The sequence below is a fragment of the Adiantum capillus-veneris genome, chromosome 13, assembly GCF_014529385.1.
Source record: "Adiantum capillus-veneris isolate H3 chromosome 13, ASM1452938v2, whole genome shotgun sequence".
NCBI classification, from domain to species: domain Eukaryota; kingdom Viridiplantae; phylum Streptophyta; class Polypodiopsida; order Polypodiales; family Pteridaceae; genus Adiantum; species Adiantum capillus-veneris.
The window spans coordinates 9,727,344-9,799,432 of record NC_140943.1 but is presented as its reverse complement, the minus strand read 5'-3'; the positions used below and the strand labels follow the sequence as shown (position 1 = coordinate 9,799,432).

General features: G+C 41.5%; 3 protein-coding genes and 2 pseudogenes across 3 annotated transcripts; 3 read left to right on the top strand and 2 right to left on the bottom strand.

Moving 5' to 3' along the window:
- Positions 1-32,571: 32,571 nt before the first annotated feature.
- LOC147443590 (uncharacterized) lies at positions 32,572-33,726 on the top strand (annotated as a pseudogene).
- A 5,161-nt stretch (positions 33,727-38,887) lies between these two features.
- On the bottom strand, positions 38,888-40,578 carry LOC147443589 (uncharacterized). Its single transcript, XM_086526391.1, has one exon. The coding sequence runs from the start codon at positions 40,576-40,578 to the stop codon at positions 40,087-40,089; it is 492 nt and encodes a 163-aa protein (XP_086382517.1). The 3' UTR covers positions 38,888-40,086.
- Positions 40,579-40,704: 126 nt separating this feature from the next.
- LOC147443588 (uncharacterized) lies at positions 40,705-41,124 on the top strand. Its single transcript, XM_086526393.1, has one exon. The coding sequence runs from the start codon at positions 40,705-40,707 to the stop codon at positions 41,122-41,124; it is 420 nt and encodes a 139-aa protein (XP_086382519.1).
- An 89-nt stretch (positions 41,125-41,213) lies between these two features.
- On the bottom strand, positions 41,214-41,842 carry LOC147443587 (uncharacterized). The gene has a single exon (XM_086526394.1). The coding sequence runs from the start codon at positions 41,604-41,606 to the stop codon at positions 41,214-41,216; it is 393 nt and encodes a 130-aa protein (XP_086382520.1). The 5' UTR covers positions 41,607-41,842.
- Positions 41,843-52,372: 10,530 nt separating this feature from the next.
- LOC147443586 (uncharacterized) lies at positions 52,373-52,963 on the top strand (annotated as a pseudogene).
- Positions 52,964-72,089: the final 19,126 nt, after the last annotated feature.

Sequence of the window (72,089 nt, the reverse complement as noted above, 5' to 3'; positions counted from 1 at the left end):
CAATGTGCCTCCAAGCCTTCGAATCAGCGGGCACCCTAAATGTTGCGTTAGTGGATCTATTCGTAGAATGCCACCGCATCAAATTTGCAATGGAACCACAACGAAACATGCTTTTTATCCTAGGAATAATAGGGAAATGCCGCAACACTTTAGCTGGCACTATCTCGCCAACTGCATCTTGTTTGTAGCGCATTGCTCCGTACTTAGGACACGACAGACAATCTGCGAATTCATTGCGAAAAAGAATGTAATCATTTGGACATGCATGAATCTTGTTGTAGTCCAAGCCAACTGAGGTCAGAAGTTGCTTTGCGTCTGGCCTGGAGGGAGGCATTTCATTGCCAGCCGAGAGAAGTTGCTCCCGCAATAACCTGTTTAAGCCACATTAAATTAAAATTAAAGCTCTCCGAGCACATCACCGTTGCAATCGAAAAATCTCTTTTGTAAATTACGTACCTAAACAAAGCAGTGACGCTTGCATTTGACCACCCGTACACTGACTGAAGCGCCTTCATAGATTGGTTGACGTGCCAAATTTCTCAACATGTCTTCAGGAGATAGGCGCACGGCTTTTGGTGCTGCTTCGTTCGCATTCTCCTCGCTTGTCTGGAAGAAGGCATCTAGCATCTCCTCCATGCCGTCGTCTTCTGTCTGTAAGCCCTTTTTTGCTTCCATCCGTGGCTCTATATTGGTCGGACCTTCACGCATAATCTTTTTTCTCTCTCTCTCTCTCTCAAATGTAGGTGCTATGTCGCGGAAATCAATGCCCGTTCCGTAGGAGTCGTATCGCAGATTCTATACGGTTTCTCTAGCAAACTCTCCGTACTTGTGCACATGCTCATTACATATCGTATGCTTGCGCAAGATTTGATACTTGCAGAGCGTGCCCGAGCATGCAATCTTTTCCTCCATGTTAGTTGATGACGTTGCCATCTACAATGATTATGAATGTTGTTTTAATATATATATGTATATGTATATATATATATATATATATATATATATATATATATATATATATATATAATCCTCACAATGTAAACTACCTCGCATTCTCTAGTCTTGCCCAATCTCCGTACACCTCGGTCCAGAGGTGTATGGAGATCAGGACCACCGGGTCAAAATCTCGTCTTTATTGGTCAAATCCTATATGGGTAGACACATACGTGCACTCCCAGGTGTACATGGCAATGCATGTAGCAGGAAAAACCCCTTTGCCTCTTTTAGTTCCATAGTTTCTTCTCTGTCTATGTACCCTATCTCTCATTCTTTCTCTCTCGATCTCACTCTCGCTATCTCTCTTTCTCTCTCTCTCTCTCTCTCTCTCGATCTCGCTCTCGCTACCTCTCTTTCTCTATTTTCCTATCTCTCTCTATTTCTCTATTTTCCTATTTCTCTGCCATAACTCCTGGAGCTCCACTTCCCTATCTCTCTCTCTCTCTCTCTCTCTCTCTCTCTCTCTCTCTCTCTCTCTCTCTCTCTCTCTATATATATATATATATATATATATATATATATATATATATATATATATATATATATATATATATATAACTCTCTTTCTCTATCTCTCTATTTCCTATCTCTCTCTCTCTCTCTCTACTTACCTCTCCCTCTCTCTCGCTCTCTACTTCCCTATCTCTCTAATGATCGAACGAGCGACTGATCTAGGGAGATCTAGATGCCCACGACTGCGGAGGACTACACAACATCGACAGAGGCTGCATCAGAGGATCTAGCTAGGTCACTTTGGCTCGACATGCACAACGTCCGATCAAAGTACTGACCATGGAGGAGATCTACCTATCCCAACTAGCTCGTTTAGCCGTTTAGTCCACACCCAGCAGTTAAGGATTCCATAATATTTTATTTTGTCATCTTCTTACTTTAACTTTGTATCAGATCCATCACATTGTAACTTTCTTGTCTCATGTCTCATAGGTCACTTTGGCCTTTCGAAGACGTTAATATAACATTTCATTTCATTTCTCTCTTTAATTTTTTTTTCTTTAGTTTTAATTTCCTAAGCATACATTAATTCTCTCTCTCTCTCTCTCTCTCTCTCTCTCTCTCTCTCTCTCTCTCTCTCTCTCTTTCCTACACACACACACCTCTCTCTCTCTCTTTCCTACACACACACACACCTCTCTCTCTCTCTCTTTCCTACACACACACACACCGCTCTCTCTCTCTCTATCTATTTACTACACCTCTCTCTCTCTCTCTCTCTCTCTCTCTCTCTCTCTCTCTCTCTCTCTCTCTTTCCTACACACACACACACACACCGCTCTCTCTCTCTCTCTCTCTCTCTCTCTCTCTCTCTCTTTTCTACACACACACACATCATTTCTCTCTCTCTCTCTCTCTCTCTCTCTCTCTCTCTCTCTCTCTCTCTCTCTCTCTCCTACACACACACACACACACGATGTAGAGGTAGAGAGAGAGAGAGAGCAAGAGAGAGGGGTTGGGGAGGGTGGAGATGGACATAATACCTGCGCAGCAGGTTTCGGCCAAGATCCGAGCAAGCGAAAATGGCCCCTGTACGCGGGTTTCACTTTTTCCCCCAATTTTTTTGGCGTCGATATACGCGTCGCTATACGCGTGGCAAATAAAGCCTTTCCACGCGTATATCAACGCACATAGCGACGCGTATAGCGATGCCCGCTAATGTCATCGATATACGTGTGGAAAAGCATGGCCGTCGATATAGGCGCGTTGATATCTTCATTTAGTGTTGTAGTGTACGGTGGCAATCGTTCAACATGTCTTCATGTTTGGACACATGCGTCTACGAGGGATCACCAACCCAAGGGATTTTCCTTGTAATTGTATGTCCCTTGCACTTCAATAGTTTTGGTGGTAAAAAAATTATACTTTTTACATCTCACGAACTGTTTTGTTTCTATATAGATGTTTTTCCTTCTAGCCTTGTGGAGGAGCAACCGCTCTCGTGCCTTTCAGGAACATTATGGCCATGCATGCAAGTCTTGGGGTTATGATCTTCCCGAACACAACTTCATCAAACCTTGCACGGCAAAGGGTGTTCTTCTACACCCACAAGTACATTGTACCTACATATGAGCAAGGCTACGGAGAGCTACAACCTTTGGAGGCTACAACCTTGCGTAGCATGGAGTGGCCAAAGCCAGATGCATTCATTGTAATGTCTTTGAAAGCCAAGATTGTAGCTGATGTGAGAGCATCATTAAAATTTTGAAAAGCTCGCGTTCCATTGGGTTTGGATGGTGTTGTCCTGCTCATGTCTTTGCTAGCATATTCGGATCTTTGCCTTTCCATCATACAAACACTATGTATGTTTGCAAAGATCTACATTACGATACATTGGAAGCCATCCTTGGCGAGAAGTGGGGGTATCTTGAAGGACTTCACAACGGAGATTGCTTTCGGTGTCAGGTTGGAAGTTTCGGCATTGCTATCCGTTTCATCAAGGTGCGCTCCACCCTTTACATGAGGTACTTCTATGAAAGATGGATGTGCAAGCTTGGTGAATGGATTCCATTGCAATCCACCGATGCTACACTTGAGGTATTTGAAATTGCAATCAAATTGTCGAGTGGTGCTGTTGAGACCGTCCAAGTGAACAAGCATTGGACATTGGCCAATGTGCGGGAGCACTTAGTGATAATGGGTTTAGAGCATGGAGAAGCTACAAAGTTTTGCATTGGACGACGTAAGGTGAATGATCTTTCTCTCTTAATTATGTTATCTTTATGTTCTTTGGATTATTCCTCACTCTAAGGTGGGTATGCTATTTCTTATTTTTTTGCTAGATTGGTAGCTGCATGCAGAGCACGATTCAAATTGAAAAGGCGTGGATGACGGAAGAGAATCTGGTTTTATCATTAGAGTAGTTATGTTTTGTACTTAAATTTTCTATAATATCACAATTGTAAGTTCAAACAGATGGTTGTATCAAATTTTGGCAATGCACATTATCTTAAAGTCATAGTGATGTGTTTTTAGAGTTAAATGATTGTAATTAATTTGAATTTTTTTTTATAACTTCTTGTTATTTGTGTTACTTTGTGAAAATTGTTTAATATTTTAATTATTGTTATTAATTTTGGAGAGGGGGGGGCGCTATATAAAGCCTTCTAAACCCTACCATTTTCACAATTCACCTACATAGCCTATTCACACTCTCATGTGAGCTCTAACACTCTTTGCATTCCTACCTTAGCAGCTAGCATCATGGCATCCTCCTCCACCCCTCCCAAAGCCACGGCGTTACAACACTTCCTAGCGTTTTTACAAACAACCGAGTGGCAAGATCGTGACGATCTCCACAATTTCTTCACCCAATTCCTTGATGTGAACGCAACTATTCACCTAAACATCCAATCTTTTCAACCTATCTTGAAATTTTTTGAAATCTACATCGACAAGTATGCTATACCAATTGTCGGACAAGAGGAATTGTGGATTCCATGCGATTTGATTCGCTACATACACAAAGGCGATCGGCCTTTCACCTAGCGGCTTCAACGATTTTGTGTAATTGCGGGTGAGGCAGGTCATTATATTGAAGATTCACGTTTGATAAAGAAGAAGGTCGGGACCCAGTTTCTAAGTCGCTTGGCGACTTTTGTGTTTCTTCTTGCGGAGGAGCCTGAAAGATCTGAGGTGAGTTTGCCTCATTTGCGCCTTGGGGGTGTCGTCAAGGACACAAAGGAGCCCATTACAACGCCCTGGGATGCAAGCAAAGAGTGCAATATTCTTGCCCTAACCTACCCAGAAGGTGTCATGGATGCCACAAAATCCATGGGTGATAAGGTGCAGAAGCATCCTTCAAGCCCGTTGCAGATGCGCCGGAGGAGACATTAACTCCGGAGGTTTTTTTTGAACACCTCTCCCCAATTGTCATAAATGGGGAGGAATATTTTTTTTACATGATCTTGAAAAAACTTTTGACATCCGCATGGATGAGTGCCTGTCCATCCTCTGTGCCACTGTAGAGTCTTCTGCCATTAACCCCTCCTCCGATCCACTGGATCGAAGCCTCCTACTCCTTGGAGAGAGTGTGGTAGATACACTGGAGTTGGCAATGGTGGCGGGTGAAAGATGCACCGCACTCATCTGTGTCGGAGGATGAGTTTTTAGCTACACGCACATTGCTTGAAGCCTAACGTGCACTCCTATGCCTGTTCATATGGATGAACTTGAGAGTGTCGCTATGGCTCCCAATTCATCCATTTCTCTTGACAGCAAAGGCATAAACGATGAGGGCGACGAAAAACAAGAGGTATCAATTAATTTTTGTTTTGTGATTACGTTAATTTTCATTGTTGCATTCTGAAATATTATTTACCTATTGATTTCTTTGTAGAATGTTGTGGAGCTGGATGAGCATGCAGGTCGGGGAGAAGATGGTAGGCTCCAAGCTTTTGGATGGCAGTCATTCCTTGCGCATTACCTTGGCAAGCTCCCCCAGGACGGCTTTGCGATAATCCACAAGGAGTACACTCCTTGTGGTCAATTTTGGGTGTCAATGATGAAAGCAATGAGCCGCATCCTATGCCTGTCAACCATATCTCAAGCCTCCCAAGTCATTTATCTTGTAAATAAATCTCTGGCCAGTGCTGCATTTGCGACACACATTCGTGGTCGTGTACTTTGTAACGTGGCCTTAAGCCAAGTTGTAGGTCTAAGCAATGTGGAACAAATTGCTTGGGATGTGTTGCACAAACAGCTTCCCTGCGCCCAAGAGCGATGAGAAAACATTCCACGCCATATCTTAGATGGCTCAAGCACTCAATAGCTACATATATCTTGTAATTAACTCTTTCAAATTTGTAATGGGATATATCACATCTTTGTATTTTTCTATTTTAAATTTGGAATGGGACTTGATTTTAACTGTGAAATTCTGTATTGAGTTTATGGTACGATAGACAGTAGGTGATTGGCTCTATATTGTGGTATGATTGTGCAATTCTCTGAACCAAGATCAATAATTATTTTTCATATAAATAACACCAAAAAGGCATAATATCAATGCAGCTTTACAGACCTAGCCAAGAAAAGGTGAAAAAAAGCTTTCTGGGGGCCTGCCGCCACAGAGGCGCGCGGGAGGGCCTGCCGCGAGAGAGAGAGAGAGAGAGAGAGAGAGAGAGAGAGAGAGAGAGAGAGAGAGAGAGAGAGAGAGAGAGAGAGAGAGAGAGAGAGAGAGAGAGAGAGAGAGAGAGACATATTGATAGAAGTTGATTACAAGAGCTGTCAACCGATTGTGGTTAATTGAAAAAACAAAAAGGCATAATATCAGTGAAGCTTTACAAACCTAGCTAAGAAAAGGTGAAAAAAAGCTGTCTGGGGCCCCAGCCTGCCGCGGAGGCGCGCGGCAGGCCCCCAGACAGCTTTTTTCCACCTTTTCTTGGCTAGGTTTGTAAAGCTGCATTGATATTATCTCTCTCTCTCTCTCTCTCTCTCTCTCTCTCTCTCTCTCTCTCTCTCTCTCTCTCTCTCTCTCTCTCTCTCTGTTTCTCTACCTAGTTCTACTTAAAATCATTCTTCCTTTAAAATCCATTTCAACCACAAGAACTAACTTTTGAAAGAAAGAACCGACATCTAGAATAAATCTCATAGCATCATATCACTTATAAACACAAATGTTCTGTACGATGGAAAAGAAATCACAAAGCACAACTCGTTATATTTGAAAAAGATATCTTTACATTGCCAAAATTGCATAAAAGTCAAATTCAGTCTCTCTCTCCTCTGATTCGACGCGCAAGATCTATATCCTTGGGCATTATTGTCACCCGTTTTGCATGAATAGCACACAAGTTTGTGTCTTCAAAAAGAGAAACTAGTTGATATTCTACCGCTTCCTGCAGAGCTTCTACGGAGATACCTTGAACTCGAAATGCCATCGATAACTTTGCATGATCTCTTTCACCAAAGTGCGAATGGTGCCTTGCGGATGAGAAGGTCTGAAGTCTTTTGATAGTGACGAATCTCTTGCAAGGCCTTTGGAATGTGTCGCTTCACAGCAGGAGCCCGTTGTTGAGGGATGGTAGGATCTAGGACATGGGCCTTGCGAGGGCGAACCTTGAAAAACTTTTTCTTTCTATGAGAGGGCTTGCGATGAGGAGCTTGCGCATCTTCAAGCCCACCATGTGCTCCGACTGGCTCTTCAACTCCACCCTGCGCTCCAACCGGCTCATCTTCTACATCCTCAAAATCCTCTTCATTTAGTAACCCATGATCACATCTAGGCTGATCTAATGGCAGAGCTCTGAAGCCACGTGGAAATGTCTTCCCAGCCGGGACTCGATGATTGCTTGGGATCTCCTGTCCGCTCCATGGTGGGCTTGGTGCTTCGCTGTCCATCTCGGTTTCAGTGTATGAAGTCACTACCCATTTCTTCTTGCGTGAAGGTTGTCCATCTTGTTGCTCTTCACTTGACCATTCCCTCTCCATCTCTTCTAGGAGCTCTTGTTCGTGTATCCAAGGTGGTTTTTTAGCACCTTGGACGGATGAGTGAGGGTGAGCAGAAAAAGGTTGATCTCTTCTTGCTGTTTTCTTTGTGCGTGCCATTGTGTAAGAAGGGGCAATATTGAAAATGAGACTCCCTCTTCTCTAAAAGCCCCCTATTTAATAAAAAAAAGGTCTCTTCACACTTAACCAGGCCACTTAAGAAAACTCTTAATATCATCAAAATATAAAAAACAAAAAATGGATAAATGGAGAAGTATTATATGCAACTCAACAAAGACATCTAAGAACATAAACATTACATTGCATAGCATCATTTGTTTTACATGTTGGGTAACCAACGCTTGCCTACTCTATGGCGATTTTCACGCCACCTAGCATGATTAAGGGGTCCGGTTGAGTTTCTCCATTTCTCTTTAGCATTAAGTCGAGATTGTCTCCTAACCTCCTTGGCAAGACTTGACTTTTGCGCCCGCTCTATGGCATGACATCTCCCCAAAGAACAACGAAAGAACCAATCAAACATCTCCTTCATGTAGTTGGATCTCGTAGTTCCACCACCGTGACGTGTATTTTTAAAGTAAACACCTTTGGCTCGATAATGTGATTTCTCCATTCCTTGAGTGCTCCACATTTCTAAAGAACCATATTTTGACATAAAGAATGCTCCATGCGCATACAAAATATGCTACATCAAGAAAAAATGCTTAGATCAAATGAATGTTTATGTATAGCATCAAAATTTGAACTGAACAAAGTAACTTACCATGTAGTGTGCTCTCTCCCCACGCTTGCACAAATGCTTTAGTGAAATTAGAAATGTGATCTTTGAACAAATTTTGTTGCTCACTCATGATTTGGGGTTTCCACATGATTTGAAGCACTAACTCGAAGTGGTGCCACACTTGTCTACGCAGATTTACAAGCACGGGATTTGAATCTTGATCGGTCGTACACTTGAAAAGCGCTTTCCATAGCTCCCATGGAGCATCCTCCTCACCCCTCTCCTTTTGCATCTCTGCTTTCTTGAAAAACCTACGTGCTTTCACACCATTCATAGATACTTTTTGTGGAACTTCATGCATATTTTCCACCTCACCGATGATAGACACATTGCCACCATGACATCCAAGCGAATTTAGAATTTCTTCAACTATTCCAATGGCTTCCATGGATCTGGAAGTGGTTTCATTGTGAAAGTGTACTCTATGTGAATCTTTAACAATTGATCAAATATACGCATGAAGGCATGCAAAGTGCAAAAGTGTACATTTGTAAGTGGAAAATTGATAATGGGATACCATGTTCTATCTTTTGTCGACCGATTGGGGACCTCCATGATAGGACACTTCAACACCGAGCACACCCATTCCCTTGCATCATCATCCATTGACCCTATTGTCTGACTTCCCTTAACACTTTTCTTTGAAGATGTGGAGCCACGAGTACTCTCCTTGTATCCTCGTACACAATATGGACAAGGAAGACGTGATGAAGCACCTTGTTTACACCCAAGTATACATTTGTTTGTTTTTAGATCACCTCCTAAGTGCCACTCAACATCAAATGTACCTACTCCATCTACTTCTAGCTTTTCTCCCTCTAGTTGTGCCTTAATAATCTCTGTGATCCACGGGATCATAGAGAAGACCCATGCCAAAACCTCATGAGTCTCTTTCGGAACTTCAAAAGCTCCTAACACCATATTTCCTTTTCCAGTTGTACACTAAATGATGGTTTCTGAGAATGATCACTGATAGAATTGCAAAAAACATTGCCTCATTCATGAGTGTCACACTAATACGTTCCAATCGATCTCCGTCCTTTGACAATTTGACATTCATCTAGCTTAAGAATAAATATGAGCTTCTCTCCAAGTACTGAAACAACACAGGAATTGAATTGTTATACTAAATGATATTCAATACATATTACAATTTGTATTACCTTGTGGAGACAAAGCATAAAATTTAACCATAGCTCATTGTAGTCGTTTCAAGTCAACAAAAATATTGTTGAATTGATGATAACCAGAAGACTTTGCCCCATTAGGAATAGTATTGCCCCCCTTTATATTACCACGTGACTTGGCACTTGTGGAAGAGTACGTCATGGATCCTTCAATGTGTTTGTATTCACCAAGGGATTCCGGAACGAGATCTTTGTTTGGTTTTTTTGCAAGTCGGACCCTATGTGGAATAGGAAACCAATTCTCGGTGATGCCTTGCTCTCGTAATGCATCTTTCATCAATCCATGAAGTGCATGGTATGCATTTGTGCTGATCCCAACCTCATCACAAGCTCTCAAGACATCATCCTCAGACACAAGGTTAGAGATCTTTTTTAGGATCTCCTTTGTGATGGCATTCATCATGTGTTTGGCCTTTTTGCAACCTATGATGTAAAGTATTCTTTCTTTGAGATGCATCCTAGGAGAAGATTGCAACAGTCTACTTCTCTAAAACTTCCACACACATCTTATATATATGTCCTATTTCAAAAGGTGAACCGAGTTACAAATTGATGGAAATTATTATAAGTGATAAACACTGTGAATTAAAAAAAATACCTGGTTGCCGTGATCCACTTCTTACGTGCCCCTCCATTAGAGGCTAAGTTTTCAATGGAAGAGAACTCCCTCTTACGCTCACGCATGCCAAATGGAGTGGCTTTCAATGGAAGAGAAAACCCTCTTACGCTCACGCATGCCAAATGGAGTGTCTTTTAGGTGCATCATTGCAATCTGTAGCTTAGTTACCTCTGTTTCTGTAGCTTTCATCTCCTCTTTAAGATCTTTGAGTTGTTTCTCTGTGGAATGTAGTTGTTGTTGGAGATTTGTGGAATGAATGTGTAACACTTGACATTGTTGTCGGAACCATGCCGACGCACTTGCTTGATTGGAGTCCAATCTCTTACAATACCCAAGAAGACCATGTTCTCCTTCTCCCACATATTTGATTAAGCTTGGGAGTGTAGGGAATGTCGGATACAACCCTTTATCAAGCCACAAGTCAACATTGGTTTCTCCTCGAAACCGTCATACGGATGCCGGTTGAGATGCTTTCTTGTCATTTTTTTTGTGAGAGCAAATTTGATCGGTAGACGCAGACTGACATTAGTTGACCTAGTAGATGACGACGCAGGTGATTCAATGGTTATGTCGTGAAGAGACATGGTGGAAAGTTATGATAGAAAAAAAATAGATACGATATACTCTTTAGGATAAACAGACAATTTCTGGGATAAAAAGACTTAAAAATTATATTTTTTCATATGTAGACATATATAGGTTCGATTTTTGAGCTCAAAGGAGGGAAATACTTAAATTTTAAAATTTTCAATTTTTAGGCTTTATTAGATGGACGTTTTGATGATGTGGCATTATGTATTTATTCTTGGAATTAATGTAGAGAGGGACCCAAGGAATTTTAGATTTGGAGCTTATAAAAACTAGATTCTTCTAAAGAAATACTGATATATATATAGGGACCTTTTTAAAGCTTAAAAGATCCATTTTGAAGATTTTATAAAAAAATCATTTTTTGGGGTGAATTGATGCATGAGCTGAAAAGTGGATTTTGTCATAACTACTTACTCTCTTTGTTTGGTGATAGGTAGAGAGAGAATGGTTCTTCTCTCTACTTTTACTCCTCTCTCTCTTTTTACCCCCCTCTCTCCCCTACTTTACCCCCCCTCTTCCTCCTACTTTACCACCCTCATTCCCTACTTTCCCCCCCTCTCCTATCTAGAGAGAAGTTAGAGAGAGAGCTACTAAAGTAGCCCTATTTATTGTCTTTGTTCCCTCCATCCCCTACAAAATTAGCTTTAATCCCTTAAAATTAGAAATCCTTACATGGCCCCAAGGGGGTCCAATTTTTTCCTAATTGAGAGGAGTTTAAGTCACTGTGACTTTGACATGGGATCGTCCATTCACACACGGGCTCCCATACTTGGCTGGCCATACCTAAAATCTTCTCTTTCAAGTTTATAGTGTGTCTCTCATTGGCGATCACCCAATCCCTTAATCTCACACACATGTGACCGAAAAGCTCAACCAATGACTAAATATGTGAAATAGTAGAGGGTTTGACAAGCCCGCTGACCCATGGCTAAAGTAGGAGTGAACGCCCAACTGAGGGTTAACATGCCCCCCTTCTTGATGTAGATTCTGTCCTCAAAATATATGAACTTGCATCTTCAATACCCATGGTAGGAGGTCGTGCATCACAAGAAAAACAAAAAATTATGAAAGCACATGTGCAACATGTGATGAAGTGCAACATGGGATACACATACACCGGAAATTATGCAAGGCAAAAATTTATGACGTGTGTTATGTCGCCAATATAGAACAAGTAAGTAGTACCTACAGTAAGTCAGTAACTTGAGTTTTGGTTCGAGTTTGGGTCTATTAGAGTGGCTTGAAGTAAGTAAACATGAGCTAGGGATAAATTAAATACTAGATCTATTAATGTCAATTGAAAATGGTCCATTAATCAGTAGTTATCCCTAGTAATGTTTTTGATGTCTGAAGACTAGCTATCTTGCCGCTGCTGCAGAGCTCACATAAGAGTGATAAATAAGAAGTGCAAGAAGGTATATATGGGTCTTTTGTGTGTTTGTGTTTTGTTTTGGATTTTGAAGTTTTTTTTGTTTTATGGTCATACTTTCTAGGGATAAGCTCATGTGGCTTGAAGTTCATGACTCATTCTTTTAAGCTTTATGCATTTTGATTTTGTACTAGCTTGGCAAATAGACATAGTGTTTTGCAGAGTGAATAAATATGCCAAAGTAGCTTGGAAACTCGAAGTCTCTAATATCAGCTTAAGTATAAAGCTCATGCACATTGACTACCAAGGACCTTAGTCACAACTTAGGTGGAATTTGCTAAAGATAACTACCCATAGACTAAGGCACTACTAAGGTCACTACCATTAATAGATAGTTCACCAATTACAGCCAGCGAACAAGTTACCATGTTTAGCCTAAGGTCATGATACCTACTTAAACCATAACTAATAAGACTAAATTTGAGGTGGATGAACAAGGTACTAGAGGTCTAAATACCTATGAATGTCTAGACTAGCAATTAATAACATCATAATTTAAATGCATTTCTAGAATACTATAATAACAACATGCAACAACAATGTTAATATGGACAGCCAAGGGAATAGGAAATATTACACTTGATAAGAAGAGGGATCTCCGACGTAGTTGCATTCAGAAGTCATTCCCATGTGTGTATGAAATGCACAAGGATTCACAACCAAATGCTACACCTCCAATGACACATCAGTGGAAAAAGAAAAGGACTCCTCTAAATACAAGGCTCAAAAAACAAACCGAGAACACTAACCTACCTACTAGTCATCACTCTATCAACGAGGATCAAGGTAAGAGGATGTTGTAGAGATTTTTTGGTAGCCCTAAAGCTTAACCTCCATCCTCATCATCCAGATAAATGAAGTCCTACTCAGTGAGGCCATGAGTCTCATCCTTCCAATTGGTGTTGTAGAGGATGTTGTAGAGATTGGTTGGTAACCCTAAAGCTAAACCTCCATCCTCATCATCCAGATAAATGAAGTCCTCCTCAGTGAGGCCACGAGTCTCATCCGTCCAATTGGTGCAGTAATCCTCCTCCTCATCTCTTCCACATAATAGTACTAGGAATTTCATTAGGTGTGCATACTCAGCTTCTGCAAAATGATACATCTGGACAATTGGGTGAACGTCTTCTATTAGGTAGGGATTAGTCGTGGTCAATAGGTAGATCAACCACTCTAAATCTTAAAGGTTTTGTTAGTGTAGAATACTACAATAACAACATGCAACAACAATGTAAATATGGGCAGCCAAGGGATTAGGAAATATTACACCTGATAAGCAGAGGGATCTCCAATGTAGTTGCGTTCAAAAGTCATTCCCATGTTTGTATGAGCTGCACAAGGATTCACAACCAAATGCTACACCTCCCAGTGACACATTAGTGGAAACAAAAAAAGACTCCTCTAAATACAAGGCTCAAAAAATAGAAACAAATCAAGAACACTAACCTACCTACTAGTCATCACTTTATCAATAAGGATCAAGGTGGATGTTGTAGAGATTAGTCGGTATCCCTAAAGTTAAACTTCCATCCTCATCATCCAAATAAATGAATTCCTCCTCATTGAAGCCATGCCTCTCATCCTCCTCTCCGCCACATAATAGTACTAGGAATTGCATTAGGCGTGGATACTCAGCCTGTGCAAAAGGATACATTTGGACAATTGGGTGAATGTCTGCTACTAGGTAGGGATTAGATGTGGTCAATAGGTGGATTAGCCCCTCTAAATCATCAAGGTTTTCCTTGCATGCTAGTGTATCTATGAGGTTCCACTCCAAGGAATAGAGAGGGTAGCACAAACGATGTACTTGATACAAGTAAAAAGAATACCTCTCGTCGAGTGGAGTAGTGGAAGATTTGGGTAATATAGGCATATTTGTGAACACAAATAGAGGTGGATTAGGTTCTCCATTGACATTTATTTCAGTGTGCATGACATGGAGTAGTGGAAGATTTGTGTAAACTAGCTATATTTGTGAACACAAATAGAGGTGGATTAGGTTCTCCATTGACATTTATTTCAGTGTGCATGACGTGACTTGTGGAGTTTTCAGCCATTGGTTGGGTTTGCTAGGGTGCACTCTTGTTGCTAGTGGCTCTTACTCTTTTACCATTTTTTTCTTTTTTCTTTTTTCTCTTTTTGTTAGTGTGAGTACAAGGCTATATATATACAGTCCCTAAATTGGAAAGTTGAGAGGTTAGGGGGAAGGAAGTTTAAGAGGGAAGCTAATGGTATGATGGATGTAAGATTCAACTCCCCTCTTCCATGGGTAGATCATACCTTTTGAAAGAAAGTCATCACCCTTTAAAACCAATTGTTCAAATTTGTGATAGGGGGTGACTTAGGGCATTAGTTTTTTGCTATCCCAAGTGCTACATTGAGACTCTCCCATGAACGTGCTTGAAAGATCTTGATAGGTGGTAATGAGCTTGTATGCAGATTAAAGAAATCATTATATGGGCTGAAGCAAGCACCTAGAGTTTGGTATGAACAGATAGTGGCATTTCTCCTCTCTTTGGGTTTCAAAATGTGTAATGAGGATCACTCATTGTATGTGTGGAAAAATGAAGCAGGAATTGAGATGATATGCATCTATAAGGATGATTTGATTGTTGAAGGTAATAATCTGATTGAAGTAGAGAATGTACAAACTCTACTTATGCAAGAATTTGAGATGAAGGACCTAGAAGACTTGTGTTATTTCTTGGGCATTGAGATTGTTCGCACAAAAGAGGGTGTATGACTGTCATAAAGACAATATGCTTTGGATATGATGAAAAAGTATGGTATGGTTGATTGTAAGCCGATTGCAATGCCCTTGGATCAGAAATTGAAGTTGGGAAATGATGTAGGTCAAGTGCTTGAGAATGCCACAATGTACAGGAAGATTGTGGGTAGCTTGATCTACTTGACTATCTCACGTCAGACTTGAGCTATGCGGTTGGATTGGTGAGTCAATTTATGCAATCTCCGAGGAAGCCACACTTGGATGCAGAGAGGCGCATATTGTGCTATGTGAGTGCTACATTGGATTATTCACTCTTCTATAGGGCTGATTCAGAGTTGCAGCTCTGTGGATACACAAATGTAGATTGGGCTAGTAGTATGTATGATTAGAGATCTACCAGCGGGTTTATGTTTTCTCTTGGGAGTGCTACATGGAGCAGCAAGAAATAGCCTACCGTTTCTCTATCAAGTACAGAGGTAGAGAACAAGGGTGCAGCGGTGGCGACATGTGAGGTAGCATGGTTACAAATGTTACTTCAGGATTTTGGAGTGCAGGTGCAGAGACCCGTTGTCACTCATTGTGACAACATTAGCAGCATACAGTTGGCTCGGAACCCAGTGTTTCATGCGCGGACAAAGCACAAAAATGAATTACCACTCCTAGAGGGGGAGTGTTGAGATATCAAGCTCAACATGTGCTACTCCTGGATGAATATCACCGGCAGTCATCATCACTGGTGTGCCTTGGTAGACATATACATCTTTGCCAGTGATACTATAGTTGGACTACACCAACATGGGACACATATCATGCCAGCTCACTCACCATCGGCGTACACTAGACCGCTCTCTATGTGTATTAGGTTTCCTTTATTATGTTGTATCTCTCCTAGCTGTGTAGACATCTTATCTTGTATTTTTTGGGTGATGAAGAAGATAAAGGTTCAACCTCCATCTCTATATATGTGTGAGTACTCAAGCTCTCTCCCTCTCTATCTCTTAACATCTTCATCGTGAAAAGTGGTTGTTTTGTCAAAACAAGTTGGCGAGCAACCACTATACTCCATAGACTCTAGAGTGTACAGTAGTACTTCACGCTAGATGACATGTCACGACTCGTGTTAGTTATAGCCAAGGGATACCTGAGCCATTAGAACGGGAACTTAGAGGCTACTAAATAAACAAAAGGATAGGGTGGCCACTATGTTGCAACATTAATTGAATATTGTACATCCCACAGATGCATAATGGGATTGGGATCTTAGGGAAATGATATGTATTTGTGAGGTACAATTGAGAACATGGTTACTGGCCCACACACACACACACACACACACACACACACACACACAAAGAGAGAGAGAGAGAGAGAGAGAGAGAGAGAGAGAGAGATGAATCTGGGGGGTTCTTGTGAGGGATTGGAAGGTCGAGCAGGCAATAAAGGCACTCACGGGGCAAATAAACGAACGTGGGACTAGGGGACTAGAGAGAGGAGAGAGAGAGAGAGAGAGAGAGAGAGAGAGAGAGAGAGAGAGAGAGAGAGATTAAGCTGGGGGGTTCTTGTGAGGGATTGGCAGGTCGAGCAGGCACTCACGGGGCAACTAAACGAACGTGGGACTAGGGGGCTAGGCTGGCTATAGATCTAATCTAACACACACATACATACAATATGCCTTTCCAATTCTAAATTATATGGGTGGTGAATTCGAGGTACTTGCGGGTGACTTGAGGGTAGGGGTATAATAATTCCTCATAATAATATGCACCTTGGATATGGAAACAAGGGATGAAGAAAGAGCACCATATTGCTAGAATCATGCATGGAGTTGAGTCTTGGGTCATGTACTCATTTCTACCTGGCTACAAAAAGCACATGACAAAATCACGGGCCAAGTGTACTAGAAACAAGAAGAATAGTACTTACTTTATTATACTAGCCCAGATTGGGAATTTCTTGTTGGAAGGTTTTTTGCATTAAAATAAAGGTGTCAATCCTGTGTACGTCGTCTGAGGAATCCATTATTGCAACAACTCATGGGCTCATTAAGGAAATTGCAGAGGCGTGGTATATAAAGAGTCTTCCCTTGTCTCAAGTGTGTCACATGTGCTACCCTGCATTTTCCTTTGCATGGGATCTGGTCAAAACACTCACATGCAAGAGAAATTTTGAGGAGTTAGAGTGGCTGATACATCTTGGTCACGACGGATCCCTACTCTAATGAGATCATTTCCGCAATTGACCAGGATTTTCCTTATGCATCAGATGAGTATGCATGCATCGTGCCATTCTTAGTGTTATATTGTGTGAATGTTGATGAGGATGATTGGACGGGTAAGACTCATGGTCTCACTGAGGATGATTTTATCTACCTTGATGATGAGGATGGCGGTTTAACTTTAGGGCTACATGCCAATATCTACAACATTGTCTTACCTTGATCGTCATTGCTCGAGTAATGATTGGTAGGTAGGTTAGTGTTATAGATTGTGTCTATTTTGAGTTTGGTGTTTAGACAAGTCCTTTTCCCTTTCAATTTTCCACTGATGTGCCTATGGGAAGTGGAACATTTGGTTGTGACTCTTGTGCAGTTTATGGATACATCAGAATGGCTTCTAACGGCAGTGACAATGGAGATCTATCTATTTTCAGGTGTACTACTTCCTATTATCTCGGCTTTCCACATTTACATTATGTGCATGTTGTCATTTAACTTGTTAGGAATGCATCAAAATTATGATGTTGTTACATTGTCAATCTACATGTTTACAAAATATAAAACTTCTAGTACCTTGTTAATTCACTTGAATTTAGTCATATTAGTTGGGATTAAGTCAGTATGAGGACCTTAGCTAAACCAAATGACTTAATTGCTGACCTTAATTGCAAAATCATTTATTCATAGTAGTGACCTTAGTAATGCTTTAGGCTATGAGGCTCTATTTCTCTCTAGCTTATCCCCCCTAAGTTGTGACTAAGTTCCTTGGAAGTCCACATGCCTAAGCTATGTGCTTAAAGCTCGTATTTGAGACTTCAAGTCTCCTAGCTACTTGTGGCATCTTTATTCAATCTGCACAACACAATTCTATTTTCCAAGCTAGTTAAACATGCATAAAGCTATAAAGTCCAAGTCCTGAACTCTTAGCTATCTTTGGGTGCTCCCCCAAAGAGCTTACCCCTAGCAAATATAACCACAAATTTTTTTTAAAAAAGCACTCACACACATACTTCCTTGAACTTCATGTTTTTCACACTTATGTGGGTTATGCAACAAGATTACTAATCTTCAGAACTTGACGAGTATTCCTAGGGATGACTACTAATTGCCCTTTTTCAATTAGAGTTGGTCAATTTAGTCCTTTGTTCAGCCCTAGCTCATGTTTACTTCTCTAGGAGCCACTCTATGATAGACCCTAACTCAAGTTATAGACTCATTTCAGGTACTACTTAACTGTTCTAAATTGGTAATGTTGCACTTCATTCTTTTTTGCATTTTCTGGGTTACAATGTATGCGCATCATATACTGCACTTCATCACACGTTGTACTTGTGTTTTCACAATGTTTTCTTTTCTTGTATTGCAGGCCCTCTTACCATGGATCCCTACGACACCCATTCATATCTTTCAAGGACTGAATCTACTTTAGGAAGGGGGATATGTTAACCACCAGGCATTCACTTCCATGTGGCCATGGGCCAGGTCTGTTGAACCCACTACTATTTCATGTAATTAGTCATTGGCTGGGGCTTGTTGGTTCTATAGGAGTAGGATAAGGGTGATCCTGATGAAAACAACACCAAGAACTCGAACAGATAACGATTTGGATGTGGGTGCCCAAGTGTGAATGTGTGAACCCATATAAAAGTCACCTAAACCTAAAATCTACTCATTCTCTCATAGTGCAATTCAGACGTTCTCTTGCTCTAGCTTTGTCTCCATCTCCTTCTTCACTGTGTGTGCTTGTGCTCAACCTATCTTCCTTTCAACAACCACTATCTCTCTTCCAACAATCGACTTCTCTTATTTTTCATGTCAGTTAACCCTGTAGCTCTAATCTCTTTTCTCCTCCATCTCCATATGTCTATATACTCCAGCTTGTAACCATCTCTCTCTCTCTCTCTCTCTCTCTCTCTCTCTCTCTCTCTCTCTCTCTCTCTCTCTCTCTCTCTCTCTCACTCACACACACACACACACACACACACACACACACACACACACCCTAGCGTACATCTCTCTCTACTTTACCTTTCTCGCCCCCCTTCTCTTCTTCCCCACGATCTGACTGCACCCCTCTCTTCCCCTTGCGATCGCTCCCTTTCCCTCTTTCTTCCTTGTTCCCTCTACCCCTCTCTACCCCTGCTCTAGCCACCCTTTTTTCTACCTCTCTCTCTCTCTCTCTCTCTCTCTCTCTCTCTCTCTCTCTCTCTCTCTCTCTCTCTCTCTCTCTCTCTCTCTCTCTCTCTCTACTATAATCTAAGCAAACCCAAATATGTCGTTCATCAACTTCTTCCACCTCCCACATAACCTCCCCACCCTATCTCCTTTTTCTCTACCTGCCCACCCCTTCCTACCCGTGGTTCCTCCCCCCCCCAATTTTCTCTCTCTCTCTCTCTCTCTCTCTCTCTCTCTCTCTCTCTCTCTCTCTCTCTCTCTCTCTCTCTCTCTCTCTCTCTCTCTCTCTCTCTCTCTCTCTCTCAAGCATCATAGCACTATTGATCACCTTGTCACTCTTTGAGTTCTTATGGAAGCGTTTCGATTGAAAGGAAAAAAGTTGTATTGTTGCTTTGTGGATTTCAAGAAAGCTTTTGACATGGTACCGCGAGGAAATCTTTGGAGACGTTGTCAGGAGTTTTTTGGAGCAAGGGATTGCGCATATGTACATATACATGCATGGTGCATCAAATAAAGGATTGCCTAATTTCCATAGCCAGGTGGTTACGTGGGGCCCACGTGTGTACAGGTAGGGCAGCATGTACATAGTGCATCGATTTTCATCGTTACCAGTACCAGTGTGTTTTTTATACAATAAGGAGGAGTATAGCGCGTAAAACTTCTCGAGGAAGCTATCCGTGGGCCGATGACGTGAGGTCAGCAGGTGCGTCAGATGGCATTTAGTGGCGTCAGGAGGGCGAACGAGGTCAATATTTGCATGCGGATGAGGACGGACACAACGTGGGTGTTTTCTTGTGAGAGTTATGCAGAAAGGTCATCATTAGGACCACTTTTTGGGGCCACTTCACGTGGTGGCGAGATGCATTATTGGAAAAAAGCTGAGTGCCAGGTGTGCAAATGATGCAAAAAGGTGACAACTATGCACTGCGAGGTCAGTTTTTGGCCTGTTCGGGGTCCGTTTGAGGTCATCTAAAAGACCAAGGGTTCCCAACTAATAAAGCTAAGTGTGGGAACTGAAAAAACTGAGAGAAGACCAAAAAAAACGTGGAGAAGAGAGGAGGAACAGCTGCAGGTGTGTTTTTGCTCATTTTGGAGCCTGTTTTGGCCCTAAGCTGCTCATCCGAGGTCGGATTTGAGCACTTTGACATTGTAGACTGGGGTTTTGGGCCGTTTCGGACGCGATGGCGCTGTCCATTTTGCCAAATTCGTCACTCTTTTTTTGGTGTTTTTCTGTATAAGTTTCTCCTATGAGCGAAGTTTCTGCTCTAGTTTGTGATTATATCTGGTTTATTTTACCCATACTGTGTGAGCTATTTGCCCCATTGGTGTTGGCCCAAGCTCAACTGTATCTAAACATCAGAAATTCTCCTCTTTTGAGCTGAGTTTTTTGGGTGTGTGTGTGTGTGTGTGTGTGGAGTGGGCAAGTGGATAGTCTCTCTCCTCTCACTCCAGAGGTGTGTTCCCTGTCTCGGCCAGGCTGGTTGTGTAAGCCGAGTGGTGCCCCATAGTGTGTGTGTGTGTGTATCATTCCAAGAGTGTGTGTCGGGTCGTTATAGAGGCGGTGTGTGTGTTTTCATCCCGCTCACATTCTTTTGGCGTCCCCACGGAGGATCTTCTTCGAGTACCTTCTGCTTCGAGCTTCGAGCTTCAAGCTTCGGGATTATAGGTTGCAGATTGCAGATTACAGATTACAGGTTACAGGGACAGGGACAGGTATAGGTACAGGTGATTCACACAGGTACAGGTAGCTGGAGTACAGTGATATACTAGCAGTGATGTCACTTGCAATTGTTGTGGGTATGCATCACTTGGCGCCTGTTTGAGAGCATTGTCTGCTGGATTGTACGTTACTTGTGGAAAGTGCCATTGTATGCATTTGTGGAGCCATACTTGGTTGTATTTGGCAGTCCCAGCCATTTCTGAGACTTGGTCTGGAAGATAGTCATTTCTGAGACTTGACTATATGCGATTTGCATTAGCCTTCGTGTGAGGGTCGATAGCGTGAGGTTTTTATTGAGCTGGGGGATTCTCAAATGTGGAGATCCTTTCGGTGATACAGGTAGTTGGAGCACCCTTTTTGTGACCTCGCCATAGGCTATGTACTAGTGAGTCCTACTTGATGCTCGGGTTCTATTGTTGACAGTTTATGCATACATAGAAAGTCTATATTTTGGGTTCCTACTGCTCTACTTCTGGGGAAACTCTGTCGAAATTTTCCCAAGTTATGATGGCTGGTTTTTTGGTATTTTGAGCCATTTATGCTGTTATGCTGCTGAAATTTTGGCAAAATCAGAGGTTGAGTCAGGTGTGCCTTCTTGGGAGCTTCATGGTTGGCTTTAATGGATGATCAAAATGGCCCTCAGTTCACTCCTTTTCATTTAACTCAAAGAATTCAGATTAATGTTCATGTGTCCAGGAAGATCTTTTTCCAGCAGCGCATAGTCTTTATGTTTGGGCCAAGAAGATTGAGAGAGATCCTGGAATGTCCTTTGCCTGTTGTCATTCCGATGATTAACTATGAAAACTCATTTGATGTGCATGTGTTTGTCCTTATCTAAAGTTGAGCTCCATTGAAGTTTCTAGGGATTGGGTAGTGAAAAGTTTTGGGTTCTTGCACGTGTGTTCGAAGGGGTTCTCAAAGCATCATAATTTGGGTAGCCATGGCTTTCTCTTATCCCGAGTTTCATGGAAGAAGTGATGAAGATGTGGAAGAATTTTTGGAAAAGATGGAGGTTGCCTGCATTAGCAACCAGATTCATGACCCTACGCAAATGTTACGCCTTCTCCAAATTTGTTTGAAGAGTGATGCACGAGTTTGGTCTAAAGCATTTGAAGAGGAGTTGCGTGTGGCTGATCCACCTGTAAGGTTGAGTTGGGACAATCTACGACATGGGTTGGAAGTGGAGTTTGTGAAGATAGAAGATCCTGACAAGGTGTGGCAAGAAGTACAGGCTTTGGTGCAAAAGGAAGGTGAGCCAGTAGATGCGTACATACTATAAGCATCATTATGGGAATGTCACAATGTGACGCCTATAGCGATGTAAATTGTGTCACTTATGCAACAATCGTGTATTGCCTATGCGAGACTACGGGTGTTGCATATGCTATGACGAGCATCGCTTATCCAACATATAACATATGTGCATCACATAAGCAATTTTCTAAGGGTCACTTAGGCAATGTATATATGTTTTTTTTAGACGCCGCATAAGCGATGCAAGAACATTTTGTTTTCTTTTATATTTTTGTCGGGAAGCTCAAGCTGAGTTGAGCTTCCTGACTGTGGAGCTTTCTCTCTCATACACACACACACGTGCATACTTGCTCTCTCTCTCTCTCATACACACACACACACACACACACTTGCTCTCTCTTTTTCTCACACACACACACACTCACACTTGCTCTCACTCTCATTCTCACACACACACATACACTTGCTCTCTCTTCCTCTCACACACACACACATACACTTGATCTCACTCTCTCACACATATTTTTTTCTCTCTCTCTCTCTCTCTCTCTCTCTCTCTCTCTCTCTCTCTCTCTCTCTCTCTCTCTCTCTCTCTCTCTCTCTCTCTCTCTCTCTCTCTCTCGCACGTGCGAATGAAACGTTGAGTTTCAAACTAATTGTAGGACATATAAAATGACACACACATCATTCACTTATGCAAGACAACACATGGATCACGGTACTTTGTTTTTCCTCTACTCATCACCACTTTTTTAAAAAATAAACTTGATCTAAGAAGAGACGGTTCACAAGCACAAAGCTGATCAGAATATATGTACAAAGGGTGGGTTCAGATTAGGCGACGGAAGATAAATGCAAAGGGGCGTTGATGCTCCATGGCGAAATCTGATTGGTTGGAGTTGAGGCACTCTTCCGCCAGGCCCTCCATTTTTCTTCCGACCCTCCCCCCCCCCCCCCCCCCGAAGAGTTGATGGCCTCTCTCAGTCCCCCTTCACTTTTTCACTTTTCCTCCTCCATGCTGTTCACACTAGCCTACGGCAGCTTTGCGAAGACTAGGTTCTTTTGCCGGTTCAGTATGAACCGAGCCAAAATTATGGGGATGTCATGAGATGTGCTACATATACATCAATCGGGAAATAGTGGGAGAGGGGAGCTAGTGCTACCTGAAGCTATCTCAAGAGGTGCGCACATGAACTACTTTGAAAGCCGCAACGGGTATTAAATCTGACGTGGCATGAAAGGTGCAGCCGCTGCGTCTTTTGCGTCAAAGTAGGGGCAGCCCACGTAGTTAGCCGCTGCGTTTACAGGTATTGCGGGCACTTTTTGGTTTCGCCACCTCCCAAGTGACATCACGGAGGTTCCCTCCAACTGCAGCGCCATTACAGGTGACGATATGCAGCAACCCTACTTGCAAGCGCCACCTTCCCTAGTGCAAAAACTACTACAGAGGTTTAGGCCAAGCTATATTCGACCAGCTTCAACCCATCTACCCAACGACCCCCACCTTCACCTGCATGCACGTCGGGCATTGCGCACCTGCATCTTAACCCACCACCTGTAGCCTCGGGCTCTGCGGCTACAGAAAGTATTTAACAAGCCAAGACTGCGCTATTAAAATGCATATCGCTGCCCGTTTTTCCAAGACGCTAAGCGAGCTAATTAAGCTCCAAGCAACCAGCTGCACACTAAGGTATCCAATAACAATATGCTCTCTCTCTCACACTCTCTTGGTCATGGTCGGGAATCGAAGGCGCATACCTTAGCGCTACTGTAGAGTCCATTTATCTGCTTCTGTACCCAAATTCAAGTTAAACTCAATGCTATTGCTTCCTTGTAATGACAGTAGCGCTACTATAATGCATTGAGAAACTTGAATTTAATTGTTCTATGTGTGTGTGTGTGTGTGTTTAAGTATGAAAAATCCCCTCATAATTGAACCATCCTTAGACAATTAGATTAAATAATATATTAAATAACAATGTTTTATAAACAAGTTGTCATAAATCATTTCATATACACCAATACAACTTTTCGTATCTAATGGAGAATACAATCATTTAGATCAGAAATTTGGTCTTTGATTATTACAATATAATATCTTAGTGTTGTATCTTAAGTGCCCATGCTTTGGGATGAGCTTTCACCACATCTACACGTAGAAGGATCCAGTTGGTACATTAGCTGGTAAATTGGACGATCTTTCGTTACTACTACAGTTTTCGTTGTAATCCCAAGGAAAGAATCTCTTACCTGCCACCATCCAAGAAACACAAGCCTGTCAGAACTAGCATTACTTGGGAAGATAGGTGTCAACGACTCCCTTCCCTTGTTATTGGTGTCAAAAATTACAACACAAACTACCACCATAACAAAGATCTAATATCAAGTTTGAGCCATTTATATATGCTAATGTTTACATCTTTTAATTCTAGAAAAAATTGGACAACATCTCCTTTGTAAATTGGATCAATTTTCAAAAGTCTAGTCTACTACCATCTCTTCCGAGACCCCCACTTGAGGATTAAGGCTCTTTTAATTTGAACAAACTTCAAAGTAAAACATTTGTGTTAAAAATTATGTACTTATCCAAGAGCATCAAAAAGTACTTTGTAATTGTGAAGTCACCACTATATACGTACCTTCATCAGAAGTGATTTCCTGCATACAAAGATAGAAGTATATGTCTTTAAGGCCATTTTGCTAGGTGGATGTTTTAAGTTGGACAACATATTATTTACATACAAATATTATTTCAAAATTTCCGGTCATTACCACTTCCTTGAAGATCTTTACCAGAGGCATAAGCATATTTATGCTAATGATAGTCATTCCCCATCCATACATTTATTATTACTTTTGACAAGTTCCGAGAGCAAGCAAATATCTCTGTGATAAAAAACCAATGCCTAAAATTGATCAACTCCAAGTCTAAAGGGTAATTTAGACCAATCAGGTCACCCCGATAACACGCGAGTCCATTCATAATACCACCTTCCATATGCACAAACAATATTTTTCCAAGCAGATAGACTGTATAGGGTCTCTAACCTTACACGTCTACCATAAACCATATAAATCACTCCATGATCCAATTCCAAAACCATAAACCATAATCTAATCACATCGCATGGGTGATCACTCCACCCAACTCGAATGAGGCACAACCAATCCTATATAACCACTTTTTCGTATTGCAACTCTGAGTGCCAAACCCCAAACATAATCCGATACATACACTTTAGTGCCGACTTCCAGTAACCAAATGACTAATGTAGTTAGCAATCCAGGTAGATATCAGGGCCAATGGATCCCCAACTCCGGTCCATCAACTCAGGCAAACTCACATCAGTGAATAGAAAATCCAGAAACTTCAAATTATGTTAAGTACAAAACCCAGAAATGGACACTACTACTTGCAGGTTTCAAATGTTTTTCTTTCCGACATACCTTCTAAGAACTTGTTACTTATCAAAAACCCAAAATATACTGAGTAGGTGCAATTGCGATCATGTCAAAAACTCTCAGTCACAGGTATGCCACAATATATCAGCACCAGTAAAGTGTCCATTATCAACTCAAGACACGGACTATGCAAAAGGATACTACCGCCAGTCCAATCTCTAGTATAAGATTAGGACTTCTATGTTTAGTGAACGTTTTTCGAGAAACATTCCCAAAGAAACCATCTGCTATTATATGCAAGCAAAGAACCAGGGTATGGCGAATCGGAACTATGTATGCAAAATTTTTGGCAACATTTCCTTTGTTTATGCTCAGTCATTTCAAAAAAGACCAGTCAATGCCATCTCCCATGAGACCCTCACATGAGGTTGTATGCAACAGATAGTGACAATCATTTCCTCAGACAAAGAGTGTCTTTTATTTTAGTTTAATCCAACCTTGTTGCATTCAGGTCAAATGATAAGTTTGATAAACCATCCGAACTCTATATGAATTGCACAACATGAGAAATAAAAACCATATTTTTCATTAAGTTCAACTAATTAGTTGTGAAAACCAAAAAACCTTGTACACTTTCTCAAAATCATGAGCAAAAAAAACCGTTTTAAGATAATCTAACTATGGACTGTGTTCGAGATTAATAGTGTCAAGCTAGATTAGTTTAGTAAGCATTACTGAACTTAGGATAAAGGACCTCACATTGTGTTTAATACCAGACATCCAAATCGACTTTGAGCATCATTCAGGCCTATGTACTGAATATAACCAAGTTGATTTCAAGTGAGGACAGGGTCAGCTCCATATATTTTATCAAATATTCATATGCCTTACTCTGAGTGGAAGTTTATCTTTGCAATACTCTGTTTGAAGCACTATGTAAGAGCATATCCCCTAAAAATAAAAACATCTGTACAATCACACCTTAACTCAACCAAGCATGGAAAAGATATGTACTGAGTAGGTGCAACAACACCTACTTGATTTGTAGTAGCGGAGATTCCGAATACCCATAGTGTATGGGGAGTCTGCTTGGATGAGAACCATCAGGTCTTTCGGAGAAGGTTAATTGTATGAGTTTGTGTGGCGATGAAGGCCAACATGGGGAAGGAATCAACACGAGAGCCCTGCTGCTATACTGTGTGACAGATTGCTGAAACCGTCATGGGCATGTGAGCTTCATTGTATAGGGTTCCAGGCTACGCAACCAAAGATCCATTGTCTGTCTATCATGAGCAGAACACCGCAGCAAAACTGTAGGAGAAGAGGGAGATTCACCGGGGTATCGACAAAAATGCATGCGCTCATGAAACTGCGTAGGGTTTGTGTGTGTGTGTGTGTGTGTGTGAGAGAGAGAGAGAGAGAGAGAGAGAGAGAGAGAGAGATCTGTATGTGAGCGCACCTATGTATCGTAAAAAGTGCCTATGCTTGAGAAACATTGCAGGAGAGCTCCACGCAAGTGGTCTCTATGTGTGTGTGTGTGTGAGTGTGAGAGAGAGAGAGAGAGAGAGAGAGAGAGAGAGAGAGAGAGAGAGAGAGAGAGAGAGAGAGAGAGAGAGAGAGATCCTAGTTGTGTGGTCACATTCGCCAGTGTTAGCTCGCGGGGAAGTACCAAGCAAGAAGGGCGTGTGGTGATGCAGACTAATAATCACCCCTCGATTCTAGAAATAGAGGGGTTATTTTTATGCACCCATACCTATAGTGGTTGACTTCATTATGAACCCTCACATTATGTGAGTTGTCTCATGCAAGTCCACCTCCAGTTCAAAGCCCCAGCTAATCCAAAAGAGACCAGTTGTGAGGTGTATTCCCTTAATTAGGGTTCTAGGGTTTATCAAGCCAGGGAGAAGTATTGTGACAAGAGCAATTCCAAGAAGCACTGTATGCAAGAGAAGTGCATAGGTTTGTGTGTACGAGCATGTGTGTTTATGTTTTGACACTCCTCATAAGAGGGCAATACACGTCTACTGTTTGTGCTAGTAATAATGATGCCATAGAGGTTAGTCAGAATGCGAGATAATAATAGATTAGGAGTGGGTTACCTAGCTTTAAATAAGGTAGGTAGTTTTTAGGTGACAGAGTTACTCGACCAAAAAGGCATTTAAACCATACCTATTTTTGGCAGATGAGTTGGAGTAGCAGCTCTAGGTTAGCACATCAAAGAGGGAAGCTGTCAGAGGTTAGCCAACGACTTGTCAGCTAGATAAGTGTGTGTGTGTGTGTGTGTGTGTGTGGCCCTCCCCCATCCCAGAGGAGAGATCCGCTTGGTGGAGGATGGTCCACCAAGTGGACCAATCCCCCACCAATTGTAGTAATTGCTTCCTAAAAGTTTCCATGTTTTATAGCTCAGTCACTTGTACGGTGTTAAAAAGTATTAGATGTGAGACTACTCATTTGTAATGTGTTTGAAGAGAACTTAGATGTAAGTACACCCAATTGTTGTATGATAAAGGGGTCCTCCAGGGAGGAGAGTAAGGTATTATGAAATCTACATACCTGATATCTCATGATTTGGATGATGTCACTCCAAACTTGTGGATTATGTCATGGTGTTGGTTACTGTACCATACTCCGATTCTGCAAGATAACATGAAAATCCATACCTGCTCGAGGGTGGTTAATGCTTACAGTATTTGGATTATATGTAAACATGTATATGCTTGACCAATTTAGAAGCTGAGAACCCCGACCCATCCCTTTGGATTGGGTGGATCAAGCTAATAATAATGTAACTTGTATTAAAGAGTAGGAAATCCAATTCTTAGGGTATAAATACCCATACCCTGCCAAAAATCATTTGATTGAAGTCTGGATAAATTGGAGTAGCTATATTATTATCTCATATATTATTTAATTCCAATTGCTAAGCATGGCACTAGTCGGACCAAAGACTAGTAGGGAGAATGTGTGTGTGTGTGTGTGTTTAAGTATGAAAAATCCCCTCATAATTGAACCATCCTTAGACAATTGTATTAAATATATATTAAATAACAATGTTTTAAAACAAGATTTCATAAAGCATTTCATATACACCAATACAACTTTCTGTATCTAATGGATAATACAATCATTTAGATCAGAAACTTGGTCTTTGATTATTACAATATAATATCTTAGTGTTGTATCTTATGTGCCCATCCTTTGGGATGAGCTTTCACCACATCTACACGTAGAAGGATCCAGCTGGTACATTAGCTGGTAAATTGGATGATCTTCCGTTACTGTTGCAGTTTTCGTTGTAATCCCAAGGAAAGAATCTCTTACCTGCCACCATCCAAGAAACACAAGCCTGTCAGAACTAGCATTACTTGGGAAGACAGGTGTCAACGACTCCCTCCCCTTGTTATTGGTGTCAAAAATTACAACACAAGCTACCACAATAACAAAGATCTAATAGAAAGTTTGAGCCATTTATATATGCTAATGTTTACATCTTTTAATTCTAGAAAAAATTGGACAACATCTCCTTTGTAAATTGGATCAATTTTCAAAAGTCCAGTCTACTACCATCTCTTCCGAGACCCCCACTTGAGGATTAAGGCTCTTTTAATTTGAACAAACTTCAAAGTAAAACATTTGTGTTAAAAGTTATGTACTTATCCAAGAGCATCAAAAAATACTTTGTAATTGTGAAGTCACCACTATATACTTACCTTCATCAGAAGTGATTTCCTACAATAAAAGATAGAAGTATATGTCTTTAAGGACATTTTGCTAGGTGGATGTTTTAAGTAGGACAACATATTATTTACATACAAATACTATTTCAAAATTTACGGTCATTACCACTTCCTCGAAGAATCTTTACCAGAGGCATAAGCATATTTATGCTAATGATAGTCATTCCCCATCCATACATTTATTATTACTTTTGACAAGTTCTGAGAGCAAGCAAATATCTCTGTGATAAAAAACCAATGCCTAAAATTGATTAACTCCAAGTCTAAAGGGTAATTTAATTAGACCAATCAGGTCACCCCATTTCCGTATTGCAACTCTGAGTGCCAAACCCCAAACATAATCCGATACATACACTTTAGTGTCGACTTCCAGTAATCAAATGACTAATGTAGTTAGCAATCCAGGTCCATCAACTCAGGCAAACTCATATCAGTGAATAGAAAATCCAGAAACTTCAAATTATGTTAAGTACAAAACCCAGAAATGGACACTACTACTTGCAGCTTTCAAATGTTTTTCTTTCTGACATACCTTCTAAGAACTTGTTACTTCTCAAAAACCCAAAATATATTGAGTAGGTTCAATTGCGATCATGTCAAAATCACTCAGTCACAGGTATGCCACAATATATCAGCACCAGTAAAGTGTCCATTATCAACTCAAGACACTTACTATGCAAAAGGATACTACCGCCAGCCCAATCTCTAGTATAAGATTAGGACTTCTATGTTTAGTGGACGTTTTTCGAGAAACATTCCCAAAGAAACCATCTGATATTATATGCAAGCAAAGCACCAGGGTAAGGCGAATCGGAACTATGTATGCAAAATTTTTGGCAGCATTTCCTTTGTTTATGCTCAGTCATTTCAAAAAAGACCAGTCAATGCCATCTCCCACGAGACCCTCACATGAGGTTGTATGCAACAGCTAATGACAATCATGTCCTCAGACAAAGAGTGTCTTTTATTTTAGTTTAATCCAACCTTGTTGCATTCTGGTCAAATGATAAGTCTGATAAACCATCCGAACTCTATATGAATTGCATAACATGAGAAATAAAAACCATATTTGTCATTAAGTTCAACTGATTAGTTGTGAAAACCAAAAAACCTTGTACACTTTCTCAAAATCATGAGCAAAAAAAACCATTTTAAGATAATCTAACTACAGACTGAGTTCGAGATTAATAGTGTCAAGCCAGATTAGTTTAGTAAGCATTATTGAACCTAGGATAAAGGACCTCACAATGTGTTTAATACCAGACATCCAAATTGACTTTGAGCATCATTCAAGCCTATGTACTGAATATAACCAAGTTGATTTCAAGTGAGGACAAGGTCAGCTCCATATATTTTATCAAGTATTCATATGCCTTACTCTGACTGAAAGTTTATCTTTGCAATACTCTGTTTGAAGCACTATGCAAGAGCATATCCCCTAAAAATAAAAACATATGTACAATCGCACCTTAACTCAACCAAACATGGAATAGATATGTACTGAGTAGGTGCGACAACACCTACCTGATTTGTAGTAGCGGAGATTCCGAATACCCATAGTGTATGGGGAGTCTGCTTGGATGAGAACCATCAGGTCTTTCGGAGAAGGTTATATTGTATGAGTTTGCGTGGCGATGAAGGCCAACATGGGGAAGGAATCAACACGAGAGCCCTGCTACTATACTGTGTGACAGATTGCTGAAACCGTCATGGGCATGTGAACTTCATCGTATAGGGTTCCAGGCTATGCAACCAAAAATCCATTGTCTGTCTATCACGAGCAGAACACCGCAGAAAAACTGTAGGAGAAGAGGGAGATTCACCGGGGTATCGACAAAAATGCATGCGCTCATGAAACTGCGCAGGGTTTGTGTGTGTGTGTGTGTGTGTGTGTGTGTGTGTGTGTGTGTGTGTGTGTGTGTGTGTGTGTGTGTGTGTGTGTGTGTGTGTGTGTGAGAGAGAGAGAGAGAGAGAGAGAGAGAGAGAGAGAGAGAGAGAGAGAGAGAGAGAGAGAGAGAGAGAGAGAGAGAGAGAGAGAGAGAGTTGTTTGTGAGCGCACCTGTGGATCGTAAAAAGTGCCTATGCTTGGGAAACATTACAGGAGAGCTCCACGCAAGTGGTCTCTATGTGTGTGTGTGTGTGTGTGTGTGTGTGTGTGTGTGTGTGTGAGAGAGAGAGAGAGAGAGAGAGAGAGAGAGAGAGAGAGAGAGAGAGAGAGAGAGAGAGAGAGAGAGAGAGAGAGGGAGAGATCCTAGTTGTGTGGTTGCATTCGCCAGTGTTATCTCGCGAGGAAGTACCAAGCAAGAAGGGCGTGTGGTGATGCATACTAATAAGCACCCCTCAATTCCAGAAATAGAGGGGTTATTTTTATGCACCCATACCTATAGTGGTTGACTTCATTATGAACCCTCACATTATGTGAGTTGTCTCATGCAAGTCCACCTCCAGTTCAAAGCCCCAACTAATCCAAAAGAGACCAGCTGTGAGGTGTATTCCCTTAGGGTTCTAGGGTTTATCAAGCCAGGGAGAAGTATTGTGGCAAGAGCATTTCCAAGAAGCACTGTATGCAAGAGAAGCGCATAGGTGTGTGTGTGTGTGTGTACGACCATGTGTGTTTATGTTTTGACACTCCTCATAAGAGGGCAATACAAATCTACTGCTCTTGCTAGTAATAATGATGCCATAGAGGTTACTCAGAATGCGAGCTTATAATAGGTTAGGAGTGGGTTACATAGCTTTAACTAAGGTAGGTAGTTTCTAGGTGACAGAGCTACTCAACCAAAAAGGTTTTTAAACCATACCTATTTTTGGCAGATGAGTTGGAGTAGCAGCTCTAGGTTAGCACATCAAAGAGGGAAGCTGTCAGGGGTTAGCCAACGACTTGTAGCCAACGACTTTCCAGCTAGATAAGTGTGTGTGTGTGTGTGTGTGTGTGTGTGTTGTAGCGCTACACCTTTAGGAGCTTCTGCAATGTTGTTAGCCACTTTGCCTTTGAGCTCACTGCTTGGTGTGTTAAAGTAGGAAAACCTTTCTCGGCTTTTACCTAATGCTGCTTATGGTGATGCTTGCAGAGATAAAGAATGGAGAATCAACGCCCTCATTTGCGACCGAGTTGTCCACTTTTGAGTGCGTTCATGACATATCGGCCTCCACGTTCCGTCCACTGGCACCAACCACCTCCTCCAATTCAGCCACGAATTCTGCCCACGGAGCCAGTCCCCTCTCCTCCACCACACGGTGGATTCCGTCAACTTCTGCAAGCCGGCGACTACATTATGCACGATCATGTCAATGTGTAGCAACCTCATCCTTCAGGGCTCCACTACATGTCGCCAAACCCTACAGATTACAATAGAAAGGTAGGCATGCCTGCAACGGCTCCACCCACAGCCATGCCGGTGTTCCTACCGAGCATTCCGCCACTTGAACATTCATCGCCTATAAGTCTCGATGGCTCTGTGCCATCGAATCCTTCTCTGCTACCTGCCATGGAGGAGAAAATTCCTCTACTGGAGTTTCCAACCATCAAGGCACCCTCTCAACAAGGAACTGAAGTCAGCTCAATCACGAAGGATTTTTCTTCAACAGTGGTGGTGCAAAGAGACCCAAAGAGCAAGGCTAAAAACCCTTCAAGCTCGAAGAAAGGTTTGGAGTGGTCAACGACGAAGGTTGTGTGCTTGATCGACTTCTTCCAAGAGAAGTGGACAAGCCTAGGCAAAGGAAACTTCAAGCAGAAGCATTGGTCTGGCCTTGCTCAACAAATGAACTTGATGTTTTTGTACACCTACACGGCCCAACAATGCAAGAATAAATGGGATTCTCTACGCAAGACTTACCAAAGAGAGAAAAGGGCCGAAGAAGGCACTGGCGCATACCCATCTACTTGGGAATTTTTTGACAGAATGTCTCAAGTTCTCGGGAGAACAGCCAAGGTGCGTGGGTTGGCCGGTGGCTTCAATGGGGAGGCCTTTCTACCTGGGGCACCAGAGGAGGATGAAGACGACGACAATAGTGACGCTGACAATGACGACGTCAACATCAATAACAATGATGGGAATCAAAATGTAGCAGCCCCCTCCCAAGAGGGATCACCAACCACACCGATTAGTAGTGTGCCAAGCAATGCAAGTGCCGAAGAAAGTTCTCGTGGTAGGACTTTTGACTCCGTTCGGGGCCAACGATGCAAGAAGAGACGTCGTCTGTCTGAATCCGACTCCTCCTTGGGTGCTGAGCTGAAGGAAGGGCTCTCCAGTTTTGCAGAAACCATGAAGGAGGTAGAGCTTTGCAGGATTGAGGCTGAAGTGCGTCGAATTGATGCAGATGAAAGGCGTGCATAGAAAGATGTCGAGATTCAACTACAGATTGCACGCATTTTGGCAGGTGGACGAGATGCTTCATATCAGACAACATCTTGTAAGGTTGCCTCTTGATGTAATTAGGCAATAAAATAAAGCAAGGCCAATGTCTTTTTTATAAAACTATTACTGCGATAAGAGGTTAGTGCCTTGGGAAGATTGTGAGAAAAAGAGTTTAACATAAACTATCTTTTGACATCAAAGAGAGTTAGCAATCAATACTCAGAAAGATAGTGTGTTGTGTTGTTAATGAGTGACACACACACACACACACAGAGAAAGAGAGAGAGAGAGAGAGAGAGAGAGAGAGAGAGAGAGAGAGAGAGAGAGAGAGAGAGAGAGAGAGAGAGAGAGAGAGAGAGAGAGAGAGAGAGAGAGAGAGAGAGAGATGGGAGTTAGAGAGTCAATGTAGTGCATATGTGAATGAAATTTTTAGGGAGATAGAGGTATATAGTTAATGTGACTGAGGTAGAAAGTTAGTGTGTTAGTGAGTAAGCAAGATGAAGTGTCACTTAAATAGCCAGAGTTACAATGTTGTTGTTTGTGACATATAGATAGAGAGTTGATGGGGGAGATATATTGCGATATACAGTTAGTGTATTATGAGATATATATATAGAGAGAGAGAGAGAGTTAATGATTGAGAGATACATGATAAGTGCAATAGTGAGTTAGTACGTTATTGAGTTAGTACAATAGTCAGTTAGTAGCAATAGTGACAATCAATATAGTGTTAGTGCAATAATGAGTTAGTACGTTAGTGCATAAGTGAGACACCGTTAGCAAGTTGCAGTATATGTTAAATAGCCAGAGTTACAATGTTAGTGTTAGTGAGATATAGATATAGAGTTAGTGACTACTGAGATAGATCGTGAGTTAGTGCGTTAGTGAGTTAGCAAGTTGTTGCGTAGTTTAGATAGCAAGAGTGACAAAGTTAGTGTGAGTGAGATATAGATATAGAGTTAGTGAGATTTTGCGATATACAAATAGTAAATTATAGAAATATAGTTAGTGCAATATTGAGCTAGGGAGACGATATGGAGTTAGAGCGACATAAAGACAGTGACTTACATATAAATTTGACAACCAATATAGAGTTAGTGCAATAAAAATTTAGTACATTAGTGCATAAGTGAGACACTGTTAGCTAGTTGCAGTGTCAGTTACATAGCGCGAGTTACACTGTCAGTGTTAGGGAGATTGAGGTATATAGTTAATGGGTGAGATAGAGAGTTAGTGCGTTAGTGAATAAGCAAGGTGCAGTGTCAGTTAAATAGCCAGAGTTACAATTTTGGTGTTTGTGAGATATAGATATAGAGTTGATGGGGGAGATATGGAATTAGAGCGACGTAACGGTAGTGACTTACAAACACATTAGACAATCAATATAGAGTTAGTGCGATAGTGAGTTAGTATGTTAGTGCATAAGTGAGAGACACTGTTAGCAAGTTGTAGTGCCGGTTAGATAGCGCAAGTTATAATGTTAGTGTTAGGGAGATAGAGGTATGTAGTTAACGAGTGAGATACAGAGTTAATGCATGAGTGAGTTAGCAAGTTGCAGTGTAGGCTAAGTAGCCAAAGTTACAATGTTAGTGTTAGCGACATATATATATAGAGTTAATGAGTGAGACCTTTCACGAGTTAGTGCATTGGTGAGTTAGAAAGCTGCTGCGTGAGATATAGATAAAGAGTTAGTGATATTTTGCAATAGTTAGTGCAATATTGAGTTAGGGAGACAAGAGAGTCAGTGAGCGACATAGCGAGTTAGCAATCCAGAGTCACAAAGTCTGTGCGATATAGTTGCCTAGTTACACAGAGACAGTTAGCTTTAGAGATAGGTGGTTAGAGATGTAGTGCATCCGATAACACTTACGAGTTACAAAGATAGAATGAGTCAGAGCTAAACACAGAGACATAGAAAGAACTAGACAACGTGCTTTAGTGCAAGAATGATTCCTAAAATATCCAAACAGAAGGCATTGTAGTCAATCTCTTCTAGCATTGGGATTTGCTAATTGATAATGAGCAACCCAATCCCTATATAGAATGTTGCGCATTCTTTGGCCTAAAATACGCTCTCTCCTAGCACTTCTTGGGGCGGGCATAATATTGGGATGGGGATCAAATTGGTCTTCTCTATCCATTGCATGCACACCATGCTCTGCCAGAAAATTATGCAACACACAACAGGCAATGACATATGACGGAGCTCGCCTAAGGTCCACGGGCATATTTTGCAAAATTCGCCACGTATTTTTCATGATGCCAAAGACATTTTCTATTATAACTCCTCCTCTGGAAATGTGTCGATTAAATTCATCCCAGGGTCCCTGACTAGGAGCGTTGCCCTTTGCAAAAGGCGTGACCATCATAGACGAAGAACCATAGCCTTTGTCTGCGAGGAGGTATGGTTGAATGCGTATTCGCTCTAGCGTAATTACTGGAGTGGGGAGAACTTGGCCGGACCACATGCGCTTGTACAAAGCAGAGATCTTTCAGTGTGCAGCGTCGTTAGTGCCGCCAGGCACGCTCACACGCACATCCCACAACTTCTTACGCGCATCACACACTACTTGCAACAAAATGGAGTGGAAATGGTGTCTACACCAATATTGTGCTTGAGTGTTATGCCACCTTGGTCGCCTAGCTAACCTTATGTGAGTGCCATCTATCGCACCACATACATTTGGCAACATAGTGATGGCCAAGAAATCAGCTATAATATGATCAAGCCGTTCACCGAACGGAACAACGACATATTGTGGACGTAATCGTGTGGCAAGGATTTCCACCACAATGTTGCAATACTTGCGTACAATGGATTCACCGCCGACACCAAATGTGTCACTAATATGAGTGGTGGAATCATTGTGGGCAAGCCTGAGAAAGGTAAAGCTTAGAGCTTGTTCGGGGTCAATTGGCGGACATACAAAATTATCTCTATCGGTAGACGAAAGAAAAGGCACAATAGCTTGTAAAAGAATTTGAAAGACCGGCTGAGGCATGCGATACCTTTTCATGAAGAGGTCGTCTGTGTAATCGTCCTCGCGAAGCCAGACCTGCCTTTGAACTTGGGACCAAAAAGCATGCTGATGCGGGAAGACCCACCATTCGCGAATGCCAGCTAATGCCTCGAGGTGTTCGTGGAAAATAGCCGACGACGACATGAACAGGATGTGGAAATTCTAGAGAGAAGGCCATGGCGGCCATACACAGAGATACATGACTGCATACATAGAGAGAGAGAGAGAGAGAGAGAGAGAGAGAGAGAGAGAGAGAGAGAGAGAGAGAGAGAGAGAGAGAGAGAGAGAGAGAGAGAGAGAGAGTGAGAACGGCGCGATAACTGGTTGATAGATTGATGATTATGCGTACATTATTTATAAGCCTCAACAGGCGTGATCTGGAAAGGTGCAATCATTGAGTTGTGCCCCTTGGCTGCTGGGCGACGGACAATATTGATGCCCGATTGGGCTTGTACTTCCAACACCGCCCCTCAAGCACAATCGCGGCATGACAGAGGAAGTAGGTTTTATTTTGACACTGTGCTTATCTGCAACTACAATAGTGTGTTCTGTTTTTATGGTTTGAAAACCATGCGGTGCATAAGTAAATTGGATACATTGTCAATGGCGAAGCTATCCAGCGGCAACGAAGAATTGGGATTCCAGTCTTCTTCTTCATCTTCATTGCGGCTCTTTGCTTAGCGCGCCTTTTCTTCTTAGGTTCCTTTGACGATGTCACCTTCATGGGCCCGACATCTTTCCTTGCGCTTTTATGGTCATCACCATCTTTCCGCAAGATTTTATGCACGCTTTCCATGCTACGATCACCGTCAAAGAATTCGATGCACCATTCACGAACAAGCTTGCGATGTTGTGTTAGGTTTGGCGTGGGAACATGGCTTCCATAATTAATTTTATGTGAATATGAAAGTGAAACAGACGATAGCTTTTATATAGGCGATGGCTTTGAGAGAGTGCGTAGCAAATTTATGTGAGCGCGGTGGCAAGGCCGTTCCTGCTCTGATACCATGCATGTGGAAATTCTAGAGAGAAGGCCATGGCGGCCATACACAGAGATACATGACTCCATACACACACACACAGAGAGAGAGAGAGAGAGAGAGAGAGAGAGAGAGAGAGAGAGAGAGAACGGCGCGATAACTGGTTGATAGATTGATGATTATGCGTAGATTATTTATAAGCCTCAACAGGCGTGATCTATTGAGTTGTGCCCCTTGGCTGCTGGGCGGCGGACAATATTGATGCCCGATTGGGCTTGTACTTCCAACACAGGAAGATGACAAGCGCAATAAACAACATTTGTACTGCGGCACTTGGAGCAGCATGTGAACCTATGCTTGCCATCTCGGCAGTAATCCAGTAGAATACAATCAAGGGATTCATTGTACTCGTGAATAAAATGAATCTGTCTATGATCGTGAATAAAATGCAGACCTTCCACTGCATGCAATTATCTGTACTCAACGTTGAACTTGCTACTGGCAAGCTCTGTGTAATTTCACCAAACGACTAGCTAGGTTAGCGTGTAGAGGTGTGTATTTTTTGCAGCATGTCGTTGAGATGTGTATTGTCTGTCTGTGATAGTCGCAGGATGTGTGTAGTGACAGAAAAACGGCGGTGTGGGTTTGCACAGGCAAAGAGGTTGAAGGGCGGCGTGGGTTTGCACAGGGAAAGAGGCTGCAGGGTGGCGTCTCCGCCAGGGGAGCGTGGGTTATTGGCGCCTCCATATGCGCTGCCACTTAAAAATTTCTTGCTTTTTGCGCAATCGGGCTCTAGCGGCCTCGACCGTAAAAGCTGGAAAAGGTCAACCACGGAGCCGCTAGGCCACATGTGCGCAACCTTTCATATAAGTGGAAAACAATGGGAGAGGGGAACTAGTGCTAGTTCTCACTATCGGATGAGCTGTCTACGTCATGTCCAGCGGGCCTCAGTGGCACCGGATCGGAGATACCGGCGTCGTAGATCGATCCCGCTCCTCATCTATCCTCCTACCTTGCTCCTCCTCTCGAACGATAACTTCTGTGGTCTATTATCTTGCAAAGCTGCTCTGAACAGCAGGTGCCCGGGTGACAACTCTGCTAAGGTGAGAGTTACCATTACCGTCGATGCTGGAACACTCTCAAAACTGCACAAGTTACACACAAGCTACCAAGATACGCTCTGCTCACAATACCAAGTTAATACAGAACAGAGCTTAAGATAGAGAGAGAATATTGTGTGCACCACCAGAAGATAGCTTCTCATATCATGAAGTAAGAACTGTAAAGTGATTACACTGCAAGGTATGGAGATAAACAGACTTACTCAGAACACAAGATAACACACAGTAGAGCACAGATAACAAGGTGGTATGCCTTCACTATCATTAATCAGGTACCAAGATGGGGGTGACCGGTAATTGAGTCTCACCAGTTCACTGTTTAGAACATAAGCAGCCTGATTGTTGACCCCCTCAAGTTGTTCTTCATGAGTTCTATGCAGCGCATCCAACTCTTCTCTGATTTTAGAGGTGGACTCTGATTAAACATTCATACCTGGAGCATTGTCCTCCCATTGCTGTTCGAGCAGAGCATTTTCCGCTTGAAGTACCTGCGTTGTTGCTTTGAGCTGGTAGTTTTCCAGGCGGGCAGCCAATGTTTATTTGAAGTGCTCCGGATCCATGGATTGATGTCTTCAGCTATTCTCAACATATTCTCAAGCACAGAGATGCTGGTCTCATCACATCTAGCAGGCCTTGGATGTTTATCTAGGATTGGCGAATGCTAAGCTGACTTTAATGTATTTGCGCTACCTGTGCCTCCTTGTATTGATTCATTTTCGAAATCTTTGACCGCAGCTCATCAATTCAGCTAACTCAGCTTCAAGGCGCCGATTTTGGTCCTTCGTTGCACGAAAGGCGTCAACATACTCCTGGCTGGGAGTGGGGTCCTACATGGTAGCTCTTCCTTTATCTTTTATATTTTGCAGGGCGTCCAGTTTGGCTTTCATTTCCACAATTTGGTTGTATGCATCAACTGGTGACACAAATTCTACCGGAGATTATACACCATCTGCAGTCGAAGGCGGTTGTGCTAGTAATGCTCGCCGGGTAATGTGGGTCTGAATTTGCTGATCCACATTGCGTTGTTGCTCACAGAGTTGAGCCATGGTTGACTCCCAGATGTCGGTGAGCTGACTGACGACTGCCTCCATGATGAGCTGTTGTCCTTGCATTGGCAGCATTAAGACTTCCTCTGGTTCACCTTGCTGTCGCTTTAACAGAGCTTTTCCTTGTGCCAGAGCAGAGGCTTAATTAGTGGTGGCATCCAGCATAGCATCCCGCAGCGTGCATGTTGTGCTGCTCTTGCCAGGTTTTGATTGCCACATCTTTCACTTCAAGAGCAGCAAGATCAGATAATCGCTGTTGAGTCAATTAATTAGCAAAGTGCGCCCCTTCTCTGTCTTTCATAGCCTGTAATGCAGTGGTGGCCTGGTCCTGAGTTTGTTCTAGTGTAGCTTGTAGCTGCTGCTCTATTCTCTGCACTTTTTGCCGTCCCTGATCCCTCTCAGTGGTCACCTGGGCAAGTGCACTAGACTGCTCCGCCTCCAAACTGCTAGCAGTGGCGAGGTCATTTTGCAGACTCGAGATGAGCTGCTGCTGCTCCTTATTGTTTCTGTTTTTCACCCGCATGATATCTTCCTGCCAACGGATTGTATCTTTACTCTCGGTCCTCAAAGCATCAATCTGCTGTTGGTCTTGGTCATGGTGTGTCAGAATTGGGCCGACCGTTCCTTGCATACAGCTTTTGAGCTTGGCTACTACATCGTTGGCGTTTTGTCGCAAAACTGTGACTCCATTGGCTAGTTGATTACAGTGGGCCTGCAGGCCTTCAACGACCTTTATGTATTCTGTCATGGAATCCATGGCTTCAATGGTCTCCTCTGCTTAGATGTAGGTAAACTGACACGCACTATTATTTCGCGTGAGGTTTGAGGTGGAGGGTATGGCAAAATGCTCCTCTGAGCTGTCTCTGGCTGGTGTTGTTCAGCTATGGTTGGTGGCAACGGTTGCTCCTCGGTTTATGTGACAATAAATGCAGTGTCCGATTCTGTTGTAGAAGATGGTGCTGGCACAGCAGAAGCTTGTATTTTCGCTTTCTGCTGCGCCACGGCTTCTGCGGGAAGAACCGGGGCGAGCACAGGGCCTCTTGCCTTGTCTGATGGTGGAATAGATGCAGCGTCCGGGTCCCCCGCGGACGGTGCTTTGGGAGCGGCTATGGCTCCTACCAAAGGAGGTACTAGCTATGGGCTCCTCCTGAGGTTGCTCTTGTCTAGCAACCACTCTCCTTCTCTTAACAAAATGTTCCACCTTAAGCTTGGCCTGTGGCAGAGGAACAATACTGGTTGGAATATTCAAAAGACGTTTCTTACTTGTGGTGGCGTCGGCTGTAGAGGTTTCTCCCACATTTGAGGGTGCGGGCAGCACTGCAAGTTTGCCAGCTCTGCGTTGTGGCGTATCAAGGGGAGCAGTGAGTGCTAGCGCTCGAAGATGAGCATGTATCACTGCGGCACGGCGCCTCCCGTCTGGACTGCATTGAGAGTACGTTTCTTGAAGTTGTCGAGGTAGAGTGCATCCCAGTTGATCTTCTCTCCTTGTTTTACAGTTTTCAGACGACTGTAGTTCTTTGCAGACATGTCCTCTGTCTTGGCGATGAACATTACATTCTGCAGATAGAAGGCCATTTGTGTCCGTTGGTGCAGGTCAGGGACATCCTTGATCTGATGCTTTGATCCCTTTCTTGGAATCTCCTCTGTGCTGGGGGACACCTTGCTGGGCTTAGTTGAGCCTTCATCTGGTAGTGCAAAAGCCTTCTTGATCAGCTCTGTGTCCACAAACATTGCTTCTCTTCCCTTAATCACAACTGTGTCGGTTTCGCAGAATGCTTTGATCATTTCCGCAGGTGCCGAAAAGGTATGTGAGCTTGTGGGTAGTATCTATGACTTGCCGCCGTGCTAAACGGCTCGTGGGTGTGTGACAAGGGCATCCACATGCATTTTTTCAACCAAAAGAAATGTTCACGGACCTCTTGTCACACACCAAAAAGCCATACACCTCCATGGCTTGCCATAGGATCAGTTGTGAGCTTCTGAGAAAGCTCTATGGCTTTCCACATTGCCAAATGGATTGCGAATGTGTGGCAAGGGCACCCACGAGCATTGTTTCCATTAAAAAAACGTTTGTGGACCTCATGTCACACACTCGTGATCCATACATCACCGCATCTTACCATAGAGCTTTCTAGAAAGATCTAGGAGCTTGTGCGCAAGATCTACGGCTTGCTGCATTGCCAAATGGCTCGCCGGTGTGTGGAAAGGGTGTCCACGAGCATTTTTTTCCACTGAGAAAATGCTCATGCACCACTTACCACACACCCACAACTCATACACCTCCGCAGCTTGCCATAGAGCTTGCAGTCAAACTCCATGGCTTGCCATAGTGTCAAATGGCTAGCGGGCATGTGGAAAGACTATCCACAAGCGTTTTTATCAAAAAAAGCGCTCATGGACCTCTTGTCACACGACCACGAGCCGTACACATGTGCGGCTTCCCATAGAATTTTCCGACAAGCTATGTGTGCTTGTAGTCCAACTCTATTACTTGCCACATTGCCAAAGGGCTCCCGGGTGGGTAGCAAGGGCATCTATGAGCGTTTTTTCATCAAAAACATCGTTTATGGGCCTCTTTCAACACACCTGCGAGCCCTACACCTCCGCGGTTTGCCTGAGAGGTTGCCAACAAGCTATGTGAGCTTTTTAGCAAGCTCTATGGCTTGTCGCATTGCCAAAAGGCTCATGGATGTGTGGCAAGGGAGTCTGCCATTGTTTTTTCACCAAAAAAACCGCTTAAGGACCTCTTGCAAAACACCCACGATTCGTACACCTCCATGGTTTTCAATAGATGTTGTCGGCAAGCCATGTGAGATTGCGGGCAAGCTCTATGGCTTGTTGTATTGCCAAACGGTTGACGGCATTTGGCAAGGGCATTTTTTCACTGAAAAAATTGGTTATGACCTCTTGCAACACACCTGCGAGCCATACACCTCCACGGTTTTCCATAGAGGTTGTTGGAAAGCTATGTGGGCTTGCGGGCATTCTCTATGGCTTACCACATTGCCAAACGGCTTGCGTGTGTGTGGCAAGGACACCCATGAGCGTTTTTTGATTGAAAAAATGAATGTGTACCTCTTGCCACACACTGAGGAGATGTACACCCTGCAACTTGCCATAGAGATTGCAGATAAGCTCTATGACTTTCCGCATTGCCAAATGGCTCACCGACCTGTCGCAAGGGGGTCTGCAAACATTTTTGCACCAAAAAATGCTCATGAACCTCTTTTCACACACCCACAAGCCTTACACCCCCGCACTTTGCCATAGTGCTTGTCGGCAAGCTATGAGAGCTTGTGGGCATGCTCTATGGCTTGCCGTGCATTGCTAAATGGCTCACCGGCGTGTGGGCACGGCTGCCCACGGCTCGCGGGTGTGTGGGTAGCATTTTATCCACTCAAAAAATGCTCGTGGACCTCTTGCCACACACCCACAAGAAATACACCTCCGAGACTTGCCATAGATCTTGCGGGAAAGGTCTTTGGCTTGCCACATTGCCAAACGGCTTGCAGGTGTGAGGCAAGGTCGTCCATGAGTATTTTTTTATCAAAAAAAGCTCATGGACCTCTTGCCACACACCTGCGAAACCTGTACACCTCTTTGGCTTGCCATATAGGTTTTTGGCAAGCTATGTTAGCTTGCAGGCAAGCATAATGGCTTGCCGCATTGTTAAATGGCTCTCAGGTGTGTAATGAGCCTTTTTTCCACTAAAAAGATGATCATGGATCTCTTGTCACACACACGCAAGGCGTACACTTGGGCTACTTCCCTTAGAGGTTGCCCAAAAGCTATGTGAGCTTGTGGGCAAGCTCTATGGCTTGCTGCATTGCCAAATAGCCTCTACAGGTGTGTGGAAAGTTTGTCCACAAGCATTTTTTCACCAAAAAAATTGCTCGTAGAACTCTTGCGACATACCCACGAGCTGTACACCTCCGTTGCTTGTCATAAAGGAGGTGAGCTTGCAAGTAAGATCTATGGCTTGACGCATTCCCAAACGGCTTATGAGTGTGTGATAAGGGCGTTCGCGAACATTTTTTCTATCGCGGACGCCCTTTTCACACAACCACAAGCCATACACCCCTGCATCTTGCCATAGAGCTTCTGGGCAAGCTCTATGGCTTGCCACATTGCCAGATGGATTCCGGTGTGTGGAAAGGGTGTCCAATAGCATTTTTTTCACCAATAAAATGCTTGTGGACCTCTTGCCACACACCATAGAGTTCCGAGGCTTCCCATAGAGCTTGCAGGAAAGCTCTTTGAGCGGTTTTCCATCTATGCGGATTGTCATACAGGTTTCCGACATGCAATGTGAGCTAGTGAGCAAGCTCTACGGATTGCTGCATTGTCAAAGGGATCATGGGTGTGTGACAAGGGCATCCACGAGTACTTTTTCATCAAAAAAAGTGCTCACAAACCTCTTGCCACACACTCGCAAGCCGTACACATCTGCTACCTGCCATGGAGATTGTCGGCAAGCTATGTGAGTTTCTTGGAAATCTCTATGTCATGTTGCATTGCCAAACTACTCGTGAGTGTAGGGCAAGGCCGTCAACAAGCATTTCTTCACAAAAAAAAAAGCCTACGTACCTCTTGCCACACACCTCTGCATAGAGGCTGCTAGCAAGCTATGTGAGCTTGCAAGCAAGCTTTGTGGCTTGCTGCATTGCCAAACATCTTGCGAGAGTGTGGCAAGGGCGTCCACACTACGGGAAAAAGTGGCATAAATGGCGTGCAAAAAGTGCCATTTCTTACGTAAGAAATGGCACTTTTGTGTCACCATTTCCACCGCCGCCATTTTCCTAAAAGTGCCATTTATGACGACTTAAAAAAGTGTCATTTTTTGTGTCATTCTTTTGCCATTTTTGTGTCATTGTTTTTACCATTGTTTGGTCATTTTTCTGTCATCTTTTTCTTGACATTTTCATGTTTTTTAAACCATTTTTGTAATAATCATTTGAGTCTTGTATAATCTTGTAATAATTTCAATAAAACTTATATGATGCAACTCTTCTTGACCACTTCTATTTGGTCTCTTTGCTTAAAGCCAACTTAAGCATAGAAGCAATTTTAGTCTTCAAATTTTCATCATCCAAGCTACCACATCCGAAAGGTCACCTCAAACAACACCTTCAATGAAAACCATACCAAAATTTGAAAAACAAGATACAAATCGATCAAGTTTTCAAATAAGATTATCAATAATTTTATCTCAAAATTCTAAAAGAAAATGCTTAAATCAAAATGCCCTAAATCCACATCATTTAAGATTTACCAAGAGCATGTCCATTTGCTTAGCATAAAAATGCATGTACACTACTTAGCTAGCATATTAGGAGAATATGGACTTTGCATGGGCTTTGTAAGGAATCCTAATTTTAACGGATTAAGGCTAATGTTGTGTAGGGTTAAGGGGACAAGGACATTCAAGAAGCTAGTTTTGAGTAGGCTTTCTAACCTTTCTTTTAGACACATCTACGATGTGGACCTAAGAGGTCACTTTCTCTCTCTAGCTTTTTGAAAGTGAAGGGAGTAAAGGAGTGTGGCCACGTCAGCAAAAGCATGGGTCACTAAGAGCCAAAATTTGAAAAAAAAAATCAAAAAAATTACTTTTTTTTACTGAAAACTTTTTCCCAACATATATACATATGAAAAAATCATTTTTTGATCTTTTTTTAAACCTACAAACACTGAAAGTCCACTTTTTCAAAACAAATCTAAAAAAAAACATTTGTTCTCTCCTCCTCTCTCCTCTCTCCTCTCTCCTCTCTCCCTCTCCTCTCCCTCTCTCCTCCTCCCTCCTCTCTACCTCTTCTCTCCTCCTCCCTCCTCCTCCCTCCCTGCTCCGTTGTCTCTTCCTCCTCCCCTCTCTCTCCCTCTCCCCCCTGCCCCTTTCTCTCCTCCTATGTTCCTCCCTCTCCCTCCCCCCTCTCTCTTTTTATCCTTTGCTTCCTCAAGCAACAACTGCCATGGTGCTCACGGACATCACAAATCGTATGCCTCCACCACCATGAACTCCGCACAACAAAAGCATACATATTTGCTTGTCGACGGCGTTTGTACTGAAGTTCGCATGTGAGGATGAGCAAAGGTCATCCCAGGAACGTCTTACCATCGGTGAGACGAATGTTAATGGTTCTTCAATATCTTGGGAAGGGAGAAGTAGGTTTATTAAATTATTGCAATTGGTTGTGTATGGGTGCAGGTGCATCTTTGCATTTGTTGGATGCACAAATGTCAAGCTCTTCAACTCAAAAGAGTGGCATTACAAGACATTATTACCTCTTTGAAGAGGGAGGTTGAAACTCTCCAACAACAATTGCAAGAAAAGGATGTGTACATTATGAAGCTTGCCAATACCATCACATATTTGAAAGAAACACCCCTTGGTGCAAGGTAACAATATACTTCTTACTTTTGGTTGTGTTCTTCTTATCACAGACTTTGAAGTCTAAGGTGTTGCCTCTACTGTTTTTGTAGTGCTTAGCACAAAGGTTGATTTTGTACACAAATAGTGAAAGGTTGCAGGTTAGAGAGAAGAGAGGTCAAGTGTCACCACTTTTTCTCTAAAACAACCTTCTTTCTTACATCTTGCACATAGGTGCTTAAAATCCATGCTTATTAGAGGTGGGTAATCTCATCCTAACATATATTTTAAGATTATTGGATTGATACTTGTAAATTTGAACATCATATACTTAACAAGTGTCTTTACTATACAGCTTGCAAATGTTGAATTCATACATGTTTTTGAATGAAGAACATGTCTCTAGCGCGTCATGATACAAGGTGACCTCTTACTATACTAGTTGAGTGGTGTTGTTTGCAAGAATGGCTCAAGGAACTGGCATAACACGAAGCTTTTACGATGGCACAAAGCTCTCCTCAAGCAATGTGGCTCGCACTACACCAAAAATCATTATGCTAACATGGAGAGATCCCTAGTAGGACAATGCTTCTCATCAGCAACACACCCTTTCCTAACTTGAGGGCACCCCCCACCAAAGATATTTTTATGTGATAGGTCACCCTATGAGCATACCATGTCATGGAATGGGTGTAAGAACTATGACCGCACTACCCATTGGAAGTTGTTCACGAATGTATGTTTGTCAAAGTTAATGAGAAGAAATTTGGACTTTTTTGTTTGTTGATGTGTAAGAGCACTCTAGGTCTATCATATTTTAGATTGTTTGATAAGTTAAATAAGATTTGTAGGCATTTAAAGTGTAAATTTGTTTTCGTTTGGTAAGATTGTATATGAGAAGACATGATAAAGTACAAGATATCTTGACGGAAAAAACCTCGGTGAGATTCCTACCATGCACTTGTGACACCATACCTCTCCTTGAACCCTTTGATTTCTACGTAGTGGGAAGTCCAAGGGAAGCCTATTTTCAAATTTTGAGCAATAACTTTTTTTTGAAGAAAATTTTGGTTATTTTAAAGTTTGTACACAGTGTAGGAGTTCATTCTGATTGTTTTCTTTCAGTTTCAAATTTTCACAGAGGGAACTCCTTGGAAGCCACTTTTGAAGGTGTTAGGGCGAGATTCTGGGAAAGTTTTGTATGTAGGAAATACAGTCCTTAACACAACAAACAACATTGGTTCTTTGAGTATTTTCAGATTCCATGGTTGGAGCCCGTAGATTAAGGAAAAAGTAAGAAATGTCTGTTTTACATAATTTTTTAAGAAATTGCCAACGTGCACGTTGATTTTTGGAGAATCCGAGTAAGGTATGATTTTTTTGCATCACACGGTGGTCAAAGAGCGCGACAGATGATTAGATTCATGTGAGACAACCCAAACAGATTCGAAGCACATTGGAAGCTAGAAGTTGTTGAAAGCAACCTAAAAAACCTTGTATCATCCTCATACACAATAATTTTGCAATTTTTGTCATTGTAAAGACCCTCAAGGCCCTTAGCAAGGCTGGCCACAAGGGCGTGGAAAAAGCCCATCCAAAAGTCCCAAATGGGCATTTTGCACGTCCTTGTGGCCAGTCTTGCTGAGGGCCCTGGGGGCTTTTACATGGAAAATTTTGCAAAATTATTGTGTATGACGATGATATAAAGATGTTATATCGAATGTACAAAGAGCAAGAGCTCCCCGCCCCCCCCCCCCCCCATTTTGCTATGACCTGGATGGCCATTCTCATGCCCTTGTTGCCCCTCTTGTTGAGGGTCCCTGGGGCCTTAAAATGCCAAATACAATCTTTTTTATCCATGGCCATGAGATAGAAGTGTGCAGTTTGATGTATTCATAGCAAACTTTCCCCTCCCCCCCCCCCGCCCCTCTAATGGCAAATACCTAAACCTTGTATCGTGCTCATCAACCATTGTTTGCTTCCTTGTCTCCACTACCCCTGTTCTTGGTGTGTGTGTGTGTGTCATTATAAGGCCCCAGGGACCCTAAAATAGAAGGGCCACAAGGACACTCAGAATGGCCATCCAGGGTCTGGATGGCCATTCTGCGCGCCCTTGTGGCCCTTCTTTTTTAGGGTCCCTGGGGCCTTATAAGGACAAATAGAGGCTTTCTTTAATGCATATCCATGAGATAGAGGTCTAGTATTTCAGACTCTGAAACACCAGAATTGATCCAGAGACCAAAGTAGACATCCAAACACGATGAAAATTGGTAGCTGAGCGCTAAAGGAGTGATTGAACCAGGGTGTGGAGGCAAAAGTTGATTTAGACCTCATTTGGGCTATGAGATGACTCTTTCGCGATAGAGATAGAGCTATTTGAGAGAGAGTCCTAAATTGACTTTTGACCATACCATTGGAAAGTACACTTCTCAAGGATCCTAACATCTTTTCAAAAAGGAATTTTGACATCATATATGAGAGGCCTTCACTCTATCACGATAGAGATAGAGATCATAGAGGAAAAGTTAAAAATTCAAATCTGACTGCATATTTGGGTTCAGAACGTCCAAATGCACCATGTACACTAAGTTTGAGTGTATTTGGACATGTGGAGGGGGCAGATCTCACTCTATCGAGATGGAGATAGAGGTAGTTCATTTTGAGAATTTTTTTGAAACCAAGTATACCACTTGGATCAGCATTGCCTAAGGAGTGCACACACCAAATTTGGGTTCAATTGAACTACTTGAAAAAAACGTGATAGAGTAAAATTATGAACTGCATTTCATTGTTTTGGCCATAACTTCCACATACGGGCTCCGATTCCAAAAGTTTGTTTTATCAAAATGTAGCCTAGGAGTGCATCCACATTCACCTTTTGATGTTGTTTGAGGCCTCAAAAAACCACTTTTGTTCAAAACTAGATTTTTGGCAGTTCTAGGAGAAAACAATCAGGATTTTGGACATAGTTTTGACTTTTCCGTGATCAAATCACTTGAACACATTAAGTTAGGGTTGCCTACATTAAGCACCGGCCTAGAATAGATCTTCCAAACCTACAGTACATAAAGACCAATTTCGTTGAGAGAGTTTGGACAAAAAGTCATGAGAGTGAAGTATATAGGTACATTAATGGAAATCAGGTCAACCTGTACCAATGATTAGAGCCTTATCCAGATGAGTTGATGGACTACAAGCTCTTATAAGTTATATGTCTATACATATGGGGTGGACCACCAATGGACATCCTTATTTGTTGACAAGTATGGACAAGAATATAGAGCTGTAGAAAGCACAAATCCAAAGATCCAATCAGAGACGAGTGTATATTTGGTCAATGAAGGACCCTAGATATCTCCACCAAACACAAAAATTCCTACAAGAATTCCAAAGAGGGGACCGCCACTTGGATTCCCTCTTAGAGCAATAAAGAGAGACGAAGTGAAACCAGAGAGGAGTATGGTTCCATACTTCGTGTCCCAAAATGTAACACCATATAAGCTGGGTAAATAGAAAGTACAATGGCATAGGAAACCCATACGCCCATGTCTGAGCTTTCAAGCAATTGCTACGAGCTAAACGAGTAGAGGATTTTCACATGTAGTATGAGGGTTTTGGAATCGCATTGGAGTACATTGAATACACATGGTTTGAATTATTGAATGAGAGCGAGTTCACAAAAATTGAGCAAATGTTGGATAAACTTGTTCAAGAATTCACCAAAAGGGGCATAAAACATAACACCCTTCCTAAGATTCAGGAATTCAAAGAGGGTGAAACAGAAACGTTGCGACATGCAACCTGCCTCAAGCAATGCGTTGTTAGATGTCCTATCTTACCCACACTAGACTATCAGATTCTATGTTTCATCAAAGGGATTAGGAATGAGAATCTCTAGAACGACCTATACGTGAGAAGGAAACAAACCATAGAGGAGGTGACCAAAGCGGTAGTGGACCTAGTTGACAATTGCGAGTTCTATGAAAATGGTTTGGAGATAGTAAATGAGGAGGGTGAGGCAACAAAAATTGTTGATCTTGAGGATCAAGGAAGGAGCCTAGGACAAAGAAAAGTAGAAGTTGAGGAGCAAATTATAGAGAGTGTGATGCGACGCATCAGCCAAGCTAACATGGTTACAACCTACAGAGTTCCTCAGTCTAAGAAGATGGGTGACATGTGGAGGAGACCATCCAAAAAAACAATGCCCTTACTCTACAGGCCTAGGACTCCACTGCAATGTTTTGAGCATGTTATGCCTCAACCACCTAGATATCACCCTATAATAGAACACATGTGCTTGAGTGAGAGACCCAAAACTTCTAGCAATGCATATGTGACTCATGAGCTTCAAAGAGAAAGATACATGGTAGATCAGAGGCCATTTCAAGGTCAACTTCAAGTATTGCCCACAAAACCAAATTGTCTATGTGACAGATGTGGCAATATCAGAGATTTCATTAACGTAATCACACTCGGGTGATTACGTCAATAACTCTAGTATTTACACAAAAAAATCACGTGATTACGGTAATTGTTAACGTGACTTTGATTTTGACCTGCAAAAACCTATAGAGCGGGTTAGCTCTCCGGGTTTTCTATTTTTTTGTGCGAGGACCGCTGGGCTTTTTCATTTTCCCGACGGGCCCACCCAGTATATGCAGAATCTCGTCGGGCCCACTGGAAAAATCAAAAAGCCCTGTGGAAATAATTATATATAGTAAATAGTGTGCTAACTCCGGTCTTTTAGCTAGGCAAATCCTTGGGGAGTATATTCGAGTGTCGGGTATAGTCATCTCCTTGTGAATTGATCTAATGTAATGACAACTATAAAAAGAATAAATTATAAGAAAAATCTTTCATGACTCTCCATACTAATAGCACAACTTACTTGCATTATTGCGAGACTCAATCACATGCTACACAACTATAAATGGTGCACCAAAGCCATCAACAAAATAGCACCACCCAGTGTTAAGACGTGTGAAACCTAAACATTGAAAGCCCTCTTCCTATTGGCTGGCTTCTAATAATAACCTTAATTTCAAAGTATCCCTAGAGGGTTCATATTTTTCCTAATGAATGTACTCTGCAATACCAATACTAGTAGGAATTGAATACCAAATTAAGTTTCTTTGAATGATGCCACAAATTCTGAACATATAAATCTCATTGAACCATGTCAAACTTATTTCTACTAGAGAAGTATCTTTAGAATCAAGACATTAAAAGCATCTATGAAAACTTAAAACAATCTATGTAACACAAATAATAAGCTACACATAATCACCTAGGAAAAATATCCGTATTTATGGACATTATATTAGGAGCATAACTCCTTAATTTTAGATACCAAGGCACCAAAATAGTCCCTTTTCTTGTAACTTTCTAGTATTATCATAAGACCCCCATTTTATGTTCGGTCATTATATAAAATACTTTAAGCTAGATGAGATCCATAGTTTGATAATACAAATTTGCATAAATGTGGAATCTTTTTGCATCTCTTTCCTCCTCTTTTTGTGTCAACATCATCCATCGATTTCTTGACATTAGGGTAGATTGCTATGACTTAGGAGGCATGGTCTTTTTATTCATCTCTTCGTTATCTATCCTTTGGGCAATCGACCATCAATAGGTGTTGATTCTAGACAAAGTAGTGACCTATACGTTACTTTGGGACACTTGTGAACTCTAGAACTTCATCACTCAAATTTTATTCTCATTTCTACCCCTACTTTTAAGAAGTTGCACAAGACTCCATTAGCATCTGAAGAACAAACATAATTCTCTCTTTTCTTAGACTAAAGGATGACATTGCTACTTTTGCCTCTTAGAGGGAGTTCACCTAGAAGATGTGAAAAATCTAAGATGATTTCGATGCTTCTAAAGTCTCATTAATTATGGTTGGGATGGAGGTTCATCTACAATACAACCCTCTTGATCAAATGGGTTTTCACTTTTCACCTTTTCACATAAACTTGTTGGCCTTTGTTTTCTAGACTAGAGATTCCCTTCTCTGGTTCTAGGCATGGGAGAATTGCAGCATCATTAATGGTTGCCTTTCTTCATATGCATCCTCTCATTTTTCGTTCAAATTGCCTCTACTCATAGTGAAGGTGAAGCTCTCTTATCATTGAAATCTTCTAATATTGATTTTTCTGGACACTTGGATTCATGGGTGGTTGACATGGGCGGTTTGGCAGCCTCCATTGATGCACATTGCAAATGGGTTGGCATGGAATGTGACGGAAATTATAGCATAATAGTAAGCCTTAACATTTCTTCTAGGGGGTTGTCAAGCACTCTGTCACCTATTCTTGGGCTATTGCCAACCTCTCGGTTGCAAAAAATCACTTGTCAAGTCCACTTCTGACCAAAATTGTAGCGCTCTCTTGCCTAACCCACCTCAACATCTCTAACAACAACTTCACTGGAACTTTTCACCTGGCTTCGTCCATCTTAAGTCTCTTCAAATTTTAGATGCCTTCAACAATAATTTCAGTGGTTTGGAGCTCATCTTGCTCACCTCAATAAGGCACCTGCATATGGGTGGCAACTTCTTTTGAATCGGATAGCCCCTCAATATGGGAGCATGTAGGGATTGAAATACCTGGCTCTCTTGCATAATGCACTAACAAGCCGCATACAAGCAAATCTTGGACACTTGATGGAGCTTAGAGAGTTGTATTTAGGATATTACAATCATCTTGGTGGGATACTAGTTGAACTAGGAAGATTGTCAAAGCTAGTTGAACCCTCCTATATTTGTGGTGGGTAAACTGGGGGTATACATCAAACCCCATGTGAAAACTCTTTGAGTGGTGGGATTTTCATGAAACTAGTCTTGGCTATACATGCACGAAAGTAAATCACCCTCCCCAAAAAACCCCCAAAAACTAATTGTAGTTTCAAAAAAGTTAAGAGTCGCCTGCATAAAAAGGAGCAGTCACCATTTCAAAGCATTAATGGCCACATTTAAGAACAACATGAGAACTCACAATGGCCTACACATAGTAATTTAGATGGTTGAATTTTACAATCTTAAATGTTGGAGCAGAAGGAGTTTTTAGGGATTAAACTATAAAACTATATAGGTAGTTGAGTGATGAGTTTTTAATTCAATTGAACTATAGAACTATATAGGTAGTTGAGTGATCTGACCAACATGTATAGCTAGTTCCAAATGTTAGTGGTTTTAGACAATGTGTTGCCCAAATGTGATCTATTGTCGAACCATAGATGGTGGTGGGTTGAAAAAAAATGTATCTGGATTGATAGGATGAAAGATGGTATAGTTCAAGTATTTGTTTCAAGCACAAGACACCATGAACAGCAGAATGACAATCGCAAGACGTGTTCACAAAAATCCACACAAAGCTCTCAGCCTTTTTACAATGCAAGCACAGGGCATCAGAAATTGCACAATTTGATGACAATCCAAAACATAGCTCCGTCATCATAACTAATGGGTAAAACAAGTATTTAACTCACTAACTAGTCGACAATATTATATCCCAACGAGAAGAAAAGCCTAAACGTGTTTTTGGCCTACAGGACTCAACTTCTTTGCTATGAGTAAGCGTGAATATCAAGTGCAATGGAAGTGATTTCTATTTCATTTTGCAATTCATTTCAATTTTCTTTTCTCTTTGCCATACGCAAGCTCAATGTAAAGCACCTCAAAGTAGCTGGGAATTTAAGACTCTTTACAAACTTGGCAAAAGTAGATTATTCTTTAAGTGCATTTTTAAGTGCCAAAATCTACTGAGAGTTTTAGATTCATCCAACTAAGCATAAAGCTCAAGCACAAGTGTAACTGCCTCTTGCTAAAGATAGCTAATTTTGGTGTCATCATCTTAACGCCATTGAATGGGCTCTATGAATTCCTTAAGAGTATATACACCTATTCTATCAATTGTTTGCCATTTATTAATCTAAATCTTGAGGAAACTTACCCAGAAACGCATAGAACACTCCCCCAAATCATCATTGCTATCTTTCAATGCTTATGTCTACACGAAGAGATCATCATTGCTTATGTCTTTCAATGCTTATGTCTACACGAAGAGATCATTATTGCTACAATGTTGGTGCAATTGGAATTCAAATGGGCTAACAATATGCAATGTGGTGGGAGTGATTATATCTTGAGGCAATCACAACACACATTGCACAATAGTCAATTTTTTTGTTATCCAAGATGATGACAAAAATTACAATGGATTGACCTTTATATGTAGGTCACAAGTCTCAAATGTGTACATGGGAGGTTTGAGGAGCTCCAATTTGAGGTTCTAAAACATAATTGATACAACCGTCGATATAACCTTGTTGATGGACTAGGGTAGATACACGTATGATGTTGATGTAGAGCAAATTTGAAATGAAAATGTGCTTGAAAACACAAAAGACAGAATCGTGTTGATTGTGGTAAAAGAGCCCTAAAATGGTCATTTGAAAGGTGATTTGATAGATTATTTTTGCATTGGAAACCTTAAGGTAGGGGCAAAACACAAAATTGGTTTAGAACGAACAAAACAAAAAACTCAAACCAAATCTGCATTTTTCAAAATTTTGACCTCAAGACATTGTTGTACATGTGTTCAGGAGCTAGTGAGTGCATTTTCATAATATTGTCATAAAATCTAATATCTAACCAACCCAAATGATTTTCTCATATTAAATTGATCACTTAATGTGGGAGAATAAATGGGAACAAGTGTTAAGATATAGATATGTGCCTTTAGATCTATCTCGACACGGGGCCAATAGTAAAGGGGCCCAAATGGGAGATGGTCTATCAAGAGCAAGGCTAACCAATGGAGCATAAGACCTTAGGGTTAGCTTCATTGAAGAACTCCAATAATGTGTGTAAAAGTCCTTTGACCTTAGGTAAGCTAGGGCTGAGCTTGAGGTGGGAACCCGGCCCAAGCTCAAGGTGCTTGTCCTGATTGAGGTGCTTGTCATGCTTGAGGTGCTTCATTAAGATGCTTGAGGTGCTTCACTGGCTCCATGCTTGAGGTGCTTGAATTGGTGCATCATTAAGGTGCTTGAGGTGCCTTGAGAAGCTTGCCTGAGATGCTTGTGGGAACACCCCCTACTTCAAGTGCTTTGTCATGCTTGATGACTAAGGTGCTTGAGCTCCTAAAGTCAAAAGCATTCCTACAAGAGGGGGGGCGAGCCCTTTTCCTAGGGATTAGAGAGAGAGAACACACACTCACACTCACAAGGGAAGCCCCAGCTTGAAGAGGCAGCAAGGACACATGTTAGGTCCCTAGCCATGTTACCTTCATGTGTTGCTTGAAGCCTATTGGCTAGGCTTCAAAGGGGTCCAATGATAAATTAATTGAATTATCTAATTGATTTTGCATTTATCAAGTCCTCTCTCTCAAAGGGGAAAGGGGGACACTTGTCCCAAGGCTACCCATGTTGCTTGTAATGGCTCCTGCTTGTGATTGGCTAGGCCTGGAGGGGTCCAATGAGCTTCAAGCATGAGCTACAAGGAGGGGTCGACCCAAGAAAGCTAGGGGGGTGCTTAGGGGGTATACTCACCCACACACACTCACAAGCACTCTCATTGTGTACTATGCAAAGTGCAAGAGCTCCCTCTCCTTCTCCAAGCAAGTAGAGGTTGAGAGCCTACAACAACACTCTTGGCTATGGAGTGCAAATCCAACCAAGAGCCATGCTTCAATGCTTAAGCTTGCCATCTCCTTCTTCTTCATTACTATGCTATTATGTATGCTAGCAACAAGAGTATGATAAGTGAGGAACTCATTCTTTCTCCTACGAAATGTTTCTTCTTCCTCTTCCCTACCCTCATTCGCTGCTAGCTCTCTCCACCTTCGAAGGTGTTTGAGGTCTTGGGACTGAGGCTTGGGATAGTTAAAGCTTTCTTCAAGTTTATGTTATGTTTGTGATGCATGAATCTTTCCATCTTCATTGCTTCACCTAGGTCACAAGGAACACAAAGAATGTATTGTAACAAGTCTCTTTTTATGGGAGAAATCATAATACAAATGCCTATTGGAGGGGGGACCGGCTCCACATAAATCCGGTCCTCAACTGTTGTCATGTTCTCTAAATTCTCTCTCTTGCAAAAGTATTGTCCATGCCAAGTTAACTAATTGCGATAATTATGTTGCTATCTTCAATTATGTCTACCCGCTATGCTCACAAAATCATTTCTTGAAAGTACTCTCATTAAATTCCCCTACTCTCAAATTGAATAGGCAAATTCCATTACATTGGTATCAGAGCATTTGGTTTCTCTTTTCTTGCTTAAGAAGAGAGGTCCTTAAGTAGCCTATAAATGGTTGATGTTGTTAATTATAATAGAGTAAGTGGAACTGGGATCTAATATCGGTTTTGTTAAGCCCACTATGTGGGGGATGGTGCACACCTCGGGAGCTTTGGACTTAATAATGGAGTCTTTTTAGACTTGCCTACGGCTTTACCATTATTGAGCCATAAGAAGTCCGAAAGGAGCTAGCCCTTGGCAATTCCGCTATGTTAGAACTACTCCTCAACTCTCTATAATTAACCACTTTGAGCCGTGGGTGTAGATACTTAAGAGCCGATTTTCAAAGACTAAGAGGAGTGGAAACTAAGGTTTTGTATTGCCAAAGCATACACTACGTATAAACATAAATTTTGTTAACATGGCTGACAATAATCAAGAGAGTAGAATGAACATTGATAGCTTTTATTTTGCACATGAAAGTGCTAATGATAATGCTCCCATGTTTGTGAATTATCTCGTCACTAGGTTGCAACAAGCTATGGGCAACCCTGTTTTGCAAGCCAAAGTTACTCAACAACTTCGTGCTTATGGAATTTCCCTTTCTCTCCCAGAGTAGAGAGAGCTTAGGAGGCCTCTTGAAGAGACCCCCAAAAGAAGACTCTCTCCCATTCGAGAGGAGGAATCCAAAGAGAAAGAAAGCAATGACAGTCTAAGTTCTTCTGAAGATGTGGCTCCACGAAGACGGCGGTCTAGACGATCGCCTACTCCTCCCAAGAGGAAAAGAGAAACCTATAGTCCTTCTCCTCATCACTCTGAAAGGCAAGAGAGGAAACAAAGGAAGAAAAGGGCTAGGAAGAGGTCACCCTCTTCTCCTTCTTCTTCACCTTCCTCCTCTTCCGATGAAATTTATGGCTATTCTCCTAGAGAATACAAGAGGGGAGGACATAGCAAATCATTTCCTGCATGGCGAAGGTCACAAAAGCTAAAGAAGTTCAAGGAGGGAGGAAAGAGTATCTCTTTTCTCACCTACGATGGCACCTTTGGTGCTACTGACAAAGTGTTGGCCTTCATCCAACAATTTGATGCGGCCTTTGGGGACGAGGGATTAGCAGAGTCCTCCAAGCTATGCCATGTAGCTATGCACTTCCAAAAATCAGCTCGTCAGTGGTGGGCTAGCCTTCGTGGCAATGGAGAAGCCCCAAAGACATGGAAAACTCTACGAGTTTCCATTATGAAGCAATTTCTTCCAAGTGATACTAAAGATAAAGTTCTTACCGAATGGCGCGGCTTGAAGCTTCTCTCTCATGAGTCTATCAACAAGTATGTAGACAAGTTTTGGGATTTACATCTCAAAGATACTGTCTTTCAAAAGATAGACTTTTTCGAGCAAAGACAACAATTCTGTGCGGCATTACCTGAAGAGATGGCCGAATATATCAACTCTCAACGGCCCGGTACTATTACCGAAGTAATCCACCACACCATGGTTGCTTCACACATCAATTTCCATCAAGGGGCTAGACGTAATGTCAAGCCCATGGAAAACAAAGATAAAAATGATGCAAAAGGGAAATCCAATGCTCAAAATAATTCCCAAGGCACTTCCAACAACAACAACAACAATCGGTCCAAGGAGAAGGGGGTTTACAAAGGTAAAAACAAACTCTCTCCTGAAGAGCTTGAAGCTTTTCGCAAGGACCATAAATGTTTCAAGTGTGGGGAGCAAGGACATGGCTATCGTTCTTGCCCCAAGAAGAATACTCGCAATGAGACTCCTAGGGCTTCCACCATCGAAGCTCCAAAAGAGGATGCTCATTACAAAGGATCATCACTCTCCTATGCTTGGGGAAAGGTAAGAGAGCATGATGCCTTCATCTTGTTTGACCCTGGCTCTACTCTCAACTTCATATCAATAGAGTTGGCCACCAAGTTGGGCATTCAAGATTTTGAGATGGGAGATATAGTAACAACTGATGCAGCTTTCAAGGGACAACAAGCCTCCGTTACTCCCTTGATTGGAAAGTTGAGGCTTCATGTCCAAAGCTATGTGGACAAAGAAGATTTCTTCATCTCTCCTCTCCAACATCAGGAAGTTATCCTAGGGGCACCATGGTTTGATCACATGGCTGCCAACATGAAGTTCCCTGAAAGGAGAATTTACTTCACCTACAGGGGAAAGAACATGTATATAGATGCTAGTGAGCGTGGTCGCACTATTCCACTTGTAAATCCTCTTTCTTTTGATAAATCAATGAAGAGCTCAGTTTCTACGTACATGATTTATGTCAAAGAGTCTCTAAAAGCTAATAATGTTTCATCAAATGAAAATGATAGGAATCAAGAAGAGTTAGACTTGTCTACTTTTCTAAAAGGATTCCAAGATGTGTTCATCGATGATATCCCTATGGACCTAACTCCAAAACGAGGGGATGATGACCATCGTATTGAGCTCCTTCCAGGAAGCTCACCGCCTAACAAACCTCCTTATCGAGTCTCACAAGCTCAACAAGAGGAGATTATGAGGCAAGTACAGGAATTGGTAGACAAATGGATGGTGAGGCCTAGTTCCTCTCCCTTTTGTTCTCCAGTCCTTTTAGTGCAAAAGAAAGATGGTACATACCGTATGTGTGTGGACTATCGAGCACTAAACCATATCACTATCAAAAATAGATTTCCTGTGCCTCGGGTAGAAGATCTATTTGAGAAGCTACAAGGCTCTACCTACTTCAGTAGGATTGACCTTAAGGGTGGCTATCATCAAATAAGGATAGTGGATGAAGATATCCTAAAGACCGCGTTAAGTTTTGCACAACATTTGGTCTTTATGAATATCTAGTCATGCCTTTTGGCTTGACTAATGCACCAGCTACTTTCAATCGTCTCATGGAGAAAATTTTTAGACCATATCGTAAATTCATTGGAGTGTTCTTTGATGATATCATCATCTACTCCAAATCTTTGGAGGAACATAATCAACATCTCCAAGTGATTTTTCAAGCCTTGAGGGAAAACAAACTTTTTCTCAACCAAAAGAAAAGTGAATTCTTCCTTCAAGAGATTCAATATCTAGGTCATATTATCTCTCACGATGGTATTCGTATGGATCCATCAAAGTTAGAGGTAATAAAATCATGGCCTAACCCAAGGAATCTACATGAGCTAAGAAGCTTTATTGGTATGTGTGCATACTATAGACGCTTCATAGCAAAATTCTCTCAAGTAACAGGACCACTTCACGACTTAACAAAGAAGAACGTTAAGTTTGTATGGACTGCTAAGGAGAAAAATGCTTTTGAAAAACTCAAAGAGAAGCTTACTTCCCAACCAGTCCTCGTGCTTCCGGATATCTCAAAGCCATTTGAGGTCCAATGTGATGCGTGTGGTGATTGCCTTGGAGCGGTTTTGCTTCAAGAAGGGCATGCCATAGCATATGAGAGCCGAAGGCTCAATAGTGATGAACGAGTCTTGGGAATTTATGAGAAAGAGCTTTTAGCTGTTCTACATGCCCTAGATACATGGAAGCACTACCTATTGGGGACTCCATTTATCCTATGAAACGACCACCAAAGTCTCAAGTATTTCATGACGCAAACCAAACTTTCCGACAAACAAATGAGGTGGGAAAATTTTCTTTCGCAATTTAATTTCCATATTTCTCACATAGATGGTAAGCACAATCAAGTTACCGATGCACTTTCACGACAACCAAAAGTTAATGCGGTGTCTATAGCTACTCACAATGATCTATCCTCTATGATAGATGAGTATGCTACTGACCCTGACTTTAGAGACATAATTTCAGCCCTTGCTTTGGGGAAGAAAGAGGAACCATTCACCTTGCAGAATGGTTATCTTCTCCACGGCAATAGGCTATGTGTTACCCATTCCCTTCGTGAGAAGGTTATGTATGAATCCCATGCTCCTCCATATGCAGGGCATAGAGGTATTCAACCTACTCTCCGAGGAGTGGAGACGTATTTCTATTGGCCTACCATGAAAGTGGACATACAAGAGTATGTTTCAAAATGTGTAGTATGCCAAAAGACCAAGTATGATAGAGGGAAGCAACCAGGATTACTCCAGCCATTGCCTATTCCAAATTCACCATGGGAGAGTATATCCATGGATTTCATCTTTGGATTACCCAAGTCTATCCATGGGAATACAGGAATATGGACAATAGTCGACAGGTTTAGCAAGCAAGTACATTTTATTCCTGTCAAAAAGATTATTAAGGCACATCAAATGGCAACTCTCTTCATATCTCAGATTTTCAAATACCATGGATTACCCACATCCATCGTGTCAGATAGAGATCCTAGAATGACCAGTAATTTCTGGAAAGATCTCTTTGAAAATTTAGGAACAAGATTGAATTTCTCTTCGGCCTATCACCCACAAACGGATGGCCAAAGTGAGATATCCAATCTTATGATACTCGATCTACTCAAGACTTATGTTACCAAAGTAGATCAACGCTCACAATGGGAAAAGTATTTACCTCTAGTAGAGTATGCCTACAATAATACTGTACATACTTCTATGGGGAAAGCACCTTTCGAGATCATAGAGGGAAGACCTAAAAGTCCCTTGCTACTCAAAGTACATGGGAAGATCTTCGCCGCCGATGAGTATAGCCGTGACCTACAAGAATCTTTTCAAAAGATTAGGGAGGCTATAGCCATCTCTCAACAAAGGCAAAAATCTGTTGCTGATAAGCACAGAAGACCCTTAATGTTCAAAGAAAATGATTGGGTCTTACTCAAGTTGCCTAAGGCTCGATTAAGGCAAACGACGGGCAAAAATCCTACGGGCCATCAAAAGTATTATGCTAAACTAGCAAAAAGATACTATGGTCCTTTCCAAATCTTGAAGCCCATTAATAAGACGGCTTATCAACTCAAGTTGCCCAACCATTGGCTTATACACAATGCCTTTCATGTAAGCCTACTTAAGCCCTACAAAGGAGAGCCACCAACTGAACCAATTATTGAAGACCCTCCCGAAGTTGAAGACCAAGAAGAGGTGCTACAACCCGAAGCTGTCCTTCGGCATGAAGACAAGGTACTACGACATGGTAAGATAATCCGACGGTATCTTATTAAGTTCAAAAATTATCCTTTTGAAGATGCTAGATGGATGCAAGGAGTACAACTTAAGGATAGTATGAACCTTGTCAATGCTTACAATGCTACATTAGAGTAAGCAAATGTACAAATTTCTTTTAAATGACTCATGTTTTTGTCTTATATGACTAGTCCTCTTTTTAATTGTGCACAAATTTAACTAGTATGCATGCTTAGAATCATGTTTGTGATGACGACGTCTCTCAAACACCAAGTAGAATTTGTCACTCTACTTTGGGAGAATGAAATGGACTAAAGAGCAGACATGCTTGCGGCAGCTATGTCTCCCAAGCACCAAATGGATTAGTCATCCATCTTGGAAAGATGTCGTAGGGTAAAAAAGGGATCCTCTACCCGCTAAGTACGACTGACTAATAACTAAGGCTTTATCTCTTCTACCTCATAGTCGAGGATGACTATGATTTCGAGAGAGAGGCAATGTCATAAAATCTAATATCTAACCAACCCAAATGATTTTCTCATATTAAATTGATCACTTAATGTGGGAGAATAAACGGGAACAAGTGTTAAGATATAGATATGTGCTTATAGATCTATCTCAACACGGGGCCAATAGTAAAGGGGCCCAAATGGGAGATGGTCTATCAAGAGCAAGGCTAACCAATGGAGCATAAGACCTTAGGGTTAGCTTCATTGAAGACCTCCAATAATGTGTGTAAAAGTCCTTTGACCTTAGGTAAGCTAGGGTTGAGCTTGAGGTGGGAACCCGGTCCAAGCTCAAGGTGCTTGTCCTGATTGAGGTGTTTGTCATGCTTGAGGTGCTTGATTAAGATGCTTGAGGTGCTTGACTGGCTCCATGCTTGAGGTGCTTGACTTGGTGCATGATTAAGGTGCTTGAGGTGCCTTGAGAAGCTTGCCTGAGATGCTTGTGGGAACACCCCCTACTTCAAGTGCTTTGTCATGCTTGATGACTAAGGTGCTTGAGCTCCTAAAGTCAAAAGCATCCCTACAAGAGGGGGGGCAAGCCATTTTCCTAGGGATTAGAGAGAGAGAACACACACTCACACTCACAAGGGAAGCCCCAGCTTGCAGAGGCAGCAAGGACACATGTTAGGTCCCTACCCATGTTACCTTCATGTGTTGCTTGAAGCCTATTGGCTAGGCTTCAAAGGGGTCCAATGATAAATTACTTGAATTATCTAATTGATTTTGCATTTATCAAGTCCTCTCTCTCAAAGGGGAAAGGGGGACACTTGTCCCAAGGCTACCCATGTTGCTTGTAATGGCTCCTGCTTGTGATTGGCTAGGCCTGGAGGGGTCCAATGAGCTTCAAGCATGAGCTACAAGGGGGGGTCGACCCAAGCAAGCTAGGGGGGTGCTTAGGGGGTATACTCACCCACACACACTCACAAGCACTCTCATTGTGTACTATGCAAAGTGCAAGAGCTCCCTCTCCTTCTCCAAGCAAGTAGAGGTTGAGAGCCTACACCAACACTCTTGGCTATGGAGTGCAAATCCAACCAAGAGCCATGCTTCAATGCTTAAGCTTTCCATCTCCTTCCTCTTCATTACTATGCTATTATGTATGCTAGCAACAAGAGTATGAGAAGTGAGGAACTCATTCTTTCTCCTACGAAATGTTTCTTCTTCCTCTTCCCTACCCTCATTCCCTGCTAGCTCTCTCCACCTTCGAAGGTGTTTGAGGTCTTGGGACTGAGGCTTGGGATAGTTAAAGCTTTCTTCAAGTTTATGTTATGTTTGTGATGCATGAAGCCTTCCATCTTCATGGCATCACCTAGGTCACAAGGAACACAAAGACTGTATTGTAACAAGTCTCTCTTGATGGGAGAAATCATAATACAAATGCCTATTGGAGGGGGGACCGGCTCCACATAAATCCGGTCCTCAACTGTTGTCATGTTCTCTAAACTCTCTCTCTTGCAAAAGTATTGTCTATGCCAAGTTAACTAATTTCTATGATTATGTTGCTATCTTCAATTATGTCAACCCTCTATGCTCACAAAATCATTTCTTGAAAGTACTCTCATTAAATTCCTCTACTCTCACATATCAAGGCAAATTTCATTACAGTGGTATCAGAGCATTTGGTTTCTCTTTTCTTGCTTAAGAAGAGAGGTCCTTAAGTAGCCTATAAATGGTTGATGTTGTTAATTATAATAGAGTAAGTGGAACTGGGATCTAATATCGGTTTTGTTAAGCCCACTATGTATGCATTAGATCCTGAAAGTTGCATTTTTGACTGTAAGAAACCCTTGAATTGTCTAAATCCAAAGAAAAGAAAATCCAACCAGTGGAAATTGATGAGTAGAGTCTTGAGAAGGGGGGGAACCCAAATTAGCAACAACAGTTGAAAAAAGGTGTCCAAATAGGCTCTATTTACTCTAGCGCGATAGAGTAGCAGTTGCATAGTAGAATTGGGATTTTTCAAAACCCTCACGACCATAGCTTTAGTAGCCTATCAAGAGTGAGCACACCAAATTTGAAAGCATTTGGCCATAAAAAAGTCACCCAAAGTACCCATCCAATATTTTGAGTTGGAATTCTAAGACTTGTGGTTAATGACCAAACCAAAGTTTCAAATTCCTTGAAACTTGGTATACATGAGCTACAGAGGGTACGAATACATCTGCCTACAGAAACGTTGTGACATGAAATTTTGTGCTTCAAGCAATGCGTTGTTAGATGTCCTAGCTTACCCACACCAGATTGTCAGATTCTATGTTTCATCAAAGGGATTAGGAATGATAATCTCTAGAACGACCTATATGTGAGAAGGTACCAAGCCTTAGAGGAGGTGACCAAAGCGGCAGTGGACCTAGTTGACAATTGCGAGTTCTATGAAAATGGTTTGAAGATAGTAAATGAGGAGGGTCAGGCAACAAAAATTGTTGATCTTGAGGATCAAGGAAGGAGCCTAGGACAAAGAAAAGTAGAAGTTGAGGAGAAAATTATAGCGAGTGTGATGCGACGCATCAGCCAAGCTAACATGGTTACAACCTACAGAGTTCCTCAGCCTAAGAAGACGGTGACATGTGGACGAGACCATCCAACAAAAAGATGACCTTACTATAGGCCTAGGACTCCACTGCAATGTTTTGAGCATGTTATGCCTCAACCACCTAGATATCACCCTATAATAGAACACATGTTCTTGAGTGAGAGACCCATAACTTCTAGCAATGCATATGTGAGTCATGAGCTTCAAAGAGAAAGATACATGGTAGATCAGAGGCCATTTCAAGGTCAACTTCAAGTATTTTCCACAAAACCAAACTGTATATGTGACAGATGTGGCAATATCAGAGATTTCATGAACGTAATCATGATCGGGTGATTACGTCAATAACTCTAGTATTTACACAAAAAAATCACATGATCACGGCAATTGTTAACGTGACTTTGATTTTGACCTGCAAAAACCTATAGAGCCGGTTAGCCCTTCGGGTTTTCCATTTTTTTGTGCGAGGCCCGCTGAGGTTTTTCATTTTCTTGGCGGGCCCGCCGGGTATATGCAAAATCTCGTCGGGCCCACTGGAAAAATGAAAAAGCCCTGTGGAAATAATTATATATAGTAAATAGTGTGCTAACCCCGGTATTTTAGCTAGGCAAATCCTTGGGGATATATCCGAGTGCCGGGTATAGTCATCTCCTTGTGAATTGACCTAATGTAATGACAACTATAAAAAGAATAAATTATAAGAAAAATCTTTCATGACTCTCCATAGATAGCACAACTTACTTGCATTATTGCGAGACTCAATCACATGCTACACAACTATAAATGGTGCACCAAAGCCATCAACAAAATGGTACCACCCAGTGTTAAGAGGTGTGAAGCCTAAACATTGAAATCCATAAAGAGGTTTGTTCTCTCCAGCATGATAAACTTCAAGATGGAGATGATGTTAAACTATGAATGTAAGCTACAAGGGTAGTTTTCTTACCATTCTATCTTTATGTTGGAGATGAACCCGTGCAATGCCCACACACTATTCACACCTGTTGTGGTATGAAAGTCGTGTGAGCTCATAATTTTTTCAAATTCGGGAGTAGAGGTTTCCATGTAGTGTGAGGAGTGAATGAAAGTAGAAGGATTAGAATCTTGTTTCATGCATGCTGTAATGGAGGTGAGAGAAGGGAAAGGAGCTAGCTTGCTATGAAACTATGTGGTGAGCGAGGGGAAGAGATGGGGGAGGAGCTTGCTTGGTGCTACAATGGAGGTGGGAGAATGCTAGCAGAGAGATAATGGTAGTCTAGGGGGTGCATGTGGCTGTTGTAGCCATGGAGAGCGAGAGCTTGGAAAAGGGTTTGTAGAGAGAGAAAAACACTTTCTAGCTATACAATAGGTTTGGAACGACATTGAAGGGTGGAAAATGATATTTTGAATTTTTTGAAAAAATGTAATTTTTGGATTTTTTTGTGCACATTTTTTACTTTTGGAGGTCAAAAATACTTTTTTGACCATGAAATAGGTTTGGGGACCTTTTCAGGAGGAAAAAATTAAAATTTGAATTTTTTTTAGTGTATTTTTAAATCCAGGACAAAAAATGGGGGAAAAGAGGTCAAAGTGGTTAGCACCCCCCCCCCCCCCCCCCCCCCCCCCCCCTTTTCCCATAGCCACCTCCCTTACCTTCTCACTAGGTAAGAGGCCATAAAGAGATGTAAGGCTACCTTGTCCCCCTACTTTTTTGAGGGTATAGAGTGTATCTACCACCCTCTTCCTATTGGCTGGCTTCTAATATTAACCTTAATTCGAAAGTATCCCTAGAGGGTTCATATTTTTCCTAATGAATGTACTCTTCAATACCAATACTAGTAGGAATTGAATACCAAATTAAGTTTCTTTGGATGGTGTCACAAATTCTCAACATATAAATCTCATTGAACCATGTCAAACTTATTTTTACTAGAGAAGTATCTTTAGAATCAAGACATTAAAAGCATCTATGAAAAGTTAAAACAATCTATGTAACACAAATAAGAAACTACACATAATCACCTAGGAAAAATATCCGTATTTATGGACATTATATTAGGAACATAACTCCTTAATTTTAGATACCAAGGCACCAAAATAGTCCCTTTTCTTGTAACTTTCTAGTATTGGCATCAGACCCCCATTTTATCTTTGTTCATTATATAAAATACTTTAAGCTAGATGAGACCCATAGTTTGATAATACAAATTTGCATAAATGTGGAATCTTTTTGCATCTCTTTCCTCCTCTTTTTGTGTTAACATCATCCATCAATATCTTGACATTGTGGTAGATTGCTATGACTTAGCAGGCATGGTCTTTTTATTCATCTCGTCGTTATCTATCCTTTGGGCAATCGATCATCAATAGGTGTTGATTCTAGACAAAGTAGTGACCTATAGGTTACTTTGGGACACTTGTGAACTCTAGAACTTCATCATTCAAATTTCCTTCTCATTTCTACCCCTACTTTTCAGAAGTTGCACAAGACTACATTAGCATCTGAAGAACAAACATAATTCTCTCTTTTCTTAGACTAAAGGGTGACATTGCTACCTTTGCCTCTTAGAGGGAGTTCACCTAGAAGATGTGAAAAATCTAAGATGATTTCGATGCTTCTAAAGTCTCATTAATTATGGCTGCGATGGAGATTCATCTACAATAAAACCCTCTTGATCAAATGGGTTTTCACTTTTCACCTTTTCACATAAACTTGTTGGCCTTTGTTTTCTAGACTAGAGCTTCCCTTCTCTGGTTGTAGGCATGGGAGAATTGCAGCATCATTAATGGTTGCCTTTCTTCATATGCATCCTCTCATTTTTCGTTCAAATTGCCTCTGCTCATAGTGAAGGTGAAACTCTCTTATTATTGAAAGCTTCTATTATTGATTTTTCTGGACACTTGGCTTCATCGGTGGTTGACATGGGCGGTCTGGCAGCCTCCATTGATGCACATTGCAAATGGGTTGGCATGGAATGCGACAAAGATTATAGTATAATAGTAAGCCTTAACATTTCTTCTAGGGGGTTGTCAAGCACTCTGTCACCTATTCTTGGGCTATTTCCAACCCCTTGGTTGCAAAAAATCACTTGTCAAGTCCACTTCTGACAAAAATTGTAGCGCTCTCTTGCCTAAACCACCTCAACATCTCTAACAAGAACTTTACTAGATTTTTTAAACTTGGTATTAGTTGTTTGGAGCTCAACTTCCTCACATCAATAAGGCACCTGCATATGGGTGGCAACTTCTTTTGAATCGGATAGCCCCTCAATATGGAAGCATGTAGGGATTGAAATACCTGGCTCTCTTGGGTAATGCACTAACAAGCCGCATACAAGCAGATCTGGAGCTTAGAGAGTTGTATTTAGGATATTACAATCATCTTGGTGGGATACTAGTTGAACTCGGAAGATTGTCAAAGCTAGTTGAACCCTCCTATATTTGTGGTGGTGGGTAAATTGGGGGTATACATCAAACCCCATGTGAAAACTCTTTGAGTGGTGGGCTTTTCATGAAACTAGTCTTGGTTATACATGCAGGAAAGTAAATCACCCTCCCCAAAAAACCCCCAAAAACTAATTGTAGTTTCAAAAAAGTTAAGAGTTGCCTGCATAAAAAGGAGCAGTCACCATTTCAAAGCATTAATGGCCACATTTAAGAACAACATGAGAACTCACAATGGCCTGCACATAGTAATTTAGATGGTTGAATTTTACAATCTTAAATGTTGGAGCAGAAGGAGTTTTTAGGGATTAAACTATAAAACTATATAGGTAGTTGAGTGATGAGTTTTTAATTCAATTGAACTATAGAACTATATAGGTAGTTGAGTGATCTGACCAACATGTATAGCTAGTTCCAAATGTTAGTGGTTTTAGACAATGTGTTGCCCAAATGTGATCTATTGTCGAACCATAGACGGTGGTGGGTTGAAAAAAAATTTGTCTCAATTGATAGGATGAAAGATGGCATAGTTCAAGTATTTTTTTCAAGCACAAGACACCATGAATAGCAGAATGACAATCGCAAGACGTGTTCACAAAAATCCACACAAAGCTCTCAACCTTTTTACAATGCAAGCACAGGGCATCAGAAATTGCACAATTTGATGACAATCCAAAACATATCTCCGTCATCATAACTAATGGGTAAAACAAGTATTTAACTCACTAACTAGTCGACAATATTATATCCCAACGAGAAGAAAAGCCTAAGCGTGTTTTTGGCCTATAGGACTCAACTTCTTTGCTATGAGTAAGCGTGAATATCAAGTGCAATGGAAGTGATTTCTATTTCATTTTGCAATTCATTTCAATTTTCTTTTCTCTTTGCCATACGCAAGCTCAATGTAAAGCACATCAAAGTAGCTTGGAGTTTCAAACTCTTTACAAACTTGGCAAAAGTAAATTATTCTTTAAGTGCATTTTTAAGTGCCAAAATCTACTGAGAGTTTTAGATTCATCCAACTAAGCATAAAGCTCAAGCACAAGTGTAACTTCCTCTTGCTAAAGATAGCTAATTTTGGTTTCATCATCTTAACGTCATTGAATGGGCTCTATGAATTCCTCTAAGAGTATATACACCTATTCTATCAATTGTTTGCCATTTATTAATCTAAATCTTGAGAAAACTTACCCAGAAACTCATAGAACACTCCCTCAAATCATCAGTGATGTCTTTCAATGCTTATGTCTACACGAAGAGATCATCATTGCTAAAATGTTGGTGCAATTGGAATTCAAATGCGCTAACAATATGCGATGTGGTGGGAGTGATTATATCTTGAGGCAATCACAACACACATTGCAAAATAGTCCATGTTTTTTAAATCCAAGATGATGACAAAAATTACAATGGATTGACCTTTATACGTAGGTCACAAGTCTCAAATGTGTCCATGGGAGGTTTGAGGAGCTCCAATTTGGGGTTCTAAAACATAATTGATACAACTGTTGATATAACCTTGTTGATGGACTAGGGTAGATACACGTATGATGTTGATGTAGAGCAAATTTGAAATGAAAATGTGCTTGAAAACACAAAACACAGAATCGTGTTGATTGTGGTAAAAGAGCCCTAAAATGGTCGTTTGAAAGGTGATTTGATAGCTTATTTTTGCATTGGAAACCTTAAGGTAGGGGCAAAACACAAAATTGGTTTAGAACCAACAAAAACAAAAAACTCAAACCAAATCTGCATTTTTCAAAATTTTGACCTCAAGACCTTGTTGTACACGTGTTCAGGAGCTAGTGAGTGCATTTTCATGATATTGTCATCATTATGTATGCATTAGATCTTGAAAGTTGCATTTTTGACTGTAAGAAACCCTTGAATTGTCTAAATCCAAAGAAAGGAAAATCCAAATCCAGTGGAACTTGATGAGCAGAGTCTTGAGAAGGGGGAGAACCCAAATCAGCAGGAATAGTTGAAAAAAGGTGTCCAAATAGGCTCTGTTTACTCTAGCGTGATAGAGTAGCAGTTGCATGGTAGAATTGGGATTTTTCAAAACCCTGTCGACCATAGATTTAGTAGCCTTTCAAGAGTGAGCACACCAAATTTGAAAGCATTTGGACATAAAAAAAGTCACCCACAGTACCCATCCAGTATTCTGAGTTGGAATTCTAAGGCTTTTGTGGTTAATGACCAAACCAAAATTTCAAATTCCTTGAAACTTGGTATACATGAGCTACAGAGGGTACGAACACATCTGCCAAGAAAACCTGGAGAAAAAGTGCCATTTTGTCCTACTATTCACTCTATCGCGAAAGAGATACACATGGAGACTAGAAAAGTCAAAATGGAGATTTGACCACATGGCTTGGTTCATCATGTCCTAAATAGCTTGTGTATCAAATTTGGTGAAGTTTGGACATTTGGTTTGCAAGTTACAACCATTTTAGTGAATTTTGAGTTCAAACTGTCAAGTTTGTGGGTTGCACAAAGAAAAAAACATTCAAATTGGATAAAATTTTGTTGGTGAGACTTTGAGGAAGGGGGAACCCAAAAGTGCAAAAATAGTTGGAAAATAGTGTCTAATAGGCTCTGTTCATTCTATTGCGATAGAGTGAGACCTATGTGCTAGGGAGGAATTTTTCAAAACCCCCCTTTGGACCATAGCTTGTATTGTCTATCAAGAGTTGACACACAAATTTGGAAACATTTGGACATTGGAAAGTCATCCTAAGTATATTTGCAGTGATTAGACTTTGAAATCTTGGTTTTTAAGTTAGACCTCAGATGAAGTGCAAATCAAGTGAAATTTGGTGTACAAGGAGTGGAGAGTATGGGGGAAAGAGTTGTGAAGAGAAACTTTGAAAAAACCTAAATTTGGGCACTGATCTCACTCTATCACGATAGAGTAAGAGGTGGGTGATAGAGGTGGAATTTTTTGATTTCCTCTTAAGGGTATGTTTATCTAGTTGAGATAAGCCTACACACCAAATTTCAAGTCATTTGAACAACTGAAAGTCCACCTAATCTCCCATTGAGTATTTCAGACTCTAAAACACCAGAATTGATCCAAAGACCAAAGTAGACATCCAAACACGATGAAAATTGGTAGCTAAGCGCTAAAGGAGTGATTGAACCAGGGTGTGGAGGCAAAAGTTGATTTGGACCTCATTTGGGCTATGAGATGACTCTTTCACGATAGAGATAGAGCTATTTGAGAGAGAGTCCTAAATTGACTTTTGACCATACCATTGGAAAGTACACTTCTCAAGGATCCTAACATCTTTTCAAAAAGGAATTTTGACATCATATATGAGAGGCCTTCACTCTATCACGATAGAGATAGAGATCATAGAGGAAAAGTTAAAAATTCAAATCTGACTGCATATTTGGGTTCAGAACGTCCAAATGCACCATGTACACTAAGTTTGAGTGTATTTGGACATGTGGAGGGGGCAGATCTCACTCTATCGAGATGGAGATAGAGGTAGTTCATTTTGAGAATTTTTTTGAAACCAAGTATACCACTTGGATCAGCATTGCATAAGGAATGCACACACCAAATTTGGGTTCAATTGAACTACTTGAAAAAAACGTGATAGAGTAAAATTATGAACTGCATTTCACTGTTTTGGCCATAACTTCCATATTCGGGCCCGGATTCCAAAAGTTTTTTTTATCAAAATGTAGCCTCGGAGTGCATCCACATTCACCTTTTGATGTTGTTTGAGGCCTCAAAAAAGCACTTTTGTTCAAAACTAGCTTTTTGGTAGTTCTAGGAGAAAATAATCAGGATTATAAATATAGTTTTAACTTTTCCGTGATCAAAGCACTTGAACACATTAAGTTAGGGTTTCCTACATCAAGCTAGAGCTATTAAGCCTAGAAATAATGCCTAGAATAGATCTTCCAAACCTACAGTACATAAAGACCAATTTCATTGAGAGAGTTTGGACAAAAATTCATGAGGTGAAGGACTATATAGGTACATTAATGGCAATCAGGTCAACCTTTACCGATGATTAGAGCCTTATCCAGATGAGTTGATGGACGACAAGCTCTTATAAGTTATATGTCTATAGGTGAAAGCATGTTAACCTGTTGCGCTTTTTGTGCTAGTTAGCAG

What these genes read in the sequence shown, in the direction of transcription:
- LOC147443589 (XM_086526391.1), bottom strand. Translation starts at nt 40,578, where the DNA reads ATGGATTCCATGACAGAATACATAAAGGTCGTTGAAGGCCTGCAGGCC.
- LOC147443588 (XM_086526393.1), top strand. Translation starts at nt 40,705, where the DNA reads ATGGTTGGTGGCAACGGTTGCTCCTCGGTTTATGTGACAATAAATGCA.
- LOC147443587 (XM_086526394.1), bottom strand. Translation starts at nt 41,606, where the DNA reads ATGATCAAAGCATTCTGCGAAACCGACACAGTTGTGATTAAGGGAAGA.